This window comes from Aegilops tauschii, chromosome 2 (genome assembly GCF_002575655.3).
Source record: "Aegilops tauschii subsp. strangulata cultivar AL8/78 chromosome 2, Aet v6.0, whole genome shotgun sequence".
NCBI lineage: Eukaryota > Viridiplantae > Streptophyta > Magnoliopsida > Poales > Poaceae > Aegilops > Aegilops tauschii.
In genome coordinates, this window is record NC_053036.3 from 77166813 (window position 1) to 77237435 (window position 70623).

At 47.6% G+C, this 70623-nt stretch overlaps 4 protein-coding genes across 7 annotated transcripts; 2 read left to right on the forward strand and 2 right to left on the reverse strand.

Moving 5' to 3' along the window:
* The first annotated feature begins 19182 nt into the window (after positions 1-19182).
* On the forward strand, positions 19183-22705 carry LOC109767865 (uncharacterized). Of its 3 annotated transcripts, none has more exons than XM_073508018.1 (5): positions 19183-19330; positions 19414-20975; positions 21806-21923; positions 22006-22080; positions 22261-22705. In XM_073508018.1, the coding sequence occupies exons 1-2, from the start codon at positions 19229-19231 to the stop codon at positions 19597-19599; spliced, it is 288 nt and encodes a 95-aa protein (XP_073364119.1). In that variant the 5' UTR covers positions 19183-19228; the 3' UTR covers positions 19600-20975; positions 21806-21923; positions 22006-22080; positions 22261-22705. The 3 variants fall into 3 exon arrangements, with proteins under 3 accessions (XP_073364119.1, XP_073364118.1, XP_040257589.1); XM_073508017.1 differs by having other exon boundaries at positions 19408-20975; positions 22261-22702; XM_040401655.3 differs by lacking the exon at positions 19183-19330 and having other exon boundaries at positions 20691-20975; positions 22261-22528.
* Positions 22706-31045: 8340 nt separating this feature from the next.
* LOC109786951 (inactive beta-amylase 9) lies at positions 31046-32985 on the forward strand. Of its 2 annotated transcripts, none has more exons than XM_020345515.4 (3): positions 31046-31346; positions 31440-31934; positions 32023-32985. In XM_020345515.4, exons 1-3 carry the CDS (start codon positions 31122-31124, stop codon positions 32887-32889), a joined length of 1587 nt encoding a protein of 528 aa, XP_020201104.1. In that variant the 5' UTR covers positions 31046-31121; the 3' UTR covers positions 32890-32985. The 2 variants fall into 2 exon arrangements, with proteins under 2 accessions (XP_020201104.1, XP_073364120.1); XM_073508019.1 differs by having other exon boundaries at positions 31046-31343.
* Positions 32986-33358: 373 nt separating this feature from the next.
* On the reverse strand, positions 33359-37143 carry LOC109786963 (tubby-like F-box protein 6). Its single transcript, XM_020345526.4, has 6 exons — positions 36501-37143; positions 35690-35777; positions 35480-35609; positions 35215-35352; positions 33905-34344; positions 33359-33630 (listed from the first exon to the last, which is right to left on the reverse strand). Exons 1-5 carry the CDS (start codon positions 36831-36833, stop codon positions 33909-33911), a joined length of 1125 nt encoding a protein of 374 aa, XP_020201115.1. The 5' UTR covers positions 36834-37143; the 3' UTR covers positions 33359-33630; positions 33905-33908.
* A 2483-nt stretch (positions 37144-39626) lies between these two features.
* LOC109786965 (sodium/hydrogen exchanger 1) lies at positions 39627-44296 on the reverse strand. The gene is made up of 14 exons (XM_020345527.4): positions 43445-44296; positions 43216-43334; positions 42496-42593; positions 42301-42360; positions 42156-42202; positions 41824-42018; positions 41684-41730; positions 41531-41597; positions 41340-41440; positions 41142-41243; positions 40901-41039; positions 40763-40825; positions 40542-40625; positions 39627-40422 (listed from the first exon to the last, which is right to left on the reverse strand). The coding sequence occupies exons 1-14, from the start codon at positions 43622-43624 to the stop codon at positions 40108-40110; spliced, it is 1617 nt and encodes a 538-aa protein (XP_020201116.1). The 5' UTR covers positions 43625-44296; the 3' UTR covers positions 39627-40107.
* Positions 44297-70623: the final 26327 nt, after the last annotated feature.

Here is a 70623-nt window from a genome sequence, read left to right on the forward strand (position 1 = left end):
TAGTTTTATTCAAAAAGAAGAAAACAAGGTAATATGGGCTCTCTGTTAGATCAACAATATTGCATATGAGAGCCACTCAACATTTTCATCATGGTCTTCTCCTCGGTACAACTCAATAAAAAGAAAGGAAATTTAGAGAAACACACTGAAATATTTTTAGAGTTTTTGGTTTTTAACTCGAAGGAAACAAATTAAAGAAAGGAAAACAAAAACGAGAAAATTATTTACACGGGAGAGCGCTGCATTATGAGCTCGGGCTTCGCTCTAAAGAACATAATATCTTCCCTTGCTGTGAACATCAAAGAGAGCAGGTGCAGGCAAAAAGGTGTCCACAATGGACTTTTTATTAAACAACAGGTTATAAGTAAAATTATGGGGTTCACCTCTAAGGATCTTATGACATTTCATAGCATCAAAACCAAGGTACTACATGGGTAGGATGGGGTCATAAGGCCAAGGTGAAACACCAAGCTCTCTCGCTAAGCGTGTGGCATAAATTCCATAATAAAAATATCTACTACCAACGTTGTGTTGCAATCTATGTGCCACTATCGCTCCAAGGTTATAACTTTTTCACCGGTTAGACCGGTGCGGATAAGGCTCAAGTCTGGAGCACAAAGTGTACTACAATCTTGTTTGCCTACAATGCATTTTCCAGTAAATAGTGCAAAGTATTGGATGGAGAGAAAATGAATGCTCTTTATTTTCCTTGAGTCACTCCTCTAGTCTCACCAAAGCAAAGGCTAGTCAAGAATGTTGGGGAACGTAGCAATAATTCAAAATTTTCCTACATGTCACCAAGATCAATCTAGGAGATGCTAGAAACGAGAGAGAGGGAGTGCATCTTCATACCCTTGAAGATCGCTAAGCGGAAGCGTTATAAGAACACGGTTGATGGAGTCGTACTCGCGGCGATTCAAATCGCGGAAGATCCGATCTAGCGCCGAACGGACGGCGCCTCCGCGTTCAACACACGTCCAGCCCGAGGACGTCTCCTCCTTCTTGATCCAGCAAGGGGAGAGGAGAAGTTGAGGGAGAACTCCGGCAGCATGACGGCGTGGTGGTGGAGCTTGTGGTATTCCTGCAGGGCTTCGCCAAGCTCTACGGAGGAGAAGGAAGAGTTGGAGGAGGGAGGGGCTGCGCCAGGGAAGGGGTGCGGCTGCCCTCTCTCTCCCTCACTATATATAGGGGGAAGGGGGTGGAGGAGGCGCCCTAGAGTTCCCTAGGGGAGGGGCGGCGGCCACAGTGGAAACCCTAGATGGGTTTGGGCGCCCCCACCCCTAGGAAACTGGCCCCCCAAGCCGGGAGGGGTGGCTGCCCTAGGGGAGGCGCCCCCACCTCTCCACGTTACGTGAGAGGGGTTGGGAGGGGCGCACAGCCCCTTAGTGAGCTGGTGTGCCCCATCCCCTTGGCCCATAAGGCCCCCCAACGCTTGTCGGGGCCTCCGAAACACCTTTCGGTCACGCTGGTCGTCACCCGGTACTCCCAGAACAATTCCGGACTCCAATACCCTTCGTCCAATATATCGATCTTCACCTCCAGACCATTCCGGAGTTCCTCGTCACGTCCGAGATCTCATTCGGGACTCCGAACAACCTTCGGTAACCACATACTATTTCCCATAACAACTCTAGCGTCACCGAACCTTAAGTGTGTAGACCCTACAGGTTCGGGAACCATGCAGACATGACCAAGACATCTCTCCGGCCAATAACCAACAGCGGGATCTAGATACCCATGTTGGCTCCAACATGTTCCACGATGATCTCATCGGATGAACCACGATGTCGGGGATTCAATCAATCCCGTATACAATTCCCTTTGTCCATCGGTATGTTACTTGCCCGAGATTCGATCGTCGGTATCCCCATACCTCGTTCAATCTTATTATCGGCAAGTCTCTTTACTCGTTCTGTAACGCATGATCCCGTGGCTAACTCATTAGTCACACTAAGTTCATTATGATGATACTTTACCGAGTGGGCCCAGAGAACCTCTCCGTCATACGGAGTGACAAATCCCAGTCTCGATTCATGCCAACCCAACAGACACTTTCGGAGATACCTGTAGTGCACCTTTATAGCCACCCAGTTACGTTGTGACGTTTGGTACACCCAAAGCATTCCTACGGTATCCGGGAGTTGCACAATCTCATGGTCTAAGGAAATGATACTTGACATTAGAAAAGCTCTTAGCAAACGAACTACACGATCTTGTGCTATGCTTAGGATTGGGTCTTGTCCATCACATCATCCTCCTAATGATGTGATCCCGTTATCAATGACATCCAATGTCCATGGTCAGGAAACCATATGTAGCGACCAGACCTCAAATGGTCTGTGCTGCTGTGCACGAGTGTCATCCCTGGATCAGTAATGCTGACACGCACAGTACAAATGGAGGATTTATAACAGAGTAGCAATCACACACTTATTACATCGAATATCTCCAAAGAGATTAAGTATGATAAACATAGCTTAAGGCCATCTAAAATGATAACAGCGGAAGACTTGGAAGATAAGTGAGTCCATCAACTCCAGCGGCATCACTGAGTATAAGACCACGACCTAAGGCACCTTACTCGTCGTCTGAAAAGTCTGCAACATGAAACATTGCAGCCCGAAAACGGGTCAGCACATAGAATATGCTGGCAATGTAACACATAGAGAATAATGAACAATGACAATGCTATACTACATGCATATATGGCTGGTGGAAAGCTCTATGGTTACAGTTTTGCGAAAAGCCAATTTTATCCTACTTCAAAGGAATAAATTTTATTTAACTATCATGGTGGTTGTGAAACATTGAGATGGTTGACAGCATCTCAATCCCAATTAAAAAGTCATCAATAACCCAACAAAATTAATTAGAAGTAACATAGTGATGAGATTCACATGATAATCCAAGTACTAGATACTCAAATTGTCCATATCCGGGGACACGGCTAACCATGATTAGTTTGTACACTCTGCAGAGGTTTGTGCACTTTTCCCCACAAGACTTGATCTCCTCCGTTGGATTACTCGCACTACATGGTGTTTGAGTAACGGATGACCAAGACACAGTCTTTCAGAAGTGTTTGCACCTTACGTATGGGTAGACAGTTACACCTACTTTCCCCTACATCTGCTAGTCTACCACTGTAAGAGTTCACACAACTTAGTCAACTATGCTAGAGCCCATAATAGCTTGCGGCTGCACATGGAAGTTTCTAGCATGAATAATCTCATGATCCCTTTGAACCTGGGTGGCGGTCCAAAAGAAAAACAGGCAATCCTGGAATACCCAGGTACCTCAATCCACCTAGATGTGAGTTTAAGTTGCCACCTTAAGTAAACCATTAATTAACAATCTCACATCTGTCATGAATTTCACTCAAACCCAATCCACGTCTACGAGCATAGCATGGCAATAATAAAAGCAACGTAGAAGTAACTCCCAAGGGTTTGATAAGAAAACAGGTAATAGGTTCTACCTCAACTACTTCCCAACACCCACAATTTAATTAGATCCTAATCATGCAAGTGTTTGAGGAAAACAGATCTAATGCAATAAAAACTGGGTATGAACGGGATATGATCAAAGTGTTACTTGCCTTGCTGATGATCCGCAAAACCTAGCGATTCGAAGTAACAAGCGGCACACTCCGGATACTCTATCGCAAACAAACAAACATACAATCAGTACTCATCTAATGCACAGGTAAAACTCGAATGAAAGATCCAACCAGAAAGTCCAACTTAAGAACTGCGGTTTGCAAAAAGAATCCACTCGAAAGAAGCAACGAAAGTCAAACAGCGAAAGAAAGAAACTTCGTTTACTAATCTGGATCTATGTCAAATTTTACTGTAGCAAAAACTTGTTTGAGTAGGTTAAACGGAAAGAGAATTTCGAGACGAAACTCTAGGCGCTTGAATCGCCTGATTCCGATAAACGAGCGAGAAGTTAAACAGATTGGAAAATTCGATCAGAAATCGAATCTAAGAAAATAACGAGAAAACTCCGACGAAAAAGAAAAACGGACGAACGGTTAAAGAACGGACGTTCGTTAACAGAGAAAAACCGACGAACGCGTTCGTCGAAACGAACGGTTCGGTGAACGCTCGTAAAATAATAAAACCAAAAAAAAACGATCTAGGGTTTTTTTAACGAAGGGTTTTTTTTTAAAAACGAAAACCGGCAGAGTCAACGGGCGGCGGCAGTACCTCGTCAGGCTCCGGCGAGGGGCTCCGGCGGGGCGGCGAACTCGGGCGGCGGGGTGCGGGGCTCGGCGAGGGGCGGGCGACGGCTCCCGGCGGCGGCGGCGGCGGCGCGGCGTGTTGCGGGCGGCGGCGGGGCTCGGCGGTGAGGGCTCCGGCGGCGGCGGTGGTGAGAGAAAGAGAGGGGGGTATTTAAGGAGGGGGGGTCCGGTGCCTTGGGGAGGGGGCAAGGGCGGCGGGCGGCGTAGCCGGCCGGGACTCGGGCGGCGATCCCGTCTCCGGGGCGGAGACGACGGGGCGGCGGGGCTGGGCCGTCGGCTGGGCCTTTGGCCCAGTCGGCGCGCGGGCGGATTTTTTTTTAAATAAGTTCCGCGAAAAAATTACGTAGAAAAATAAATAAAAATCAGAAAAATATGAAATAAATTTTCCCCGTCTAGTTAGAAAATCTAGAATAGGGTGAACATTTTTTAATCAAAATAAATATTTTGAAAACATGCAATATTTTTAATGCACTAAAAATTGCAAATAACATCCAAATAAATTCCAAATAATGATTTTAACATTTTTCCTCCAGTATTTCAATTGTTTTGGAGAAGTCATATTTTCTCCTCTCGTTTATTTAAAATAAAATATTTTTCCGGAGAGAAAAATAATTTAAACCAAAATCCTCGTCTTATTATTTGATGAAAATCAAATTTGAAAATTCGAGAAAATCCCCAACTCTCTCCGAGGGTCCTTGAGTTGCTTAGGATTTATCGACGATTTGTCAAAATGCAATAAAACATGATATGCAATGATGATCTATGTATATTTGGGATGTTACACCATAACCATCTATTGATCAACGAGCTAGTCAACTAGAGGCTTACTAGGGACATGTTGTGGTCTATATATTCACACATGTATTACGGTTTCCAGTTAATACAATTATAGCATGAACAATAGACAATTATCATGAACAAGGAAATACAATAATAACCATTTTACTATTGCCTCTAGGGCATATTTCCAACAGTCTCCCACTTGCACTAGAGTCAATAATCTAGTACACATCACTATGTGATTGTAATGAATTCAACACCCATGGGGTTTGTTCATATCTCTCTTTGTGAGAGAGGTTATTAGTCAACGGGTCTTGAACCTTTCAGATCCGTGTGTGCTTTACAAATCTCTATGTCATCTTGTAGATGCAGCTACCATGCACTACTTGGAGCTATTCCAAATAACTACTCTACTATACGAATCCGGTTTACTACTCAGAGTCATCCGGATTAGTGTCAAAGTTTGCATCGACGTAACCCTTTATGACGAAATCTTTTACCACCTCCATAATCGAGAAAATTCCTTAGTCCACTAGTTACTAAGGATAAGTTTGACGGCTGTCATGTGGTCCATTCCTGGATCACTCGTGTACCCCTTGATTGACTCATGGCAAGGCACACTTCAGGTGCGGTACACAGCATAGCATACTGTAGAGCCTACGTCTAAAGCATGGGGGACGACCTTCGTCCTTTCTCTCTCTTCTCCCGTGGTCAGATCTTGAGTCTTACTCAATGCTCACACCTTATAACACAGCCAAGAACTCCTTTTTGCTGATCTATTTGAACTCCTTCAAAATCTTGTCACGGTATGTATTCATTTGAAAGTACTATTAAGCGTTTTTGATCTATCCTTACAGATCTTGATGCTCAATGTTCAAGTAGCTTAATCCAGGTTTTCCATTGAAAAAAACTTTTCAAATAACCCTATATGCTTTCCAGAAATTCTACATCATTTCTGATCAACAATATGTCAACAACATGTACTCATCAGAAATTCTATAGTGCTCCCACTCACTTCTTTGGAAATACAAGTTTCTCATAAACTTTGTATAAACCCAAAATCTTTGATCATCTCATCAAAGCGTATATTCCAACTCCGAGATGCTTACTCCAGTCCTTAGAAGGATTGCTGGAGCTTTGCATACTTGTTAGCATCTTTTAGGATTGACAAAAACCTTCTGGTTGTATCACATACAACCTTTCCTCAAGAAAATTGTCGAGTAAACAATGTTTTGACATCCTATCTGCAAGATTTCATAAATAATGCAGTAACTGCTAATACAATTCCAACAGACTCTTAGCGTCGCTACGAGTGAGAAAGTCTCTCTGTAGTCAACTCCTTGAACTTGCCGGAAAACATCTTAACGACAAGTCGAGCTTTCTTAATGGTGATACTTACCATAATTGTTCGTCTTCCTTTTAAAATCCATCTGTACCCAATAGCCTTACGACCATCAAGTAGTTCTTCCAAAATCTATACTTTGTTTTCACACATGGATCCTCTCGGATTTTATGGCCTCGAGCCATTTGTCGAAATCCGGGCCCACCATCGCTTCTCCATAGCTCGTAGGTTCATTGTTGTCTAGCAACATGACCTCCAAGACAGGATTATGTACCACTCTGAAATAGTACGCATCCTTGTCGACCTACGAGGTTTGGTAGTGACTTGATCCGAAGTTTCATGATCACTATCATCAGCTTCCACTTCAATTGGTGTAGGCGCTACAGGAACAACTTCCTGTGCCCTACTACACACTGGTTGAAGTGACGGTTCAATAACCTCATCATGTCTCAACCATCCTCCCACCCAATTCTTTCGAGAGAAACTTTTCCTCAAGAAAGGACCCGTTTCTAGAAACAATCACTTTTGCTTCCGGATCCGAAATAGGAGGTATACCCAACTGTTTTGGGTGTCCCATGAAGATGCATTTATCCGCTTTGGGTTCGAGCTTATTAGGCTAAACCTTTTTCACATAAGCGTCGCAGCCCCAAACTTTTAAGAAATGACAGCTTAGGTTTGTCTAAACCATAGTTCATACGATGTCATCTCAACGGAATTACGTGGTGCCCTATTTAAAGTGAATGTGGTTGTCTCTAATGCCTAACCCATAAACAATAGTGGTAATTCGATAAGAGACATCATGGTTTGCACCGCATCCAATAGGGTGCAGCTATGATGTTCAGACACACCATCACACTATGTTGTTCCAGGCGGCATTAGTTGTGAAACAATTTCCACAATGTCTTAATTGTGTACCAAACACGTAACTCAGATATTCATCTCTATGATCATATCATAGACATTTTATCCTCTTGTCACGACGATCTTCAACTTCACTCTAAAATTACTTGAACCTTTCAATAATTAAGACTTGTGTTTCATCAAGTAAATATACTTAGAATCTACTCAAATCATCTGTGAAGTAAGAGCATAACGATATTCACTGCGTGCCTCAGCACTCATTGGATTGCACACATCAAATGTATTACTTCCAACAAGTTGCTCTCTTGTTTCATCTCACTGAAAACGAGGTCTTTCAGTCATCTTGCCCATGTGGTATGATTTGCATGTCTCAAGTGATTCAAAATCAAGTGAGTCAAAACGATCCATCTTCATGGAGTTTCTTCATGCGTATAAACCAATAGACATGGTTCGCATGTCTCAAACTTTTCAAAAAAAACGAGTGAGTACAAAGATCCATCAACATGGAGCTTCTTCATGCGTTTTATACCAATATGACTCAAATGGCAGTGCCACAAGTATGTGGTACTATCATTACTATCTTATATCTTTTGGCATGAACATGTGTATCACTACGATCGAGATTCAATAAACCATTCATTTTAGGTGCAAGACCATTGAAGGTATTATTCAAATAAATAGAGTAACCATTATTCTCCTTAAATGAATAACCGTATTGCGATAAACATAATCCAATCATGTCTATGCTCAACGCAAACACCAAATAACAATTATTTAGGTTTAACACCAATCTCGATGGCAGAGGGAGCATGCGATGCTTGATCACATCAACCTTGGAAACACTTCCAACACATATCGTCATCTCACCTTCAGCTAGTCTCCGTTTATTCCATAGCTTTTTATTTCGAGTTACTAACACTTAGCAACCGAACCGGTATTTTAATACCCTGGTGCGACTAGGAGTACTAGTAAAGTACACATTATAATGTATATCCAATATACTTCTGTCGGCCTTGCCAGCCTTCTCATCTACCAAGTATCTAGGGTAGTTCTGTTGTAGTGACCGTTCCCCTTATTTCAGAAGCACTTAGTCTCGGGTTTGGGTTCAACCTTGGGTTTCTTCACTAGAGCAGCAACTGATTTGCCGTTTCATGAAGTATCCCTTTCTTGCCCTTGCCCTTCTTGAAACTAGTGGTTTTACTAACCATCAACAATTGATGCTCCTATTTGATTTCTACTTTCGCGGTGTCGCGAATAGCTCAAGGATCATCATATCTATCCCTGATATGTTATAGTTCATCATGAAGCTCTAGTAGCTTGGTGGCAGTGACTTTGGAGAACCATCACTATCTCATCTGGAAGATTAACTCCCACTCGATTCAAGCGATTGTAGTACTCATACAATCTGAGCACATGCTCAACAATTGAGTTTTTCTCCTTAGATTGCAGGCTTAAGAAACTTTTCAAAGGTCTCATACCTCTTGACGTGGGCACTAGCCTAAAATCCCAATTTCAGTCCTTGGAACATCTCATATGTTCTGTGATGTTTCAAAAACATCTTTGGTGCCTCAATTCTAAACCATTTAGCATTACGCACTGAACTATCATGTAGTCATCAAAACGTGTATGTCAGATGTTCGCAACATTCACAACCGATGCTCGAGGTTCAGCACACTGAGCGGTGCATTAAGGACATAATCCTTCTGCGCAGCAATGAGGACAATCCTCAGTTTACGGACCCAGTCCGCATAATTGCTACTGTCAACTCTCAACTAAATTTTCTCTAGGAACATATCTAAAACAGTAGAACAAAAGCGTGAGCTACAACATAATTTGCAAAGACCTTTTGACTATGTTCATGATAATTAAGTTCATCTAATCAAATTATTTAATGAACTCCCACTCAGATAGATATCCCTCTAGTCATCTAAGTGATACATGATCCGAGTCAACTAGGCCGTGTCCGATCATCACGTGAGACGGACTAGTCATCATCGGTGAACATCTTCATGTTGATCGTATCCACTATATGACTCATGTTCTACCTTTCGGTCTCTTGTGTTCCGAGGCCATGTCTGTACATGCTAGGCTCGTCAAGTCAACCTAAGTGTTTTGCATGTGTAAATCTGGCTTACACCCGTTGTATGCGAACGTTAGAATCTATCACACCCGATCATCACGTGGTGCTTCGAAACAACGAACTTTCGCAACGGTGCACAGTTAGGGGGAACACTTTCTTGAAATTTTATGAGGGATCATCTTATTTATGCTACCGTCGTTCTAAGGAAATAAGATGTAAAAACATGATAAACATCACATGCGATCAAATAGTGACATGATATGGCCAATATCATTTTGCTCCTTTTGATCTCCATCTTCGGGGCGCCATGATCATCATCGTCACCGGCATGACACCATGATCTCCATCATCATGATCTCCATCATCGTGTCTCCATGAAGTTGTCTCGCCAACTGTTACTTCTACTACTATGGCTAACGGTTAGCAATAAAGTAAAGTAATTACATGGCGTTTTCATTGACACGCAGGTCATACAATAAATTAAGACAACTCCTATGGCTCCTGCCGGTTGTCATACTCATCGACATGCAAGTCGTGATTCCTATTACAAGAACATGATCAATCTCATACATCACATATATCATTCATCACATCCTTTTGGCCATATCACATCACACGGCATATGCTGCAAGAACAAGTTAGACGTCCTCTAATTGTTGTTGCAAGTTTTTACGTGGCTGCTATAGGTTTCTAGCAAGAACGTTTCTTACCTACACCAAAACCACAACGTGATATGCCAATTTCTATTTACCCTTCATAAGGACCCTTTTCATCGAATCCGATCCGACTAAAGTGGGAGAGACAGACACCCGCTAGCCACCTTATGCAACTAGTGCTTGTCAGTCGGTGGAACCTGTCTCACGTAAGCGTACGTGTAAGGTCGGTCTGGGCCGCTTCATCCCACGATGCCGCCGAATCAAGATAACACTAGTAACGGCAAGTAAATTGACAAAATCGACGCCCACAACAACTTGTGTTCTACTCGTGCATAGAAACTACGTATAGACCTAGCTCATGATGCCACTGTTGGGGAACGTAGCAATAATTCAAAATTTTCCTACGTGTCACCAAGATCAATCTAGGAGATGCTAGCAACGAGAGAGAGGGAGTGCATCTTCATACCCTTGAAGATCGCTAAGCGGAAGCGTTACAAGAACGCGGTTGATGGAGTTGTACTCGCGGCGATTCAAATCGCGGAAGATCCGATCTAGCGCCGAACGGACGGCGCCTCCGCGTTCAACACACATACAGCTCGGGGACGTCTCCTCCTTCTTGATCCAGCAAGGGGAGAGGAGAAGTTGAGGGAAAAATCCGGCAGCACGACGGCGTGGTGGTGGAGCTTGTGGTATTCCTACAGGGCTTCGCCAAGCTCTACGGAGGAGAAGGAAGAGTTGGAGGAGGGAGGGGCTGCGCCAGGGAAGGGGTGCGGCTGCCCTCTCTCTCCCTCACTATATATAGGGGGAAGGGGGTGGAGGAGGCGCCCTAGTGTTCCCTAGGGGAGGGGCGGCGGCCACAGGGGAAACCCTAGATGGGTTTGGGCACCCCCACCCCTGGGAAACTTGCCCCCCAAGCCAGGAGGGGTGGCTGCCCTAGGGGAGGCGCCCCCACCTCTCCACGTTACGTTTTTTTTTGAGAAATCTCCTCTCCACGTTACATGAGAGGGGTTGGGAGGGGCGCACAAGCCCTTAGTGGGCTGATGTGCCCCATCCCCTTGGACCATAAGGTCCCCCAATGCTTGCCGGGGCCTCCGAAACACCTTTCGGTCACGCTGGTCGTCACCCGGTACTCCCAGAACAATTCCGGACTCCAATACCCTTCATCCAATATATCGATCTTCACCTCCGGACCATTCCAGAGTTCCTCGTCACGTCCGAGATCTCATCCAGGACTCCGAACAACCTTCGGTAACCACATACTATTTCCCATAACAACGACCCTATGGGTTCGGGAACCATGCAGACATGACCAAGACATCTCTCCGGCCAATAACCAACAGCGGGATCTGGATACCCATGTTGGATCCAACATGTTGCACGATGATCTCATCGGATGAACCACGATGTCGGGGATTCAATCAATCCCGTATACAATTCCCTTTGTCCATCGGTATGTTACTTGCCCGAGATTCGATCGTCGGTATCCCCATACCTCGTTCAATCTCGTTATCGGCAAGTCTCTTTACTCGTTCTGTAACGCATGATCCCGTGGCTAACTCATTAGTCACATTGAGCTCATTATGGTGATGCATTACCGAGTGGGCCCAGAGATACCTCTCCATCATACGGAGTGACAAATCCCAGTCTCGATTCATGCCAACCCAACAGACACTTTCGGAGATACCTGTAGTGCACCTTTATAGCCACCCAGTTATGTTGTGACGTTTGGTACACCCAAAGCATTCCTACGGTATTCGGGAGTTGCACAATCTCATGGTCTAAGAAAATGATACTTGACATTAGAAAAGCTTAGCAAACGAACTACACGATCTTGTGCTGTGCTTAGGATTGGGTCTTTTCCATCACATCATTCTCCTAATGATGTGATCCCGTTATCAATGACATCCAATGTCCATGGTCAGGAAACCATAACCATTTATTGATCAACGAGCTAGTCAACTAAAGGCTTACTACGAACATGTTGTGGTCTATGTATTCACACATGTATTACGGTTTCCAGTTAATACAATTATAGCATGAACAATAGACAATTATCATGAACAAGGAAATACAATAATAACCATTTTATTATTGCCTCTAGGGAATATTTCCAACAAAGAATGTTTCAAACTCTAACCTTGGTGGTTCGTCCAATGAACCCCAAAATGGAATTTTGAAGTGATTAGAAAATGTTTCTAGATGTATAGTAAATGAATTGTCATATAGTTTAAATGATACTCTGGACTCACGAGGATGGAATTTAAATTCTTTTGTAAATGATTCAGTGAGGCTAAGGTGTTGGTTGCACTTATCAGCAATGTAGGGACCGAGCTCGGCATTGTGAACATATTGCTCAAATTCTTCCTTAATGCCTACACGCGCCATATAATCGTTGCATGGCCATAAACATGATTTGGTGGCGGCATCTCGAATGGCATTTCACTTGGTTCAACATAGGACTGACGAGCGGAGCTGCTACTAGAAGATGCCTCCAAGGACCTCCTCCTCAAAGAACTCCTTCCAAAGAGGTTCATCATATTCGCATACAATTTTCTGAAAAAATTTGGGTCACAAATTTTTGTCAACAAAACTTCACAAGATTGATAGCAACTACTCATAGGGATGCATAGAGGCCATATCAAGCATTCAAACTACTTAGAACTCTAAGAATTCAACATGCAGGCTCATCTACAGCAGCACCAAGAGTCACTAATTATTCTAAATATAAACCACTAAAGCAAAAACTAATTGGACAAATGAAGGAGTCACATACCAAGCAACAATCCCCCAAAACAGTTTCGGAAACGGAGCTTCAAGCAAAGAGATCGAAATCCACGGGTTTGAGAGCAAGAACACGAGAGAGAGAGAGAGAGCAATGGTGATTTTTTCTAGAGGTAGGTGATGATGTGGGACGAAGAGATAAGTGAGGGGGCCCACGTGGGGACCACAACCCACCAGGGCGCGCTTGGGGGTGCTGGCGCGCCTAGGTGGGTTGTGCCCACCTAGAGCACCTCCATCTGATGTTATTTGCACTAAAATTTCTTAAATATTCAAAAAAAATCGTATTAAATTTCCAGAGCATTCTGAGAACTTTTATTTTTGGGTCATTTTTTAATTGTACGGGAAACTCAGAAAACAAACAAAGCAAGGCACTTTATTTTATCTAACTAATAAAAACAGAAAACAAAAGGTAGGGACAGAAGGTAGTGCTCACTAAATTCATCAACTTCATACCTCTCAAAAATAATTCATTAATAAGGTTGATCAAGTCTTATTAACAACCACTTCTGATTAGCATGAAACCGAAGAACTTTCGCAGAACACTAAGTTACCTCAATGGGGATAAGAATGTCCCCAATAATAAGCATTTCATATTTCTTTTTGGCAGTAGGTAGAGGTAGTTGAAGACTTCCAATAGTGATTGTCGGAGATTTTTCAATAACATTAATACCATTCACTTGGAATTGTTTCTTCGGAAAGTGCACCGTATGTTCATTACCATTGATATGACAAGTGACCTTGCTTTTATTGCAATCAATAATAGCCCCTGCAGTACTCAAGAAGGGTCTACCAAGGATAATCGACATGTTGTCGTCTCGGGCAGCTCAAGTATAACAAAGTCAGTTAAGATAATAACATTAGCAACAACAACGGGCACATCCTCACAAATACCGATAGGTATGGCAGTTGATTTGTCAGCCATTTGCAAAGATATTTCAGTAGGTGTGAGTTTATTCAAATCAAGTCTTTTATATAAAGAGAAAGCATAACACTAACACCAACTCCTAAATCACATAAAGCAGTTTTCACATAATTTCTTTTGACAGACAAGGTATAGTTGGTATTCCCGGATCTCCAAGTTTTTTATGTACTCCACCCTTAAAAGTATAATTAGCAAGCATGGTGGAGATTTCAGCTTCCTATATTTTTCTCTTATTGGTGATGATGTCTTTCATGTACTTTGCATAAGGAGGCATTTTTAAGATATCAGTCAAGTGAGTACGCAAAAAGACTGGCCTCAGCATTTCAGCAAAGCGTTCAAATTCTTCATCGTCTTTTTTTTGGTTGACTTAGGTGGAAAGGGCATAGGTTTTTGAACACATGGTTCTCTTTCCTTACCATGTTTTCTAGCAACAGAGTCTCTTTTATCATATCTTTTATTCTTGGGTTGTGGGTTATCAAGATCAATAGTTGGTTCTATTTCAACATCATTATCTGGTTCTTTATTATTTGGTTGAGTATCTTCATGAACCTCATCGTTATCTTTTTCATTATCAGAAGGTGAGTGTTCATTACCAGATTGAGTTTCAGCATCAGAAATAGAGACTTCATTATCATTATTAGGAGGTTTTTCTACTTCATGTTCACTAGAAGCATGCAAAGTCCTATCATTTTTCTTCGTCTTTTTCTTTTTGGAGGGACTAGGTGCATTGGTTTTAACTCTTTGAGGGTCTTGTTCAATTCTTTTTGGGTGTCTCTCAGGATAAAGTGGTTCCTGAGTCATTCTACCTCCTCTAGTCATTACTCTAACAACATGATCATTGATATTATTATTCATTTCATCTGACAACCCTCTTTGAGATTTAGCAACTTGTTCTAGTTGAGTTTGAACCATAGAGGCGTGCTTTCCTACACCTCTAACATCATTTGAGATTCTAAATAACAAGTCACTCAAGCGAGCAATCCTATCAGAATTGTATTTCAATTGTTTCATAACATTTGCATTGAAGCGATCTTGCTTTCTAATGTAATTATCAAACTCATAAAGGCATTGACTAGGATGTTTATTATAAGGAATATCACCTTCATCAAACTTTAATAAAGAATTTACCTCTACATAGGTGGTAAATTTTTAACATCCTCTGCTTTAATACCTTTTTCTTTCATAGATTTCTTTGCCTCTTGCATATCTTCAGGACTGAGATATAAGATACCCCTCTTCTTTGGAGTGGGTTTAAGTGGTGGTTCATGAAGGATCCAATCATCATAATTTTTCAATATGTTATTCAATAATTCTTCAGCTTGTCCAACAGTTCATTCCCTGAAAACACAACCAGCACAACTATCTAGGAAGTCCCTAGAAGCATCGATTACTCCATTATAGAAGATATCAAGTATTTCAGTTTTATTAAGAGGATGATCAGGCAAAGCATTAAGCAATTGGAGAAGCCTCCCCCAAGCTTGTGGGAGACTATCTTCTTCAATTTGCACAAAGTTAAATATTTTCTGTAAGGAAGCTTGTTTCTTATGAGCAGGAAAATATTTTTTAGAGAAGTAATAAATCATATCCTGGGGACTACGCACACAACTAGGAGCAAGAGTATTATACCAAGCCTTAGCATCACCCTTTAATGAGAATGGAAATAATTTGAGAATATAATAATAGTGAATCTTCTCATCATGAGCAAAGAGGGTGGCTATGTCATTCAACTTAGTAAGATGTGCCACAACAGTTTCAGTTTCATAACCATGGAAAGGATCAGATTCAACCAAAGTAATTAACTTTGGGTAAACAGAGAATTCATAATCCTTATCATCAACAAAGATAGGTGAACTACCAAACTGAGGATCACATTTCATTTTAGCATTCAAAGTCTTTTCTTTATACTTGCATAATAATTTTTCCAAATCATCTCTATCCTTACAAGCAAGAATGTCTCTAGTTGTTTCCTCATCCATAACATAACCTTCTGGTACCTTTGGCAATTCATATCTAGGAGAACTAGGTGTAAAAGGTGTTTCAAGATTTTTAGTTTCAAGCTCTTCATCAGTTTCAGCAATCTCATGTTGTCTTACTCTAGCAATTTGTTCATCAAGAAATTCACCTAGTGGCACATTATCATCAAGCAAGGTACTAGCATCATCAAGAGTAGCATTCATAGCAGAAGTAGCATCATCAATAACTTGAGACATATCAGAATTGATAGCATGTGGTGGTGCTGCAAGTCTACTTATAACAGAAGGTGAATCTAAAGCGGAGCTGGATGGCAGTTCCTTACCTCCCCTCGTCTTAGAGGGAAAAATCTTAGTCTTAGCATCCTTTAGATTCTTCATAGTGATAATTTGATAATAATCCCAAGTGACTCCACAAATATAGCTATGCTCCCCGGCAACGGCGCCAGAAAAAGGTCTTGATAACCCACAAGTATAGGGGATCGCAACAGTTTTCAAGGGTAGAGTATTCAACCCAAATTTACTGATTCGACACAAGGGGAGCCAAAGAATATTTGCAAGTATTAGCAGCTGAGTTGTCAATTCAACTAGCTGGAGATTAACTATCTGCAGCAAAGTCATCAGTAGCAAAGTAGTATGATAGTTTTGATAGTAGTAGCAACAGCAATGGTAACGGTAACAGTGATAGCAATGATTTTGTAGCAAGTGCAATAGTAACAATAGCAATAGTAACTTAGCAAGAACAATATGAGAGAAATTCGTAGGCATTGGATCGTGAATTCGTTGGATGATATTCCTCATATAGCAGTCATAACCTAGGGTGATACGGCACTAGCTCCAGTTCATAAATATAATGTAGGCATGTATTCCGTAAATAGTCTTACGTGCTTATGGAAAGAACTTGCATGCCATCTTTTGTCCTACCCTCCCGTGGCAGCGGGGTCCTATTGGAAACTAAGGGATATTAAGGCCTCCTTTTAATAGAAAACCGGAACAAAGCATTAAAACACGGTGAATACATGAACTCCTCAAACTACGTTCATCACCGGGAAGTGTCCCGACTTCTGTCACTCCGGATTTGCCGGATCATAACACGTAGTAGGTGACTATAACTTGCAAGGTCGGATCTATAACATAGATAAAATGCTGATAACATAAACGGTTCAGATCTGAAATCATAGCACCTGCGCCCAAAGTGACAAGCATTAAGCATGGCAAAGTCATAGCAACAACAATCTCAGAACATAATGGATACTAGGGATCAAGCCCTAACAAAACTAACTCGATTACATGATGAATCTCATCCAACTCCTCACCGACCAGCGAGCCTACGAAGGAATTACTCACTCCCGGTGGGGAGCATCATGGAATTGGTGATGTAGAAGGGTTGGTGATGACGAAGATCGAAGATCCCCCTCTCTGAAGCCCCAAACGGACTCCAGATCTGGCCTCCCGATGAAGAACAGGAGGTGGCGGCGGCTCCATCTCACGAAACGCAATAATTCTTTCTCCCTGGTTTTTTATTCCGAAAATATGAATTTATAGTATCAGGGTTGAGGTCAGCGGGGCCACTAGGTAGGGACAACCCACCTGGGCGCGCCTGGAGGGGGGCGCGCCCTGGTGGGTTGTGCCCACCCAGTTGCCCCCTCCGGTGGTTTTTGGCTCCAGAAATTCTCTTTTACTGTATACAAAATCCTCGCAAAGTTTCGTTCCAATCCGAGAACTTTTATTTCTGCACAAAAACAACACCATGGTAGTTCTGCTGAAAACAGCGACAGTCCGGGTTAGTTTCATTCAAATCATGCAAATTACAGTCCAAAACAAGAGGAAAAGCGTTAGGAAAAGTAGATATGTTGGAGACGTATCAATGACCTGCATGATAGATCTATCCCTGAGTTCATCCTGATCATAAGCATACTGCATTCTTAATGCGAGACAATCTTACTGCATTATATCCAAATCGCAGCTCGAGTGAAGGTCATTGAATTAAAATCTTCATGGTCAATAGATTCCACCCATGATTTTTGTTCCTGATACGAAGATGCTTTTTTTACAGATATGGATACATCATAAGCAAACCTGATAAAAGCACATATCTTGTTATAAAATTGAAAAGGAAAAATAGTGGCAATTAAAAATTTCCATAGTAACTGTAAACTGAGTTCTACATGAGAAGCCAATCATCTTACTTCTCGCAATTGTTTCAGAGAATCAAAGTAGCCCAAAGAAATACTTTAACTATTCAGACAAAAATCCTACAGATCTTGAGAAAAAAATAAAAATTTCCAAACATCCATGTTTTGAGCAGTATGACCGTGTGTTGCTTATTCACCTTGGCTGACATGGTTTGCTGCTCTAAGGCCGTGCATCCCCCGTGTCCTCCATGGTTTACTCCCCCAAATCCCCCAAGGTTTACTGCTCCTGTGGGCTTCTTCAGGGTAGAAAGTGAGGAAAAAAGAAAGAGAGAGAGAGACGGGAGAAGTGAAAGGAAAGAGACGCGCTCACCTGTGGTCAACCTACCCTGGCTCGACGCGCCAGAAGCGTCTCCATGACGAACAAGGGCCGGCCTGCTTCTCCCGCAAGTCGCCGGTCCCCATCCATCTTGCGAGCAGCTCCACCCCACCAAGACAAGCACTGCCACCGCTGCTTCTTTTCCCTGTCGCCGTGTTCTCCTTGACTCGGGTCGCCCCACCGCAGGCCTCTCCTGCTTCTTCAACCGAACCGTGAAGATCTGGTCATCCCTGCTCTCCACGGATACGCCCGATCTAGAGCGTGTGTGGTCGCGTGGACGATGAAGAAAAGGAAGGCGAGGTGGATCTCCTACGGGAGAGAGGAGGAAGAGGAGGAGACGGTGGCGGCGGCTAGGAGGGAGTAAAAGTGAGGGAGGGGGAAGCCATGTACGTGCGTGCATTAGGTTTTTAGCTGTCCAACCCCAGACTCAGCCACTCGCCGACGCGGTGGGCGCTCAGCCACCCCGCTACTAGAAAAAGGGCTATAGATGGGATTGACACTAATGGCGCACCAGACAAGCGGTGCGCCATTAGTATATACTAATGGCGCATCACGTTCTGATACGTCATTAGAGTTGAAACTACTAATGGCGCACCAGGCGCAGGGTGCGCCATTAGTATCAAAAAAAAAATTTAACTAGTGCGCCTGTCCAAACATACTAATGGCGCATCCGGACACAACTAGTAATGGCGCACCTGGCCCAGGGTGCGCCATTAGTATCAAAAAAAATATTTTAACTAGTGCGCCTGTCCAAACATACTAATGGCGCATCCAGACACAGTGCGCCATTACTAGTTGTAACTAGTAATGGCGCACCTGTCTCAGGGTGCGCCATTAGTATCAAAAAAAAAATTTAACTAGTGCGCCTGTCCAAACATACTAATGGCGCATCCAGACACAGTGCGCCATTACTAGTAATGGCGCACCTGGCCCAGGGTGTGCCATTAGTATCAAATTTTTTTTAACTAGTGCGCCTGTCCAAACATACTAATGGCGCACCACCTGAAGGTGCGCCATTAGTAACTAGTGCGCCTTTCCTCTATCCTCTTCTCCCCTAAATAACCCCGCCGTACCGCTCTGCCATGGCCGCCGCCACACTCCGCTCCGCCCTCCTCTCCTCCTGCGCCCTCCGCCGGCTCGCCTCCGCCTCCGCGCCGCGCGCCCCCCGCCTCGCCCAGCCCAAGGTCTCCGGGCGAACTGATATACTAGATCGTCGCGCTTCTCACACTCGCGCTCACGGTTTCTGATCGGGGTTCTGCAGGTGCAGGGGTTCGCCCGGGCTCGCCGGTCCTACCCGGCCGTGTTCGCCGCCTCCGCCATGTCGACGTCGTCGGGGGCCAAGGAGGCGCCGGCCAACAACCCGGGCCTGCAGGCCGAGGTCGACCCCGCCACCAAGGGCTACTTCATGCAGCAGACAGTAAGCCGATCCTTCCCGTTTCCTGCTTCGTTTTAGCTGCCGATTGAGCGGGCATGCGTGGTATTGGATTCGAGTTTGCGCCTCCGTGGGTTTGATCTGTGGAGTGGAAGGGAGTTTTGTGGCTGGATTTGGCCGAAGCAATCTGTCGAACAGTTGGTGGTCCGTACGTGCTTGCTGTGGCAGGTTATAGAATTGGGAGAAAACAACACTTACCGAGGACTAAGTGATGGGTGTTGTTAGTTCCATGTGATAATTTCGAGCAGCGTTGTTGGTTTTGCAGCTGCAGTGTCAACTTAGCATCCCACTCTGTTTGGCCCAGTATTGCCGCTGTGCATATGTTTTATTACTGCACCACGTATGGTATGAAGTTGTTTCTGTGGAATGCTGGAAACTGTGTGTATGTGTAGGATATGCAATTCATCGTAGGCTTTCATGGGGTTACATTTTCGACAGGGCTGCTTTCAATGCTTTGCAATAGGCTCAGGAAATTCTTAGTGTTAATGCACCAGGCCATGAAACTTCATTTGTTCTGCAATTGGTCGAACAGTCGGTGGACCAGCTTGTTACTAGCAGTATTTCAGGTTGTCCCAGTCGGTTGCTGTTGCCATAATGAATTATTTTCTCTCTTCTTCTTTTTTTGTCCCAGCTTGTACACTAAATCCACTTTACTAAAGATTTTTTTGGCTAATTCTTTAGGCTTCCTTGGTAGTGTAGATTCAAGAAAATTTTATAAAATTTATTCATTCTTTCTTCACTTTTTTTTTATTTGTATGTTCTCTACTGTTGAGTTAATTTAGTTGCAACCATAACAAGTATGCTCTGTATTCAGTTCAGCTAACAGTTTTTGTAGTTATTGTTAAAATAAACTGCTTTTTTAAGTAAGGGAAAATGTTCCCATTGTTTTATTTCATTAACCATATACATATATATAGAAAATTTATTCTAATTTGTTGTCCTTAATTGCCGAAGGAGCCTTTTTTGGGTACATGCTACGCAATTTTCATATGTATAACTGTAATGAACATACAGTACTGGAAAATTTTATCTGTGAGTTGCATGACGACAATGTTAGATCCCTTACCATTTTTAACTTTGTATGCATGAACAGATGAACACTCAATACAGTAATTTTCATATTTGGGAGGTGTAATTTTTAAAACTAGTGACAATGGGAAATCCTTATCGGTGTTCTTTTATGTCTTATCTAGTTAACATAACATAGTGTTAGTTGGAGAACCCATGATGGGAACAATTACGTTCCCTTGAATTACTGGGCTAAATATGCTCCTTTTTTGCAATTGCCAGCTTGAAAAGCTCATAAATGCTAATTCAACTGAGGTTGATTGGGAACGTTCCTTCTATTTGAATTTAGTCGCTCACACGTCATATACTGTCACAGTGGCATTGTGCAGGTATGTTTCTGTGGCACTTCTGCTAAGATCTTACAAGCTTTGTATGCTCTGAACAATTAGCTATAACTATGCATAAGAACAACTGCAAACCTTTTTGGGTGATCTATTGAGGTGTTATGGCTGGTGTGCGAGACACTGGAGTTGAGACATATATTCAGGAGGCGCCACCGTATAGAAGAGGTGTAATAACGGTGGTGCAGAGTGTGTGTGTGTGTGTTCAGCATCGATGTGGCCTTGTGTTGAGCTGTAGGCTATATAAGCCAGTCTGTACCTAGAGAATGGTTAAGCTGAACAAATGAGAGAAATCTACCAATTAGCCTCCTACTCTCAGTTATTCCTCTTCTTCTCCAAGCCTTCGTGTTTACTATCTTCATTGCGTCTTGGCAGATCGCCAATGGCAACGGGGTGCTAAATGAAGTAAATCCTTATATTAATACAACACTTTTGGTCTGTTAGCTATAGTCAGTTAAAGAACTCCCCAGATTTTTGGTTCATAGTTTCTCACCCTTTATCAAAATCTGAGACGGTTGGCAAATAATGATTGTCATGTCATCTAATTCCGTATTGAAACAGCATTCTCTGTTTCAACTAAATGTTGCGAAACGGGTCTGGGTTGTTGGTACAATCACACTTTTTTCATTAGCTGGCTGAACAATTTGTGACCACAAATTTATCTTTCAGCTTGAGTTTGCCCTGGAATGTTAAGGGACTCACAAATCTTAGAGTGCCAGTAGTATCAATTGTCATGCACAACAAAACCTTTTTTTTCATAACTCCCCTCAGTAATATTTAATGGTTGGTTATGTGCTTCTTCTAATCTACTTCCATAGTATCAGCAATCTTCGCAATCGTGCAGACAAAAGCAAGCGGTTGCCTCCAATTTACAAGGTTTCAAAAACTGTATATGCATCCCCTAGCCGTGTAAATTTCCGCCTTGATCAAAGAAAGGTAATTTTTTTCTGGCATCATCTTTTCAGAGAGACTGCCTTTCAATATAAATAATCTGTCGTAACTCACATCCCTTTAATAGGCTGTAGAGACAGTACCTGCATATCCGAACATTTATTTCTCAGTTGATGACTTCGATGATCCTTTTGATGCTGTGGTGAGTTCTGATTTACTTCTCCCAAAAATTACATAACATTGTGTTCTGGCAATACTTTGCAAATATTGTAGATGCCTGCGGTTTTATCACTGATGTTCCGTGGTTTTCCTTCAGATGGCTTTGACCATATACTTTCTAAGTTAACCATAAAGAGTAAAGTGATCTTGTAAATTTGAGCAGGTTTTGTCAGACCCAGAACACTGCTATTGTGTGATTCTCAATGCGCATGATGGGGCAGCATTTCCTGAAGAAAGCGAATCAAGCAATGTCGGTTCAAATATACAATCTGGGATCAACTCTGGGAGCAGTGGAGAGAACCCACCAAAGGTTCACTCTCTTCCTAAATGAAGGTTTCATCGTGATGACCGCAGCTCTCTTCTATGTGATGGTAGTTTAGATGATCGATATCGACTTGTAATGTGAAGACAAACTCGCGGTCTCGAGACTTGTAATATAATGTTCTATCTTTGTTCGGTCTTTTCAATTCGGAGACTAATATGATGAATTGTATTCGGAGACTAAAATGATGAATTGTATTCAGAGACTAATCTTCTATTGTATTCGATGAATCTGTTGTTGATGTGTGCTGTCTATATTTTGTCCAATTATACATTTTGTAACCTGTGCAAAAAACAGAAAATTAAAAAAAAACTAATATTCATACTAATGGCGCACTGTTTAGTGATGCGCCATTAGTATCCTCTGGCGCATCACTAAACAGTGCGCCAATGGCGCATCACTAAACAGTGCGCCATTAGTATGCCGAAGTTACTAATGGCGCATCCAGTTGTGGTGCGCCATTAGTATGCCAAAACACCTGGGTATAGATGGCCCCCTGGTGGCATACTAATGGCGCACTGTTGTATATACTAATGGCGCATCTGGGGTGCGCCATTAGTATACCAGATAATTAATGGCGCACCAGTGGTGCGCCATTAGTAAAATATACTAATGGCGTGCTACTAATGGCGCACCACTAATGCGCCATTAATAGCCAAATTAGGTGCGCCATTAGTAGGCCTTTTCCTAGTAGTGCCCACTGCTTCTTGGCCCCACAAACGAGCGAGCCCACCGGTCATGCAGTCTCAGCCGAAGCCTCTGCCGCTGTGCATGCAAAAGAGATGGACGGCTGACCAACTGACAACACGGTAAAAGGAGCGACAGTAAATTGATCGTGGGGTGGAACTCAAATTGACGTGCTACAAGTGAGATTCTCAATTGTAAAAAGGGTCTGAAACACTTATTCGGGAAGGGGAGAAATAATACCCTTTTTGTGAAGGGAGCAAATATGATGTAAAATACAATTGCATGAATAGGTATGAACTGAGATAAAACAGTTTTTAATGAAAAGACAAAACTACTTGCCTGGTGCCTTTTCTATGTGCCCATACAGGAAGTGACCACCCAAAAGATTGATCTCTTGTGATCTTACGCCTATTGCACAGGGTCAGTATTTGCATCTGGCTCCATCCATAAGCTGAAAGAAAGCCAAAAGACACTATTTTAACGATCGTACATGAAGCCCTGAACCAATTTGATTACAAGTGCAGAAAAGGATGCTCAATCATGTCTTCTCTTAAAACCATAATGGTAGGACAGATAAATATAGCATGCGAATCTTAATCCTGGTACAATCGATTATAGAAATAACAAAGGGGTGAAGAGCTCAAGAATTAACATGTCACCCTTCAGTCATTCACTACAACGAACAACCGTCTTCATAAACCACAACTTGAAATCCTCTAGATAGTCCCGTTTAAAGAAAGTAAAAATGAACAACCTTCGGATGGCAGAGACAAAAAAATAGCTCAAGTGATGCAGCCATAGTCCGATGTCCATGTATTGTCGCATAGTTGTACTTTTCGAAGCATCTACAGTTCAAACTCAGAAAACCATTTTTTCCCTTTGTCACACATTGGTTGTCACTGTGTAAGTTTTAGCCGTAATTGTAAATGCCATGCCATATAAAAGAAAAAACAAAGAATGTCTAATACCCATCGCTTGTTCAAATCCTTTAACCAAAACAAGAACAAATTTTCTCATCTATGTTACTGCCATCAATGGTCATTTCTATTTAGAATAGCAGAGGCAGACATCCTACGTTGTCAACAAATTTAATAGTTTCGTTTTACACAAATAGCTGATGAAAGGTTTCGTTGCCAACAAATAGAACTTCAGTAGGTAGCAGCGCTGTATCAAAGGATTTATAGAAGCGGGAATAACCAACCAAAATAGAGAATCACATATTCAGCAGATAAATATAAATATGTCTATACAAAACAAATGGATATGGTTCTCGATAGTTCTGGGCACACAGGATAAATTGCAAGCTTGTTTATGTGCTTTATTACCTTTTGAGCTTCTATCAAGAGAATTCTTCAAGTCCTTTGCTTAGAGCAGCACCGTCATCTTGTGCCATATACTCTGAACATTACCATATCATGTCTAAAACAATGCAATTGGATACATGGGTATGTAATTTCGTTGACCAACTTTAATGTCAATAGCACAATGTTTTGTATTAATTAATCTCCACAAACTGCCAGGCTTCCTTGGGAGGAAAGCATAAATTGTTTAGCTCAATCAGAAGAAACAGGTGATTCACTCATGATTAGTGTGGAACACATAACTGCCGAGCAACAAAACCTTGAATAGCTTTATAGGTGCAACAGTCCATCAAAGCCAACAAAATCGAACTACTCGTTGTAGTGGTGGCGCCGGGCTAAAATAAAAGAGGAGAAAACAAACTTGCAAAAGTCGGAAACAACAAGCCAAAAGCTAAACGCGTGCATGTTTCAACTATACGTACCGAATACGACAAAGTTTTTCAATTTTAAATGATGTTCTTAATCTAAACAATTATACACTGCAAGCTCTTGTTTTGAGATCCGATATTATGACGCCTATGCTCGATTTTGTCTGGATCACACCAAATCAAATGCTAGAAGTTTGGAAATAAAGAATGACCACCACATCAAAGATCTGATGTTTCCGATACACACGGAAAAAATTACTTTTGAAGCCACAATTTAAGGTTGCAGCCAGCTCGTGGTATAATTTAACCCAATAATATTAATAAATATGACTACATTGAGATCTAAAGGAATACCGGACCCATAGGTAACTTGGTTAGCGGCTTTTCTACTTCAGCACCCATTTGAAAGGAGCTCAACAAAGAATTTCACAATTTCTCAACACCTTCGAGAAAAAATAGAATGGCTTAAATGGTAATAACACTTGAATGAACAGAATCGCGGAGATAAATATTCAAACTTGGTAAATGGTCAAAAAACTATGGATGTTGGAAAACCATGTACCCACAAAAATATTCCCCAACCTTTAAGAATACCATACCCTCGAAGAAATCAAGAGTAACACAATAGAACTAACTTTATTTATATCTACCTACAAAATGCAAAATTAGCAAGATATTTGTCATGCACATCTCAGAAACTTTCTCTGCATGCCGAGGCCATTTTTCTCAGCAGCCATTCACAACTACAGCTAATTACAGAGTGGCAAGAATGACCTGCATGATAGATCTATCCCTGAGTTCATCCTGATCATAAGCATACTGCATTCTTAATGCAAGACAATTTTACTGCATTATATCCAAATCACAGCTCGAGTGAAGGTCATTGAATTAAAATCTTCATGGTCAATAGATTCCACCCATGATTTTTTGTTCCTGATACGAAGATGCTCTTTTTACATATTTGGATACATCATAAGCAAACCTGATAAAAGCACATATCTTGTTATAAAATTGAAAAGGAAAAATAGTGGCAATGAAAATTTTCCATAGTAACTATAAACTGAGTTCTACATGAGAAGCCAACCATCTTACTTCTCGCAATTTTTTCAGAGAATCAAAGTAGCCCAAAGAAATACTTTAACTATTCAGACAAAAATCCTATAGATCTTAAGAAAAAAAAATCAAAACATCCATGTTTTGAGCAGTATGACCGTCTGTTGCTTATTCACCTTGGCTGACATGGTTTGCTGCTCTAAGGCCGTGCATCCCCCGTCTCCTCCATGGTTTACTCCCCCAAATCCTCCATGGCTTACTGCTCCTGCGGGCTTCTTCCGGGTAGAAAGTGAGGAAAAAAGAAAGAGAGAGAGAGAGAGAGAGAGAGAGAGAGAGAGAGACGGGAGAAGAGAAAGGAAAGAGACGCGCTTACCTGTGGTCGACCTGCCCTGGCTCGTGGCGTCAGAAGCGTCTCCATGACGAACAAGGGCCGGCCTGCTTCTCCCGCAAGTCGCCGATCCCCTTCCATCTTCCGAGCAGCTCCACCCCACCAAGACGAGCGCTTCCACCGCTGCTTCTTTTCCCCGTCGTCGGGTTCTCCTCGGCCCCACCGCAGGCCTCTCCTGCTTCTTCAGCCGAACCGTGAAGATCTAGTCATCCCTGCTCTCCACGGAGACGCCCGATCTAGAACGCGTGTGGTCGCGTGGACGATGAAGAAAAGGAAGGCGAGGTGGATCTGCTACGGGAGAGAGGAGGAAGAGGAAGAGACGGCGGCAGCGGCTAGGAGGGGGTAAAGTGAGGGAGGGGAAAGCCATGTACGTGCATGCATTAGGTTTTCACCTGTCCAACCCCAGACCCAGCCACTCGCTGACGCCGTGGGCGCTCAGCCCACCCACTGCTTCTTGGCCCCACAAACAAGCGAGCCCACCGGTCATGCAGTCTCGACCGAAGCCTGTGCCGCTGTGCGTGCAAAAGAGATGAACGGTTGACTAGCTGACAACACGGTAAAAGGAGCGACAGTAAATTGATAGGGTGGAACACGTCGCGCGAGCGCAAGTGCGCTAGAACGACGGGCAGCGTAGCCAGGTTTATATGTTCGATTGGCGTACCTATGAACTCAAAGTAATATTAGATCCCTAAAAGCTAGAGAAGTATCCTTATTATTCATAACACTTGATCCTTAGATCTTTTTAGGGGTCAAGAATCATCTTCCAAACTAAGTAAGGTTGGCGTAAATGTTTGGTGAAAGGAAATCCACAGAGAGTCACACGTGCAAAGCTTTCACGGGGACTGGGTAACGAGAATGTCCACATAGTCTGGTTTCTATAAGAACACAGACCATATGTCTGGAACACATTTGAATATGTTGTGATATGCTTAGTAACACAGTAAAATATGCAACACGACTTCTAGAGATAGCTATGATATTTCAATATGAACTATAGAGTGTGCAGAAGTTGACAACAACTTATTAAACACACTGCAATTTTTTGCTTGCTTATACCTTACGATACATTCGAAACCTCAATATTGATATATTTTTAGATTGTATGTTTTTTATCTCTACCAAGAAGTAACATATATGTGCACCATTCTATTCATTACCATGTACAGAGTATTCACAAGTTGCCAACTAGTCATTTAACACATCGGATTTTTATGTTTGCTTATATCTACTCTAAGAACCTCGATGGGGATATTTGTTCTCTAACAAGATTTTGTAGAGATCTTTAGCGCGAGATGTAACATGTGTGTGTGTGCGCGCGCGCGCAATATAACATTATAACTAATGCATGTGTCACAAATTAGACTGTCGAGGCATGCTTTCTTGCATTTAAGGGATTTTGTTTTAACTAAATATATTTTCAGTGGATGTTTTAAAAATGAAAACTTGCATGACTTATATACAAAGTACCATTTTAGTTTGCCATTGTACAAGTGTATATTTAATGATAGACGTTAGAATTGTATAACATGATAAATCATATATTAATATTAACCACAATTGTATTATGTTAATAATGATAAATAATAGTAAATACAAATTAAAAATATTGTCTTATAAAATTAAAATACAAACAAGTATATAGGTTTAATATAAACACAATATTCACTCACATGTGTTTTCAAAAGTTGTGCACAACAGTCGAGCTTGTTGATCTGTTGATGACACACTCAATTACAACTCACTCTGATCAAATAGCACTCAGGTATAGGATTTCCAGCGGAAAGGTAGCCTTGCTCACTTCTTTACCCTTGTACGCACAAATCTAGCTCATAGCAGCACTTTCGAGTTCGGTTACTTAAGTACAGAGATTGAACAACTTAGCGCGGGAAGTCTCATATCTTTTCTTAGCGCGGGAAATTTTACAATATTCAACGACAATAATGTCACAGATTTTTATATATCTAACTCTTCAAAAATTGATTGGATTTTCTTAGTAGTCACTGCTACGTAGGCATGAGCTCTTCAACATGGTTGGTGGACGTAAGATCACATGATTAGTAAAATGTGGTTAGAGGGAAAACTAGTCGGCGTTGTTATAAGGTTGGTAGTGTTTTGTAGCTCCCCCGACTCTATTAGAGGGTATCTGTTGGGGGAAACATGATTATGCATGGCTGACGGCAATCCAGGTGAAGTGCCTTGCAAAGTGGAGAACATGATGAATATGTTAGAATAAGATTTAATAAAGTTAACACCTACCATTTTAGATGGGTTTATATTTCGAGATCAAGTTGTTATAAATCCTAACTTGTAACTTGACATTGTGCAATATATACAAAAGGCTTAGCCTGATTTTTAAAATTAAAAAAAAGTTACTCCATTCTTTCCAATAAATGAAATCAGAAGTAGAGTATGTCCAGCAAAACACACCACCACCTCAAGCAATTTCAACATCATGCAAAATATGCCACCAAAAAAATATTAAGTTCGGTAGCGAGCGACAACCTAAACCCAACAACAAGACAGAGCAAAAGCTTAACAGGACACCAGTATCAATCCTATTCTTTCTTCATGCTTCTCTTGTTGAAAAAAGGAAAGAAGCTTTCATCAGCATCCACATGAGCTCGGGCTTCAACCAGTTAGCCTTGGGATGCATGCCGTCCAACTTCCTCATACTCTAAAATTTCAATTTTGACATACCCCGTAGCTTTGCGCGGTGTTTCAGCTTTAGTAGTTTGTGGACGACTTCCATTGAAGAGAACTCCACAAACTAATCCAGCGTAGAATTCTAAAAGCAACATCAACATGTTGAGAGGGCAATTTTTTATGAAAACAAGCTATATTACGCACTTTCTGGATTTCATCTCTTCCCATGATGACCTTTACGCCGACCATTGAAACAAGCAACTATGCACATCTTACTATGTTCCAGATCTATTTTGCTAGAGGGCATTCAATGAATAAATGATAAATGGATTCATTTTCGCTGTAGACAAGACAGATTTCCTCGCAAATACCCCCCCCCCCTTCCCCCATCCAACAATGTCTTAATATGCTTTTAATCAGCACTAACCAGAGAAATGTTTTCACTTGGATGGGGTTTTACAATGTCCAACGAATCCAAAAGGTACAAACCAAACACTCTGCATAGCTTATACCTCCCAAACGTATCCCTAAGTTTTGCTATGTCCATGCTACTTTTATACTACTAGATGACCCGTTGCGCCAATTGGCGTAGAGAGTATTTGAAGGACTTTTTTATCAACTATCTGCAAATGATTATGTTCATAATGCGGAATTTCTCATTTGTTGCAACCGACAAGGCAAAAGCTTCTACCGCTGAGCTTTTTTGTTACCACGACGATTGGCGGAAGTAGCGACCAAGAGGTGGTTCGAAGCAAATGATGTGTTACTGGCAAAGTTAGAGCTGGAACCAGCTTTTGGTTTTGCTACAACCGGGTAAGCCGAAGCTGGAACCAGCAAACGGTTTTGCTGCATCGTCGCAGTGTTATTCTGCGGCGATGACGACGGAGCACGTGATCTATTACAACCGGGAAATCCAGAGCTGGAACCAGCATGTGGTTTTGCTGCAATCGGCTGAGTGATTTTTGCGGCGGCGACGACGGAGCACGTGATCTATTACAACCGGGAAATCCAGAGCTGGAACCAGCATGTGGTTTTGCTGCAATCGGCTGAGTAATTTTTGCGGCGGCGACGTTGAATCCATGTGTTTTGTTGCAACCAGGAACCGCATAAGTTTCCACTAGTAATCTGTTTTGCTACAACCGGCAAATCCAGAGCTGGAACCGGCATGTGATTTTGCTTCATTGTCCGTTTTGTTTTCTGTGGCGATGACAACGGACGTTCTCATTTGTTGCAACCGACAAGTAAAAAGCTTCTACCGCTGAGCTTTTTTGCTACCAAGGTGAAATGGTGCCCGATGACGATGACCGCGACGAGTTTCGACGAATAGGATCGGTGCACCAAGCTGCAACGGCGAGATGCATGGGGCTGCTGGATGTGGCGTCCATAGATGCTGGGGGAGGCGAGCTCCCGTGTTGGGACTGGGGCGAGTGCACGGCGTGGCGAGGTCTTGCCAGAGATGTGAGGCGCCGGTCTGCTGCAAGCCGCGAGCTCCCGCCAGAGTCGCGTGACAAGCGTCGTCGGCGAGCCTCGATGAGCAGCGTCGTGGGGACGAGGCAAGGAGGAGAGGGCGGGAACGGGTGTTGTGGGGCGCGTGGGAGAGGGGCGACTGCCATGCGGCGACCTACGTGCGGAGGAGAAGTCGCCGAGGGGGGGCGGCCTGGGTGGATAGAAATACAACGGCACGGCTTGGGACGGGTCAATCTGATGGCCGGCGTGCGACCGGCAGAAACGTTGGGACGCGCGCCAACGCCTAGCATTGCCCAGAAATTTCTCTAGCAATGTACTCCCTCCGTCCCAAAATAAGTGTCTCAACTTTGTACTAACTCTAGTACAAAGTTGTACTAAGGTTGAGACACTTATTTTGGGACGAAGGGAGTACGTAGTACTTTCTGTAAAACTCCTCTGTTTCTCATTTGTCCTAAATGGACGTTGATGCTCCCTTTGAGACTTTTTTTAGGGTCCCTTTGAGACTCTTTGGAAGGTAAAACTTATGGATCAGGGGCACTAATAATAGCACGGCGCCCCATTTCCAAAGATTTCCTGAAGTTAAACATAGTCCCCACGTTCTGTCCACCCCTTTTCTTTGCCCTTTCCCGCCAGCAATCCCCATAAATACTCCCCGCCGACCAACGGATGCTAGGCTCAACACGCCGAAGGAAAGCGTCCCCGATCAAGTTCCCCAACCGGGATTGATTGCCATCCATGGATGCCCTGCAAACGCAACACGCCGCCGCGGCAGCGTCGCCGGCGGCGAGGCGCCTCCGGGGAGGAGGAGCCGGGCACGCTGCGCCTCGGAGGGTGGAGTTCGGACGGCCGCGGCGCGGCGGCAGCGCGAGGGACGTCCTGAGCGTCGCCGGGCCCGGCCGCTTCTCCGTCCAGGCCGCCGGCGCCGTCGTCCAAGGCGGCACCAAGAACAGCCGCGATGTGGTGGGTGGTGGTGCTTAATTGCAGAATGGGCTTCAACTAATTAAGGCGCGAATTATTTTGACGGTTGGAACGCTGCGTGCATGATGATGTCAGGTGGAGGACGTGGGCGCGGTGCGGCTGTTCGTGGGCCTGCCGATCAACTCGGTGACGGACGGCGCGACGGTGAACAGCGCCAGGGGCATCGAGGCCGGGATGCGCGCCGTGAAGCTCCTGGGCGTGGACGGCGTGGAGCTGCAGGTGTTCTGGTCCGTGGTGCAGCCGGAGTCGCCGGACAAGTTCTCGTGGACCGGGTACCGCGCCGTGGCCGACATGGCCCGCGACGAGGGCCTCAGCCTCCGGGTCTCCCTCCGCATCCACGGCTCGCCGGGCGGCAGCGTCCCCAAGCTCCCGTCCTGGGTCGGCGCCGCCGCCGCCAAGGACCGCGACATCCTCTTCACCGACGGCGCCGGCGGGCGCCACGAGGACTGCCTCTCCTTCGCCGTCGACGAGCTCCCCGTGCTCGCCGGCATGTCCCCCCTCCAGCGCTACGAGGCCTTCTTCCGCAGCTTCGTCGACGCCTTCGACGACCTCTTCGAGTCCACCATCACCGTACGGAATCAATCACGACAACTTAATCAGCCAATGTCTCCATTTTGTCATGCATTTTAAACTAGTAGGGTCGACCGATGGTGCTCAGGACGTGACGGTGGGGCTGGGGCCGAACGGCGAGCTCCGGTACCCGTCGTACCCGCCGGGGAGCGACGTGACGCAGTTCATCGGCGTGGGCGAGTTCCAGTGCTACGACAAGTACATGCTGGCGCAGCTGAGGCAGCACGCGGAGGCGCTGGGCAACCCGATGTGGGGCCTCGCCGGCCCGCACAACGCGCCGGGGTACGACGAGTCGCCGGACTCGAGCGAGTTCTTCCGCGACCACGGCTCGTGGGACAGCCCCTACGGCGATTTCTTCCTCTCCTGGTACGCCGGGAAGCTGCTCAGCCACGGCGACCGCGTCCTCGGCATGGCGAGCCGCGTGTTCGGCAGCAAGCCGGTGGAGCTGTCGGCCAAGGTGCCGTTCATGCACTGGTGGCACGGCGCGCAGTCGCGGCCGGCGGAGGCGGTGGCGGGGTTCTACAAGAGCAACAAGAAGAACGGGTACAGCCCGGTGGCCAAGGTGTTCGCGCAGCACGGGTGCACCATGGTGGTGCCCGGCATGGACGTGTGCATGAACAAGCAGCAGCGGAACACGGGGTCCAGCCCGGACAAGCTGCTGGTGCAGATCAAGAACGCGTGCCGGCGGCACGGCGCGCGCATCGCCGGCGAGAACGCGTCGCTGGTGATGACGCACACCAGCAGCTTCCCGCGGATCAAGAGCAACATCGTCACCGCGGAGCTGATGCGGCCGACCTTCTTCACCTACAGGCGGATGGGGGCCGAGTTCTTCTCGCCGGAGCACTGGCCGCCCTTCATGGAGTTCGTGCGCAGCGTCGTCTGCGGCGAGTGGGACGAGGACGACGAGACGGCCGCCGCCGTCTCCACCTACGACGAGCTGCCGCAGCCAGTTTGACGCTTTTTTAATCATCCATCAGCCCAGATGAGATGAGATATGAGATATGAATATATGATCCGACCCAATTATTAATAATTGGATCGAGAGTTCAAGTGTATATGAATTTCATATTTTTCTTCATTTGATGAGGCTGCTGTATTATGGTTATACTGTCTCAAGATGAGACTTTTTTCATAATAACTAAGAAGATATAGGTCACTGCAAATGCAAATGCAAATTTGTCAACTGATGTTGGAATTATCATGGGTCGTGTTAATTCAGTTCCCAGTTTTCCTGGCATCCATATCATTCAAAAATGTAATTGCCGCCACTGAATTTACGGTGAACCGAATTGCATCCCAGTTTGACATAATTCTCTAACCTTGCTGTTAAAAACTGATTCCAGATAGCCATAAAACATTAGTACAAATATTTCTATAATCGACAACTCAATGAGGTTGCTGGGTAACCGCAAACACAAAACACAAAAATAACTTGTTTTTTCATCTGCGACGAACCAGGTAGAAAATCATGCTTCTACCTGGGTATTTCCAATGCACATACAACGGGAGTAAAGAAAGTTGACTTTATCAGGAACAAATATAACCACACCCAGCTAGACTGATATTTACATTATGATATCATTTAACAGGACATCAGCCTCTACAACTACCTGTCCCCCTCCAGCTTCTCATATCGAGCATCAAATTCTGGATTATGCCAGCAACTCCCTTCTACACTCTATTGGTTGTTCGACACCTGCAGGTAAAATGGTGCTTCAAAGTCAGGTTTAATATAATGTATTTGTCAGGTAGGTGACACAATCTGCAGGTCAGATATCCTTAACACCCAGCAGAAATGCTGGATTGAAGCTAACTCTTCTTGTGTCTGAAGGTCTCTAGAAGTTCGAAGCAACTCGGATAAGCGTGTGACCAACTTCCAGATGTACCATTAACATATGACTCATCATCAAATTGTTCGTTTGATTGGCATGTCAGTAAACATGACACAAACAAGAAACTAAGAGACGCACCTCTTCATTCGCGCGCTAATTTGGTGTCGAAGCTGCTGAGGCAGATCGCAAATGCCTGAAACGCCGATACCGGGTAACGGTAGTCGAGTGTGAACAAGTCCTTCCCAATCTTACCAAACTGGAGGGTGGTGTCGTCATTCTCCTCGTTAGCTGGAGCACTCTCATCTGAAGCCACCAGCTGAAAGTTTTTCACTGATGCAACCGTCACCCGTCCGTGGAAGTTGAGGCACCAGCACCGCAGATGTTCGTGCCACCTGGGGGACTTGTTCTTAAGCACCAGCTTACTTTCCACTTGACTGGATAATGGAGTAATTGAGCTATCCATTCGAGATGATTTGGGATTGAAGAAAGGAAACGCAGTCTGTGTTGGAGCTGTTCCTCCTTGTTCAATTGCTGATACAGGGATAGATTCCATGATACAGTTCATTCTTCTTGGGCCCCTACAATAAGCAAATATGCCGTAACATAGTGTCTTAGTCATGCTTCTTACATGAAGAAATTTACACTAGTTACGTGATATAATTAGTTAGTCTCATGTGGTTTCGTTTCTCTGAAATGGAACCAGGGGCGAGGCCCCTGTTGATTGGGAAAAAAATAGTTAGTGGTGCTTCATACATGACATAATTACACTACTTATAAATGATAATAAGTACTTCCTCCGTCCCAAAATAAGTGTCTCAACTTTATACTAACTTTAATACGAAGTTGTACTAAGGTTGAGACACTTATTTTAGGACGGAGGGAGTATTAGTTAGTGGTGCTTCACACGTGACATAATTACAATACGTGATAAAAATTAGTTGGTGGCGCTTCCTATATGATAAAATGTTTTCTGTTGCATTATAAATAAACACATAGCTTTGTTTACCCACTACCAAGACATGAAGTCTAAACCTGATTTTACAAGATTTTGTATATTTCAGGTGAAATCACACTTAAGCAGCCCTGCCTCCTATGGTAATCCAGAAAACATCATTATCCCACTGTGGTTTTCGATCTGCTGATCTTCAGAAATTATAGGACACTTAAATAACATCGTTATTCCTCTTCAAAAAAAATATAATGCATTTAGATAACATCGTTATTCCACTGTGGCTTTGGATCTGCTGATTTTCAGAAATGGTAATGCATTTAAAGTTTATGAAGAGTAAGGCTGTTATCAGCATTGCAAATAGCAGTTACTGTGTTCTCAACATTTTTGGTCAGTAAATGGATTTGTATGCAAATAATATGGTCTTAGGATAACATAAAAAAATATGTGCGCACATCAAATTTACGTAATGGAAGGGTTACCGAATAAGATGGCATACCTAGATCCCAAAACATTCACTTCATAATTAATTTGTATAACTGGATAGTCGCCAGCAGGCCATCTCTTTGAAACCACAGGTCCAGCATGAGGTGGATGCGCATCATAGACAGTAAACTTCGTTCTCAAGAAATTCGATCTGTTCAGAAAAGAGGAAATGTTACTAAATAGGTTTATCTGCTTCAACATGCTGTTCTGATCTTATGTATGTCGCTGAAGAAACTAGGGCAACTCATAATTTTCAGATATAAATGCCAAACAATCACCTTAACTTGCCAACGCAGGTTTGACTCCCCTTTGACATATCAGTCTTGTCAAGTGAAATTAGATATTCGGTGCATGTTGGCCTATGGTATTTGCGTGCAGCAAATAGGAACTTCCCAGTATCAGCTAGCGCTGCACAAAGAAAAGGAAAAACTATTCATGAACAAAATAAGTAAAATCCAGACTGCATATGCCCAATGAGAAACGCATACCATCAGTCAGTCCAATGTAGAGGAAATATGTCTGAGTAGCCCGGTGCCTCCGAATGAAACATTTGATGGGAGCATCTCTTGGTCCAGGCTACATGTTAGAGAGGTAAAAGTAAGTTCAAAGCAAACAAATCTAGCAACAAAGCCACATGGTTTATAAAACTTGAATTAGGCATCACTGTTCTACAAAGGATGGTCAACTACATCTGAAGTATCTGACAACAAAGCTTTCCTATTAAACCCGTTTGACAACGACTGTTCGAACTGAATAACAGTTGACATTGGACATTTCATACTAAACCAGACAACCAGTCATTATTTACTAATCTGACTTTTCAAGTTTCTTCTCAATATAGACATATTTCGCGGTCTCAACTACTGTACTTTCTAGGATTAAATAAAAAAAAAAGAAAATGAAACAAACATGACAGAGTAGATGGGGCTACCCAACGTTAGAACTCTTTTCACACAGACCTTTCTTTGACATCTTCCAATCAGGAAAAAAGAAGGGTCGCTACGTTGCGTGAAATGGTGGACATCAAAAGGCGCTCACACAATTCTAAGAAAGAAAAACTGAACGCAATCGCCATAATTGAAGTTTGCGGCCAGACGTTTCATCAACTAATAGCTCTTGATTTACTACTAGACAATAGACAATCTCATCAACAGAGAAAAAATTTGGTGACTAATCTAAGAACTTAATATGAAGACCGGGCTGCCATTGAGTAGCAGCTGAATGAACAACAGCATGGATGGTGACCAGGGAGCGAGCGAGAGAGAGAGAGAGGGATTCAGAGTTGCCATGAGCGGCTACCTGCTTGAGAGAGATGGGGAAGGTGAGCCGCCCGGACACCTCGGGAACGCGGACGATCTCCCTGACAACACCCCTCCAGGTCCGGCAGACGCCGGCGCACGCCACCACGTCGCGGCGGCGCGGCCACCGCGGCTCCGACGCCTCGACCCGCGCCAGCACCTCCCGCAGGAGCTCCGGCGGCAGCTCCGCCCAGCAGCAGCCCTGCCGCGCGGCCTCCTCCTCCGTCGCCACCGCCGCCACCCGCCGGACGCCGCGCGCCGACGGAAGCGGCCGGCGCCGGGCGATGGCGTCCACCTCGCCCTTCATCTCCCGGACCATGCTCCTGAAAGACATCGCCTTCTCCGCCCGCCCCCGGCGGCCAAATCCGCCCAATCCCCCACCGAATCCTGCCAAGAAACCGCGGTTCCAAGCAATCCCACCAACTTATGGCACAAAAAAGGTGCCGCTGGGATGTCAACGGATTGCAATTCTCTGCAGCGGCGGCATCAATATGGCATGGACGGATGTGAGTGGGAGATGGTTGCTGCTGCCTTTGGGTAGCGGCTTGGTGATATGCGTGGAGGGAGACAGGGACAAGGATGTGGAGCAGTGAGGGAAAGAACAAGAATGCTCTACGAACAAATTTGTGCTTTGCCCAGTTGGCAGGGAAATTGTGCTGGTAGTAGGAGTGCTAATATACTCCGGCATCTCTGTCAGGACAAAGTGGGAGATTCTGGTAGGAGAAAGTTGGTTATGGCATTTTCCTCTGATGGCTTACCTGGTCAAATATAGTACTACTACTCCTACTAAGGTTCAGTAAATCAGTAAGATAAGACCATTTCTTATTTCTTTTTTTTGCGGGAAAAGATAAGCCCATTTTCATCATGTCAAAAAAATAGATAAGGCTATTTTCCTTTTCTTTTTTTCTTTTTTGGAAATTTTCCTTTTCTTTCTGAAGTGATAAGATCATTTTCCTTTGCTGAAAAAATGTGAGAGAAGAGGGAGGCAAACGTTCACACACGCACGCACAGTGGCGGAGCTTGACAAGGATCTATGTTGGGATTGGGGGGGGGGGGGGGGGGGGGGGCCAAAGACACATAAAAAAATTAACCAACTGCAACAAACCAGAATTTGCAGCCTCCAGGTAAATTTGTGTTTATATTATCCATATTGGTCGCAAAATACATATATAATTAGCAATATATATTTCATATAAGACAACAAACTAAACCAAAATGTACGACTTGTGTACATGAATATACCGCTCTACCTGAAGCTCCAAAGACATTCTCAGAGCCAATGAAGAACTACAAAAGGAGTGGTACTACAGATCAGCTTTTCGATCCCTCATGCTCTTGAATTCCGTTCAAATATCCTCAAAGTTGTACTTCTCTACGATTTTCGCTCTATGTGAACAACCAAGTTATTGGCAAGATCCCCATCTTCCATCATTCACCTTCTTCCAATTATCAAAACCATAAATCACAGCCCCCGAGTGACCGAGCCTGAAGTGAGCGTGCGTGGACGATGGTTTGATGGGCCATTAGCCCATTACTTAGATTATTACTAATACCTAGTAAAAAAATTACATCCGGGCTGGGGGGCCATGGCCCCCTCAGGTCTCTACATAGCCCCGCCATTGTACACACATACTCTTCACTGTGAACGCACGCACGTGCAGGCCATCTGTATGAGCACCTTCCACAGACTGAGTCAACAGATGTTGGTATTGACAAATTCACCACAACCGTCTCGTCACCTCCTGCTAAAAGAATATCTTACTTTATGAGACATGCATGTGTCGAAAATCATGGTGTTTAATTTCTTGTGGGGTAGGGGATACATCCACCCTCCTAACCATCCAGCATTCAGATTTTGATCTCTTCTCATGCCCTCAACGTCTCCACCATCCTTCCCGGACATCACACGGTGGGAGGAACCATGGATCAATCTTTCTTTGTAAGGTAGATTAAGTTTCTTTCGTTTTAGGGTCATGTATTGTTTATTTTTATTACCTCTTGTGTTGGAGGCGTTGTCACGCAAGAGTAATACAACCCTCATGGCTCCATTCGTGTCTTGTTTTATGACAGAAAAGTGGTGTCAAGTTTGTTTTGGTCCACGGGTTCGACGAAGCATATATGTTGCAAAGGAAGTATCCTGGTCAGAGTGCATTATGGTTTGGCAACCTATGTTGCAAGAGAGGTGTCCTGGTCAGAGTGCATCCAACGATGTATACTTGTCACCACCTATCGGGGTCCACGACACGAAACCGTTAAGGCTAGTCCAGTTTTACCTTTTTCTTTCTCCGCAACCATGGAGAAACCTCAAGATGCAAAAGGCGGAGCTATGTTGGACCATTTCGAATGATGTCAATGAAATTTTTTGGTTTTACCGACAATCTATTATGTTCATATTACCCCTGTTCTAAAATTCCTGTCTTAGATGTGTCTGGATGCCAATGTATCTAACACTAAGACAGAGGATTTTGGGACAGAGGGGGTGCTTGTTACATCACCTTTGGTCTGATATACGACTTGATACGATTATTAATCAACAAGGTCAGATTACTTTCCAAAAGAAAGGTGGTCATTTGGGAGTTGCTACCTAGAAGGTGATCTCTCATTTTCCTATTTTGAGAGGGACTCTACTCTACTTGCACTACCAGCAACCGGCCACCCGTCGATGAATTCGTGATGAGGAATGATTAGCCTCCCGGTGAGGGTAGTGTCACCATCCCATTGTCCCAAAAAGCATGGACATGCAACCAGTAACCATATCCACATTTATAATGATGTCTCTTCCGAATGCTCACAGCACCGGCCTAACCAGCCAAACCCTTTGGGCTTTCCCGGTATGGGAACTGAATCTGAAACATGCCGCTCTGGGCAACGGACCAAACCACCCAGCTCAAGAGGGAAAGCAGACAATAAATCTTGCAATGTACAGTACATTAACTAAATCTTGCTCAATTTGGCTGCTCCTAGTAGTGTGTTGCTACAAAAGTAGTGTTAAATGGACCTAATTATGCTGCAACAGCAGGCTAACACGAAAAGATATCAAGCTCCTCACAAAAGTAGATTTATATTTTGACCGATTATAACAAATTTTTGGCATCATAACGACAGCCGTCGACGTACAAGAGGCAAATTCAATTCAAGATAGATATAGATAGATAACTTGTCTGAGATGAGTTCTTTGTAGCAACCAGGCCACAAGATCATCACTCATCTGGCACAACTTGGCAGGATACACACCAATCCATTAGGAGATTGTAAGTAAGGGTAGATGCAGGAGGTCAGACGCCTGCCTGCTAGCGGAGATCTCATAGGATACAATTGGCTTGTTAATCTACATACAAAACTGTACAGGCTTTGTCGTAACCGATAAGGCGCTGATGATACTCGCATCACCGTTACTAGGGTTCATCTTCCTGTCGGTGCCGTAACCAACCGTTCATCTGAACCATCATCGGAGGGCCGCCTTCTTCGGCCTTCCGAGTCAGCCAAACGCTATAGTATTACCTGAGACTTCATCTTCTTCTGAAGCTGCGACACTTGCTTCTCTTCATGTTACAGTTCAGAGTGTCTCCTGAAGCTGTAGTGGATTCTCCGTTGCTTCTTCGCGACGTTCATTCCACGAGTACGTTCGGATCGGTGGGTGATCCTGGGGAGTAGGGCACAAACCCGCGCCCACCGAACATCGGGCGCATCAGCGCGTCGTCAAACTTGCGCCAGTAGTAGTGGATGGTGTGGGTCGGCTTGGTGATGAGCATCCGGAGGCTGGAGGGCCTCACGATGGGGAGAGGCGCCTCCAGGTCCGAGCCTAGCTGGCTTGTGAGGAGAGGAGAGTGCAGAGACTTCGGTGACGCGGGGTCCGAGGCGGCGCCGTTGCTCGACGCGGGCAGCAGGAACCGGATCAGAGGCTTTGTCAAGATGCCAAACAGCTGGTAAACATGATACATGATGTCAGATGGTTTCAGAACAGTCGACACGTTCAGAATGATCTCGGATGATAAGCTGGTGCATTGCATTGGATAGGGATTTGCAACATGAGATGTCTCACCATAGTGCTAAACAGAACAACAGTGATGGTGCTGGTGATCATTATCGCGTTGCCGTGTAGCTGTGTGTGGCCAGATCTTGTAAACTGCAATTCCAAGGCAAAGAGTTAAGCTTGCAGAAAAGAAACTAGACATTTATAGAGTTAATATGCGAATTTGAGTAAAGCAAGGTGCACAAAGATTCTGGCATCGACCTTATTGTAAGAAAGGGTTTAGAACCAACCTTATTGTAAGCAAGAGCGATCGACACAGCTCCTCTCATCAGCCCAGCCCACCATATTACGATCTATCAAAAGAAATTCAGTTAGCAGATGTTAACTCGATCCAACTGCCAAATAGTCTAATGCAACAAATTACTCACTTGCTGCCTCCAGCTTATTTTTTCGAGCTCCGTCTTCTTTGTCAGGTTGGATAAGAACGAGAGCGGGAAGACGAAAGCAGCTCTTCCAACCAGAACCAATCCAAGCAAAATTGAGCTTATTCCAATGGATTTGCCCGGGCTGCAAGAAGAAAGACTTACGACTGAATCTTTGGAGGGGAGAAAAGGCCATAAATGAAGATTAGGCAATGCAGTTTAGAGGTGACAAGTACAAATCTCTGACCTGTCACTAGCAAATTTCCACTTCTCAATATCCAGTGCATCCATCCCAACATAAAGGAAGAGAAAAGTCTCGGCGATGAAGGACAAGGTTGCAAACGCATGCCTAAACAGAAGAAAAAGGAAAAAAGTTAGCCGGCAGTTTTTGACTGAACAGAAGATTACTTATGTTTAAATAACACAGACTAAGAACTAAGATTACTTTGTTGTAACTCTTGAGCTCTCTGTCACGTTATGCCAGGTGTAATGTGACATCACAATACCACAGAAGAATACAGTGAGGATACCACTCAAATCTAGCAGCTGCAAAGATCAGATAAACAGGGTGAGTTCTTAGATTCAGACTACTACTGGTAGTGTAAGTTTCTATGTTGTATCCAACCAGAAGCACACCTCAGCTAGCATATATGAGAGGTAGGCCATGAGCATCACAAGTGCAACCTCACGGTCAGTAGAATGCCTGAAATAAGTTGAGCAATGGCACCAAGTTAGTATCGCGCATGAAATCGATGCTTAATAAGAAAGAACTCCAGGGTTTGAACAAACCTTCCTATGTATAACTTCTTGATGACGTATGCACTAAGCAATCCAGTCTGCCAATTGTGGAAGAAATGTTAAATCCATGTGGCTGGTGATCATTTAGTTAAGCAAAGGAGTGCAAAGGTGAGACTCCAGAATGAACTTACAAACACTCCAAGGAAGGTGCTTGACACGAATAAGTAGCAGAAGTTCCCCAAGAACTTAAGAATGACGATCGCGTCGATCTGGTTAGGATCGAAGTTCTGGAGCGCGTTGAAAAGCACGACCGATGTGGCATCGTTCACAACACCTTCCCCGAACACTAGACTGTACAAAAAGGGCGTCTCGTCCTGATTGAGAACCTGTTCTCCAGAAGAAAAAAAATATGGGTAAACAGTGGATTGAGTCATGGTTTTACATGAGCTGCTTATTCAGATAATAATCATGGCAATTACTCTGAAAAAGAAAAGGAGAATCATGAGAAAATTTGTCAACAAACCTGTAGAGTGCAGACAGAATCTGTCGCGGAAAAGATAGCTCCAATTGCTGCATATGGGAAAGAAACATCAGAAAGAGATGAGGTTCACATGCTAATAGCTTCAGCTGCAGGGTGCAGGTCATGTGGAAATGCAATGACGGCTTACCAAGAAAATCTGATACATCCAGTGTCCCAATGTTCATCCTGCTGAATATCGCAATGGCAGCTGAAACGTAGTAATCGACGTCGTCAGAGAAGTCCGAGGTAACCCCGCAGAACAAACATCTATTCATCTACTCTGCCCAAAAATTCCCGCGAAGAAAACAGCGAGCAGATTTTGTGGAGGATGAAAGTGGCATACCAAGAGATATTGTGAAAAACGACATCATCGTCCCAACGGCACCAAATAGTGTGATTGTCATGAAATTCCGGAAGAACTGCTTCTTCTTCACCTGGAAACTGATGAGAAATAGTTATGAGAAACTGAGAACATTCAAATTTGTACTAACATTCAGAAGAGATCCAACTGCTGAACCAAAATTCAGCCTATTGATGATGGGGCAGATTCTTCTAGAGACAATCAATTGCTTAATGGGACAGGATTACTGGCACCCAGCAGTATAGACAAGTGTTAAATGCCATGAACAAAATGGGTGGTCCTACTCGCAGTAAAAAGGCAAATCCTATGGAAATTACACTGGTAAGAACTGCAGATTATTTATTAATGTTCCAGGATGGAACAACAGTCAATATTGCCAATCAGCAGCTGCTGGATCCTAAGAAAAGATAAAATAATAATATACAGCTCCAGCAGCTGCTGCTGGCAGATCCAGATATGCCAGCCAGGGGGACGGTAGAAACATCCATGTTTGGTAGGAGAAACTGATATAATTAAGTAAAGAACATAAATTCGTTGAATAAAGAACGCACACCACATGCACAGGCCATTTCTGATACGGTGGGCAGCTAGGCTGGGCCGGGAAGGGACAAGATCGAAAGTAACACACGCGAGAATCGATCGAGATTCGACGGGAAAGCTCAGTGAGCTCGGAGGAACGGATGGTTCCTTCCTTTCCCTTACCCGGCGTTGAAGATGATGGGAGGCAGGAGGTAGATGAAGAAGAGGTCCTCGCTGAAGACGAGCACGTGCGAGCTCTTCCCCTTGGTGGTCATCAGGATCACCACGCCGGTGCACAGCCCCTGTTCGTCCGTCGGTCCAGGGTGAAGAGGAAGGGGGACGAGCATTAGCGACGGCCGCCGGCCGAGCAGAAAGAAATTGGAAGGTTAATCGTTAATGGGAGGGAGCTTACGATGATGAGGGCGGTGATGGACTCGTTGAGCCAGCGGTTCTCCTCGAGCAGGTGGCCGAGGACGATGCAGGCGCAGAGCAGCGCGACGAAGAGGGTGATGGAGACCACGGAGGCGTGGTCTGAGGTGCCCAGCGCGCCGCTCAGCCGCGCCAGCTGCGCCGCCACCACTTGGTACACCATCCCGCCGCCGCCTGCTCCTCCGTCAGAGAGAGAAAGATTCCGGGGAAATACGCGAGCTTTGGATCAAATCAACCCAGCTCGAGCCGCCCTTGGCTAATCCGGAAACGAATCGACGGGGAGACGAACAACGAAGCTTCTCCTTATCTTCCCCCGCCGGCTCCTCCTGCCCCGTCTCCGCCGCTGCTTCTTCTTCCCCAGGTCCGGGGGGTGGGCAGGGAAGAAAGAAGAGAATAGCGCACGGGAAACTCGGGAGAAGAAGAAGAAGAAGAAGATGCGCAGCCGCGGGCTGGGGCGAGCCGGCGGATTCCGCGACGGGGAGGTCGGGATTCTTTCTCGGGCTGGCTTTTGGTTTCGCGCGGGCGGTATCGGAAAAGGTTCCGTCGTAATTTGGCTGGCCTGGCTGGTATTTAAAGCCGCCGGAGGAAGGAGGAGGCAGGCTGGGCTGGGCGGGGCGGGGGGACGCGTGGTGGGTGGCCAGGGGCGCACGACGGTGGTTGGGGTTCGGGGGCGGAGCGGCGGATGGGGGGCTGACGTGTCCGGCGGCCTCGTGCCGATCTGGAGCGCCCAGGTGGGTCGCCGGCGTCCACCCGTGTTCCCGTCGTGACAGGGTGGTCAGTTCCGATTTCGGGTGTCTCCCTTTCCCCTATCCATGGCCGGTGGTGGGGTTCGTTACTGTGTTCAACTTCTTTTCCTATAGCCGAAATAGACTTACTATTTCCTATGAAAATAAGCATTTTTGGTTGCACCGTGTCGAAAACATGAAGAAAAAATGTTGCTGCGTTTTCAAAAACACCCACACACTAAACATTTGTGTGTGCAACCGCTCATCATTGGTCGTAGCAAAATCAGAGAGAGAGAGAGAGAGAGAGAGAGAGAGAGAAGTGGGATGTGCGCGGTCTACAGCATGGGCAGGACATTCGAAGCAGCCCCCCCGAGTCATCACGGCATGGTGTCTGTTCGTATTGGAGCACCCATATCGTCGTAGCCCCGTCGGTATTGGATCAAGCGACACCGAACCAATGCCCTTGTAGGCACGGTGCCTCATCGGAGCTCACTAGCATGAGCTCGAGCTGCACCATGGAGTCACCACGTCGATGGCGCCAAGCTTTTGTTGGAACATCTAGGGCCAAGCTTCCACGGGGACATCTAGGGCGGACGATGGGGCGTGTAGAAGGAGGGAGAGGGGAGTAGGGTGAGGGGATGCTCGAGAAGAGAATGAAACAGGGGATACATTCATGAGGCAAGAGAGAAGGGAGTGGGGTGTGTGTGGAGATGAGAGGCTCCTGGCAGAACAAGCGGCTCGGTTGATATTAGTTGCTTGATTAGTCAGTTGTTTTGAAAAGTTTTTCTCTTTCTTTCTTTCTTCCTCTTTTCACCATGTATGAAATGCAAATGTTGTATTGAACACATGTGTTCATTTGTCATCAAATGCTTGCTACTATAGGCAGCTTGCCTTCTTAAGATCGTCAAATGTTATCTTAAGAGAAACATATGTGTTGTTAGAACAATTCTAGCAGATTCGTCGTTCGCCGTATCGGCAATAGTCATCCGCCATATGGATATGGAGCCTGCGGCGGCTATGCGCAAACACAAATTCACAAAGAAGGCAACCTCCATATTTTTCATACATGTGCATCCCACTTGTTATTTAATATAGTGGTTCTTTCCCAAAATCAAAAATCCAGAACACATATGATTCCATATTAGTTCGATTTTGATTCAGTCGCCACAGCCACAACCGACGTAGAATGTTGGATGGCTTGGAAATGCGCCTCAGCTGGGTCGTCCTAGGCCGGATGTTCATCCACGGTGGCGGGCACGGTGGTCAAATATATTGCTCCATCTGCGCAGCCTCCTCCATGGCCACGTCCATCTGGTTCCAAAAGGGGGCCCAAGGATCTGCAAGCTCCCCCTCTACATCCCAAATTTTAAGACGAAGGGATGCTCCCCCGGGTGCGCCATTGACGAGGAAGCGGGTGATGAACTGAAGGCATGAGAGATGGGAAATAGGAGGCGCTTGAGAAAGGATTGAGCCAAGAGATCGAAGGGCGCCAGACTTTTATAGGCCACCACATGCGCCATATAGGAGGTAGCCGAAGAGGCGGCAGGCAGGCAAAGGTGTTGTCTCCTGGTAAGAAACACTGCAGCGACCTGATGGGCCACTTTCGGCCTGCTCACATGGGTCTTCCCGGCATGCTAACACGCGAGTCAGAAGATGATGCCACATGACGAACATCCGACGGGCCACAGCGAGAATCCAAGGGCGCGGGCGTGGCTAATGGTTCGGTGCCCGTCGCCGGTTGTGTTTGGGAGGCCGGGATGTTTCAAATTCCGCGTGCGCCTCGAAGAGAAAGAAGCTAAAACATCTCTCCCGCGTTAGCGGCTGGACTTGGCGTGATCTCCATATTGTCCCTCATCAGCCTCTAAATATGGAGGCTGCGAGCTCGTTTATCGAGCGAGCTCCATAAAATATGACGATCGAGAGCCGCGTCTCTGCTAGAGTGTCACTTTGGATCAAAATCTTTATATTGACGGTTATTTTGGCGATCACTCTTCTTCTAGGGTTCTTGACTCCTTTAACCCCATGCTTATCTATACTTCTATACTAGTATATAGTGTACCAGTTTGAATTGGAGTTGGCCATCAATCCTAACCATTTTATGTCCTAAATCCACTGGCTAAGAGTTGTTGGTTTTGAAGTGAAATAGTGCATGGTTACTACATCCACCATGTTATAGAACGATTGTGTGATCCTTCTCAGAAAAGTGGCCCATACTGATTCTTCTTCGGCCATGTTGCAGCTTGAGGTCGAAGAAGTGTTGCCCCCAAAAAGATGGTTTTGGCAGAGAAACATAAAGTAAAATTAAATTCCAATTTTTTGAATTATTTTCTTTATTAACATTTTTGGGGGATTCTTAGTGAAGACAAATAGATTAAAAGTTTTCTCATAAAAAAAATTTCAATTCCTTTATAATATAATTTATTTATGCGCCATATATCAACAAAAAAATTCCTTGAATCTATTAGCAAGTCTATGTGTTTTTCCTACCAAAAATCACCCCATAGTGTTAAAACGTGCATTGCACGTGCATACAAACTATGAAGTAGTGTCAAACCTTGATTTGGTGGAAACTGGCTCAACGCATCAGGTGCGTGGCCTATCACTTTATATAGGGTACCAAGAGGTACAATACAGATACAAATACAGTTGTCGTACAATATACAGTCTAACACCCTCCCTCAATCTTAACTGTGGCCTGAGGTACTCAGTAAGTTAAGATTGTGTCGACATCCTATGAACAAAGGAAGAGACAACGGTTTGGTGAAGATATCAGCAAGTTGATCCTTGGAGGAGATGAACTTGATCTGCAGGAACTTCTGTGCAACACGTTCTCTCACAAAATGATAATCAACTTCGATGTGTTTCATTCGGGCATGAAATACCAGATTCGATGAGAGGTATGTGGCGCCGATGTTGTCACACCAAAGGATAGGAGGCTGACTATGAGAGACCTTCAATTCTCGAAGAAGGGACTGGACCCAAATAAGCTCAGCAGTGGCATCAGCAATCGCGTTGTACTCAGCTTCAGTGCTACTCCGAGAAACAGTAGCCTGCTTCCGAGCACTCCAGGCGATCAGATTAGGACCAGAGAATATTGCATATCCCCCCGTGGATCGCCGGTCATCTGGGTTACCAGCCCAGTCCGCATCACTAAAGGCCGAGAGCACACTAGAGGGCGCCGACCGGAGATGAAGTCCATAAGAGGCAGTGGAGCGAACATAACGCAGAATACGCTTGACGGCAGTCAAGTGAGGCTCTCGAGGGGCATGAAGATACTGGCAGACACGGTTAACTGCATACGAAATATCAGGTCGTGTGATGGTAAGGTACTGAAGAGCCCCAACAAGGCTTCTGTACTTGGTAGCATCATCAGCAGAGAGGAGAGTCCCATCAGTAGCAGAAATAGTCTCAGTGGATGACATAGGAGTAGTAGCAGCCTTGCACTCCAACATGCCAGCACGCCGCAAGAGATCCTGAGAGTACTTCTGCTGAGAAAGAGCAAGACCATCTGGTGGATATGTGACCTCCAGACCAAGAAAATAGTGAAGTTTGCCTAGATCCTTGACAGCAAAATCAGAACTAAGAGCCAGAACCAAACGATCAGTCGCCGCAACAGAGGAGCTGACAAGGATGATATCATCAACATAGACCAGAATGTACATAGTGACTTCCAGTCGCTGAAGAATAAACAGTGAAGTATCAGCAGTGGAGGGCACAAACCCATGAGCACGAAGTGCAGAACCCAGGCGAGCATGCCAAGCACGAGGAGCCTGTTTGAGACCATAGAGCGCTTTCACCAAGCGACAGAGATGCTGAGGACGATCAGGATCAACAAACCCAGGGGGCTGACGCATATAGACCTCCTCCTGAAGGACACCGTGCAGAAACGCATTCTGAACATCCAATTGACGAAGGGACCAACCTCGTGTGACAGCGAGTGACAGAAGCAGTCGAATAGTGGTTGGCTTAACAACAGGACTGAAGGTATCCTCGTAGTCAAGACCATACCGTTGCTTGAAGCCCTTAGCAACCAGCCGAGCCTTGTACCGCTTAATAGAACCATCTGCATGTCGTTTGACCTTGAAGACCCATTTGGAATCAATGACGTTGATACCTGGACGGGGAGAGACCAGCTGCCAGGTGCCATTCTGACGAAGAGCCTGAATCTCGAGGTCCATAGCAGCACGCCAGTGAGGAATACTCAGCGCTGCTTGATAGTGTCGGGGTTCCGCGGTAGGATCGGACTGCGCTTGAGCCAAGCAGGCAGCAATCCATGCAACAGTGCCATCATTGCGTACCTTGGGCCGGTGAATACCGCTCCGGCTGCGTGTATGCGGCCGAAGAACCACAGGAGCTGGAGGCGGGTCATCAGCTAGCTCGTCAGGAGAGGCAGGCGATGGTGCAGGAGACGGGCTCCCGAGCGGCGAGGCCGCATGTGAGACAGACGCTGGCGAGTCCGGCCCAGGCGGTGGAGCTGATGCGGGCGAGGCGGACACGGACGAGGCAAGCGCAGGGGAGGCCGGCCGAGGTGAGGTGGGCGATGACGACATGGGCGGTGAAGACTGCGCGGGCGAGGCGGGAGGCAGGGGAGGCCCACAGCCAGCCGACCGCGCGGGCGACGGAGCGGCTGGGCCAGGCGGAGCCGAGGGGGCGGCCGCGGGACGCACGCCCGCTGCATGTCCCATGCAGCGATCGACATCGCAGTCGTCAGAAGCAGGTCCGGGCGACTCCGATCCGGCAAGGAGCTCGAGGCGAGCGCCACGTCCGGTACCTGCACCGTGATTAGGTAATAACACAGGCGAATATGCAACATCCTCAAGTTGATCAGGCGAAAGAAAGGAGATATTAGTGGATGATGACAACGTTGGGGAAGATGGCATATTCGAAAAAGGAAACAGATTTTCGTCGAACACGACATCACGGGAAATATAGACTCTATTTGTTGGAACATGGAGACATTTGTAGCCTTTGTGAAGAGCACTATACCCAAGGAAGACACATTTTTTGAAGCGAAACTCAAGCTTGCGACTGTTGTAGGGCCGAAGGTGCGGCCAACAAGCACAGCCAAAAACCTTGAGGAAAGTATAGTCAGGAAGTTCATTAAACAACAGTTCAAGGGGTGTCTTCATATTTAATACGCGAGTAGGAGTTCGATTAATCAAGAAACAAGCAGTGGTAAAAGCATCACTCCAAAACCGAAAGGGCACGGAGGCATGAGCAAGAAGTGTAAGGCCAGCTTCAACTATGTGACGGTGCTTGCGCTCAACGGCACCATTCTGCTGATGTGTATGTGGGCATGAAACACGATGAGATATCCCAAGCTTATTAAAGAAAGAATTGAGGTTGCGATATTCACCCCCCAATCGGACTGAACATGAATGATCTTATGCTGTAGGAGTCTCTCAACATGCAATTGAAATTGTAAAAACACATGAAACACATCAGCTTTGCTTTTGAGGAGATAAAGCCACGTAAAGCGACTGTAGGCATCAATGAAACTGACATAATATTTATGACCACAGACAGATGTTTGGGCAGGACCCCATACGTCCGAAAACACAAGCTCTAATGGAGTAGTAACAACTCGAGATGAAGACACAAACGGTAACTGATGACTTTTTCCCTGTTGACAAGCATCACAAACTGCTAAATTTTTAGAACTAGACGACGTACGGAGCTCATGTCGATGCAAAACATGGCTAACGATGGGAGACGCAGGATGCCCAAGCCGGGCATGCCAATGGGACGTCGACGTGCGAACAGCGCTGAAGACCTCTGGAGGAGATGGCGCCTCCAACGCATACAGGCCCTGATGGATGCGACCTCTAAGCAGAACCTCCCGTGTGGCTCGATCCTTAACGAAGAGATGAAACGGGTGAAATTCACAAAACACATCATTATCATAAGTAAACTTACGAACAGATAGTAATGGACGAGTGACAAGTGGGACGTGAAGGACATTACGAAGGCGAAGGCGACGAGAGGAACTAGACAAAAGGGAGGCCTGACCAACATGAGTAATGGGCATACCTGAACCATCAGCGGTGCGGACCTTGTCACGGCCGCGGTAGGGCTCCTGCTCCTGGAGCCGACCAGCCTCATTGGTCATGTGCGTCGTGGCACCCGTGTCGAGGTACCAGGCGGGGTCGATCGGATACGACGGCGTGTACCCGCCTCCGCCGGGAGAGGTACCGCCGGGATGGCCGGCGGAACTCTGTTCGGTGATGGCGGCTTGCTTCTCGTTGCCGCGCCCGTCGTTGCCGATGCCAAGGAAATCCCTCTTGAAGCGACGGTGGCAGCAAGAGGCATAGTGCCCGTGGATGCCACACAGCTGGCAGTCGACGTTGGGCCGGCCGCGGCGATCGGTGGTCACAGGAGGGCCACGGGACAGCGGCGATGGAGGAGGCTGGCGGCCACCACCTCCCATGGGCGGGCCAGCAGAAGGACGAGGTGGACGATGGCCACCAGTAGCAGCACCACGATAGGCGGCGTGGGCCTGAGGGTCGTTCAGCTGCATCACGGCATGGCGGGCGTCAACGCGTTGCTCGGTGGAGATGAGGCGCGCATACAAGTCCCGGGAGGACAGGGGCGTCTCACGACCCCGCACCGCCTCAACCAGGTTGTCGTAGTCCTGATCGAGGCCCCGAAGAACGAAATCAGTGAACTCCGTATCACGAAGCGGCTCCCCGATAGCGGACAGGGTGTCGGCGATCGTCTTGATCTTGTTGAAGTAGACGTGCGCTGAGGAGTCGAGCTTCTTGCACTCAAGGAGTTGTTGACGAAGGGCCGACGCGCGAGCCGAGGAGTGAGCCGAGAAGCTGTCCGCCATCGTTGCCCAAATGTCGAGGGACGTGGCGGCGAACACCACCAGCCCAGCAACTCCTTCCGTCAGGGAGGACTGAAGCGCAGACAGGATGGCCTGGTCCTGTGCGACCCAGGCGCGGTACGCCGGATTCTCGGCCGAGACGCGGGCTCCGGTGGCCGTGACCGCAGGGACGAGGCGGGGCGGGCACGGGTGGCTCCCGTCGACGTAGCCTTCGAGATGACGGCTGCGAAGGAGCGGTAGGATCTGCGCCCACCAATACAGGTAATTAAGGCGCACCGTGATGAGGTGTGTGAGCTGATAGGGACCATTGCCCGGGCCATCGGCGACCGGGGATCCAGCAGGGGCGACGACATCGCCCGCGGTGGAGGTGATGGGCCACGTCGCGACCTCAGGCACGACCAAGTAGGGGCCAAGGGACGGCGAGGCCGAGGGCGCCGATGGGGCCGGGGGTGGCACCGCGCCAAACGGCACCAGCGGCGCCGACGCGTAGGACGGCAACGTAGGGAAGAACCCTGGGGCGAACTGCGACGAGCAGAGGTACAGAGGGCGCGAGGTGGTGGACGCGGCCATCTGGCTCGTGGTGCTGGCGGTGAGAATCGCCGCGAGCTGGGGCGGGATAAAGGGCGCCACCGCGGGTGAGGTTGCGGAGGCGGGCAGGGCAGCGGAAGAGGCCGAGGAAGCGCCAGAGGAGTTCATGGCGACGGAAATCTTGGCGGCGGCGCGGCAACCAAAGAGGCGGCGGCGGCTAGGGTTGGCGAAACCTAGTCTGATACCATGTCAAACCTTGATTTGGTGGAAACTGGCTCAACGCATCTGGTGCGTGGCCTATCACTTTATATAGGGTACCAAGAGGTACAATACAGATACAAATACAGTTGTCGTACAATATACAGTCTAACAAGTAGTCTCTTTATTCCATAATGTAGTGCGTCTGCGCTTTCTGAGATCTAACTTTTACCGTAATTTTACCGTAAATTTAACCAACGAGACCAACTGCGATGGAAGCAAATTTTTTTTACTCCCACGGTAGTTGATCTAGGAAAACACGGGTTCCCTATATTGTGGAATGGAGGGAGTAGTATACCAAAAGAACAAGAGCGCCGGTGCTAGCAAGCCCTGGAAAACTGGTGGGGTTCCATGCACCCCCGCGCCGCAAATTAGAACTCTCTAGCGAAGCGAAGCTTTTCGTGCGTGACCTATCCATGACCCAATGGTGTGTGTGATTACGATAGCGCTAGCTAGCTGCAAATCACAAGAAAGTTGACGGATGGAGTTTCTTTCAGGCAACAAAAACAACTGGTTTTGTTATGTTCGCTCTTACTTTTATCAGTTTTATTTGTCCTGAGCACGGCCACATCATGCATACGTGTCGTGATGGACGATCTTTTCCTTGAAGATCATGCGGTGGTTGAGCACCGGGCGCCTTCAATCCATCCACGTAGCTAGCTACATGGCGTTGCATGGGTTCAAACGTAGTGATCTGGATTAAAAATTATGTCGACGATCTGTCGCTTTGTTGTTCAATCTAAAGTGACGCAGTGATGCATCATGCATGTATATCATCTAGCGAAAGTTCCTATCTAGCGTCACGTAATAGTTTTTTTATGATGATACGTATCTCATTCGTATCATAAAGATTAAAGTACAAGTCACGTAAAGATTGAAGCGACAAAATTGAAAAGATGACAGAACATTCACTAGTAGAAAAAGAGGCTTCCATACGCCCCCATTAGTCCCTAAAATAATCGAACCGCGACAAAAGGGGTCTTTAGTCGCGGTTCGGGAGGAGACCCGCGACCAACTATCTGGGCCCAGCGCGCTCGGTCGACAGCTGGCGGACGGGAGGGGCTTTAGTCCCGGTTGGCCTGGCCAACCGGGACTAAAGGTCCTCAGGCTGGCCCGAAGGCCTTTAGTCGCGGTTGGCCAGGCCAACCGGGACTAAAGACCCATCCCTATATATAGGACTCGCCACTGGTGTTATTTTTCTCTCCAAAAGTGTCTGTTTTATTTCAGCAAAATAGGATGCCCTAATATTAATCTAAAACCTTGACTAAATTAGCGTCTAATATGTTGGTGTGGGAAAAGAAAACCTCAGCGAGATTCACGTACAAAACAATGTCTTTTTTTAACACGCTATGACCACAATGCTCACATACACACATATGAATTCACCCTTATAAATGCATGCGCACACACCTTAGCATAGACGTCGTCTCCTCCCAGTGAACGGACATCACTGAGAAGTCTGAAATAAATCCAAAAAATGCGAGCACCTTTTCAGTTTTAGAAAAACCAAAAGAAAATGATGGAAATGTCAAAAAAATAAAATAAAATAAGTTTCTCATGTGATATGTGGTCTAGTTGTTGGGAAAATTAACAAATATGAATTTCGACTTTATTTGCAAAATCTCTCTGGAATTTCTTAAAATGGGCATAACTTTTGCATACGAACTCGGATGAAAAAGTTTTTTATATGAAAAATCATCTACTCGAAAAGTTACATCCGAATTTAACTGGGGGAACCCTGTTAAACATTTTCAAAATCCTCAAAAGCCTAACAAAAAAAAGATACGGTGCTTTTAAGATCTGGAGAGGCAAAAAATTCAAAAAAAATTAAATTGTGGTCAAACTGTGGTCAAACAATGGTCAAACTAATTATTCTAGAATATTAGTGTTACTAAATAATTATTTCAGTTTTTTTTTAAATTTTGGTCAAATCTGGTCAAACAGTGGTCAAACAATGGTCAAACTAATTATTCCAGAAATATTAGTGTTACTAAATAATTATTGTTTTCTAAAACAATAGTTTCAAACTCAAACAGTGAAATGTGTCACTTCATGCTCAAGCTAAATTCCTGAGGGTTAATAGAATTGACATCCTATTATTGTCAGGAAAACAACAAGTGCAGACTTGGAAACGAGGGAGAATAGAACCCGGAAGTTAAGCGTGCTCAGGCTGAAGTAGTGAGAGGATGGGTGACCGTCCGGGAAGTTAGATGATTTGAAATGATGAGGGGTGATTAGAGATTAGAGGATAAATTGAGCAGTGATGAGGGGTGGTGATTAGAGATTAGAGGTTAAAATAATTCAGAAATTTAAAAATAAAAATAAAAATAAAAAAATTCGCAAAAAACCAGGTTTAGGGGGCTAAAACCCTAAACCTGCGGAGGAGGCCTTTAGTCCCGGTTAGCCACGAGAACCGGGACTAAAGGTCCTCCGCCCCGACGGACTCCTGGCGCCCACGTGGACGGGCCTTTAGTCGCGGTTCGTAAGAGGCGCGACTAAAGGGGGGCCTTTAGTCGCGCATATTTACTACCGGTTGCACAGCCGGGATTAATGGCCTTTGCGAACCGGGACTAAAGGCCTATTCTCTACCAGTGATTTCTGAGCTTGACACCAACATCCATCATCTGCCTCCGGCATCACCGCAGCAGCCACGTAGTGGTTGAACACGGAGCTCCTCATCTGGTGCACGTATTGTAATTACTGTAAATCATTGCTTGCCGCTTGTGACGCATCATCTCCGGCCATGGCCATGGGGCACGCGGCACGTGTGCATGATTAGGAACCAACTGAGAGCAGCTTATGTAGCAGATTAGGCGATCGCAGGAGCATGAATTGATTAAATATTTTTCCCGCAAAAAAAAGCGCGAGCATGTACGTACCAGCTGGTTCTAGAATGGCATGGAACGAGATCACACTAGTAGCTACCTGCCTGACCTCTCATTTGGCAGATCAGATCCGTCGACATCGTCCCCGTAATAACCAGGTCCCCTTATCACGTGGGGCCGTGCCTAACTGGCTAGTTATGCGCACTCCACATGCGACGTGCAGATCTGCCACATGTGCACATCACATGAGTAGCTGTTGCTAGGCCGATCGAGTAGCGCGCAGCACAAAACAAAAAAGTCGGTGCCGATCCAGTAGCGCGCAGCACAAAACAAAAAAGTCGATGGTCTATAGTGTACTCCAACCGTAAACTAATATAAAAACGTTTAGATCATTATTTTAGTAATCTAAACGTTTTTATATTAGTTTACAAAAGAAGTACATACGTAGTACTGTATTACAGTACTCTGCATTATTTCACTCTGCAACCAACTTGAATTTGCTACTCCGAGTACAGTAATACATGTGCGGTGCGTGCGCAAGGGAAGGCTCGGCTTCCTTGTAGGAGTTGTGATCAGATGGTTGATTCTTGATTGATCAGGCAGGAGGAGGCGCACACGCACGCATCATGAGTGGCGGCTTAGCCGTTTCCTGGTACGAGTATGGACTCGGACGTAGAGGACGTGTCAGTCAATGTTGTTGCTCTCGCTAGATGGCTGCTGCGATTGCGTGATACGGGCCTTGTATTATCGTCATCCCCACCCGTCGCCGTCGGAGAGTCAGTGCACAATTCCACCTTGGATGCACCACTGATGATTCTCCGGCCGCCGCCTCTCGCCCGTCCTCCAGAATGACCCGCGAGCATACGAGGCCAACTCCAACACACGACCTCAGATGGTCCGTCGTGTCCATTTAAGGCCAAACGAACACAAAACACGATCTAACGCATAAGAGCAAACAAGTTTTTATTTTTCGACCCAATTTCAGCCTAAATTTGGGCCGCGTTTCCATCGAGACGGAAAGCGCATGGACGGTCGGGACGCGCGCCCTTGTCCTTCCTTGGCCTTCCCGTCGGTGGCACAGACACCCTTTTCCTCTTCCCCTTCCCCTCCCTTCGCCCCCGCCATCGCCGCCGCCACCTGTCGACGCCCATTTTCCCGGCCGCCTTCCTCGCTTTCCAGCCAGGCCGTCCCCAAACCACCACCACGCCATGCCATAGCCCGCCCATGCCCGCGTTTCAAAGGGCGTTTTTGTCGCCGTTCGTGGCTCTTTTGGTGTTGCAACCGGTGGGAGAGAAGCTACGGCCGCCGCCGTCGCCCATCAACCTCATCAGCTTCCAACAGGCGCTGCCTAGCCGCAGGGCGCCGCCCCCCAACTTCAACCTTGCCTGCTGCCTGTGAGGGGAGCTCGAGGTGCTCTTCCCGGCCGCTTCTCCACCACGACCGCGAGGTGTTCGACACTATGCTCACAAGGTACCATGGATAGTGGGGATGAGTATTTCTTCCACAACTTTATTTGTTCATCGGATGATCCGTCCTCGGATGAGGAAGACCTTTTGTGAAGGAAATATGCCCTAGAGGCAATAATAAACTTGTTATTTATATTTCCTTATATCATGATAAATGTTTATTATTCATGCTAGAATTGTATTAACCGGAAACTTAGTACATGTGTGAATACATAGACAAACGGAGTGTCCCTAGTATGCCTCTGCTTGACTAGCTCGTTAATCAAAGATGGTTAAGTTTCCTGACCATAGACATGTTGGAAATATGCCCTAGAGGCAATAATAAAATGGTTATTATTATATTTCCTTGTTCATGATAATTGTTTATTATCCATGCTAAAATTGTATTGATAGGAAACTCAGATACATGTGTGGATACATAGACAACACCATGTCCCTAGTAAGCCTCTAGTTGACTAGCTCGTTGATCAATAGATGGTTACGGTTTCCTGACCATGGACATTGGATGTCGTTGATAACGGGATCACATCATTAGGAGAATGATGTGATGGACAAGACCCAATCCTAAGCCTAGCACAAGATCGTTTAGTTCGTTTGCTAAGAGCTTTTCTAATGTCAAGTATCATTTCCTTAGACCATGAGATTGTGCAACTCCCGGATACCGTAGGAATGCTTTGGGTGTACCAAACCTCACAACGTAACTGGGTGGCTATAAAGGTGCACTACAGGTATCTCCGAAAGTGTCTGTTGGGTCGGCACGAATCGAGACTGGGATTTGTCACTCCGTGTAAACGGAGAGGTATCTCTGGGCCCACTCGGTAGGACATCATCATAATGTGCACAATGTGACCAAGGAGTTGATCACGGGATGATGTGTTACGGAACGAGTAAAGAGACTTGCCGGTAACGAGATTGAACAAGGTATCGGGATACCGACGATCGAATCTCGGGCAAGTAACATACCGATTGACAAAGGGAATTGTGTACGGGATTGATTGAATCCCCGACATCGTGGTTCATCCGATGAGATCATCGTGGAACATGTGGGAGCCAACATGGGTATCCAGATCCCGCTGTTGGTTATTGGCCGGAGAACGTCTCAGTCATGTCTGCATGGTTCCCGAACCCGTAGGGTCTACACACTTAAGGTTCGATGACGCTAGGGTTATAGGGAATAGATATACGTGGTTACCGAATGTTGTTCGGAGTCCCGGATGAGATCCCGGACATCACGAGGAGTTCCGGAATGGTCCGGAGGTAAAGATTTATATATGGGATGTCCTGTTTTGGTCACCGGAAAAGTTTCGGGTGCTATCGGTAACGTACCGGGACCACCGGGAGGGTCCCGGGGGTCCACCAGGTGGGGCCACCGGCCCCAGAGGGCTGCGTGGGCCAAGTGTGGGAGGGGACCAGCCCCAGGTGAGCTGGTGCGCCCCCCCACCAGGGCCCAAGGCGCAGGGAAGGGGGAAGGGGGGAAACCCTAGGCTCAGATGGGCCTAAGGCCCACCTAGGGTGCGCCCCCCCTCTCTCCCCCTCTGGCCGCCCCCCCTAGATGCATCTAGGGCTGGCCGCACCCCTTGGGGGGGAACCCTAGATGGGGGCGCAGCCCCTCCCCCTCCCCTATATATAGTGGGGGTTTTGGGGCTGCCATACAGATGAGTCTCCCTCTCTCTTGGCGCAGCCCTACCCCTCTCCCTCCTCGTCTCTTGCGGTGCTTGGCGAAGCCCTGCTGGAGTGCCACACTCCTCCACCACCACCACGCCGTCGTGCTGCTGCTGGAAGGAGTCTTCCCCAACCTCTCCCTCTCTCCTTGCTGGTTCAAGGCGTGGGAGACGTCACCGGGCTGCACGTGTGTTGAACGCGGAGGCGCCGTGGTTCGGCGCTTAGATCGGAATCAACCGCGATCTGAATCGCTACGAGTACGACTCCTTCATCCGCGTTCTTGCAACGCTTCCGCTTAGCGATCTACAATGGTATGTAGATGCACTCCCCTTCCCCTCGTTGCTAGATTACTCCATAGATTGATCTTGGTGATGCGTAGAAAATTTTGAATTTCTGCTACGTTACCCCAACAGTGGCATCATGAGCTAGGTCTATGCGTAGTTTCTATGCATGAGTAGAACACAAAGTAGTTGTGGGCGTCGATTTTGTCAATTTACTTGCCGTTACTAGTCTTATCTTGATTCGGCCGCATCGTGGGATGAAGCGGCCCGGACCGACCTTACACGTACGCTTACGTGAGACAGGGTCCACCGACTGACATGCACTAGTTGCATAAGGTGGATAGCGGGTGTCTGTCTCTCCCACTTTAGTCGGATCGGATTCGATGAAAAGGGTCCTTATGAAGGGTAAATAGAAATTGGCATATCACGTTGTGGCTTTTGCGTAGGTAAGAAACGTTCTTGCTAGAATCCCATAGCAGCCACGTAAAACATGCAACAACAATTAGAGGACGTCTAACTTGTTTTTGCAGGGTATGCTATGTGATGTGACATGGCCAAAAGGATGTGATGAATGATATATGTGATGTATGAGATTGATCATGTTCTTGTAATAGGAATCACGACTTGCATGTCGATGAGTATGACAACCGGCAGGAGCCATAGGAGTTGTCTTAATTTATTGTATGACCTGCGTGTCAATGAAAACGCCATGTAATTACTTTACTTTATTGCTAACCGTTAGCCATAGTAGTAGAAGTAATAGTTGGCGAGACAACTTCATGAAGACACGATGATGGAGATCATGATGATGGAGATCATGGTGTCATGCCGGTGACGAAGGTGATCATGCCGCGCCTCGAAGATGGAGATCAAAAGGCGCAAGATGATATTGGCCATATCATGTCACTTTATGATTTGCATGTGATGTTTGTCATGTTTACATCTTATTTGCTTAGAACGACGGTAGCATAAATAAGATGATCCCTCACTAAAATTTCAAGAGACGTGTTCCCCCTAACTGTGCACCATTGCGAACGTTCGTTGTTTCGAAGCACCACGTGATGATCGGGTGTGATAGATTCTAACGTTCGAATACAACGGGTGTTGACGAGCCTAGCATGTACAGACATGGCCTCGGAACACATGCGAAACACTTAGGTTGACTTGACGAGCCTAGCATGTACAGACATGGCCTCGGAACACAAGAGACCGAAAGGTCAAACATGAGTCGTATAGTAGATACGATCAACATGGAGATGTTCACCGATGATGACTAGTCCGTCTCACGTGATGATCGGACACGGCCTAGTTTGACTCGGATCATGTATCAATTAGATGACTAGAGGGATGTCTATCTGAGTGGGAGTTCATTAATCAGATGAACTTAATTATCATGAACATAGTCAAAAGGTCTTTGCAAATTATGTCATAGCTTACGCTTTAGTTCTACTGTTTAAGATATGTTCCTAGAGAAAATTTAGTTGAAAGTTGATAGTAGGAATTATGCGGACTGGGTCCGTGAACTGAGGATTGTCCTCATTGCTGCACAGAAGGCTTATGTCCTTAATGCACCGCTCGGTGTGCTGAACCTCAACGTCGTCTGTAGATGTTGCGAAACATCTGACACACAAGTTTTGATGACTAAGTGATAGTTCAGTGCGTAATGCTAACGGTTTAGAATTGTGGCACCAAAGACGTTTTTGAAACGTCGCAGAATATATGAGATGTTCCGAAGACTGAAATTGGGATTTCAGACTAGTGCCCACGCCAAGAGGTGTGAGACCTCCGACAAGTTTCTTAAGCCTACAAAGTAAGGGAGAAAAGCTCAATCGTTGAGCGTGTGCTCAGATTGTCTGAGTACTACAATCGCTTGAATCGAGTGGGAGTTATCTTCCAGATGAGATAGTGATGGTTCTCCAAAGTCACTACCACCAAGCTACTGGAGCTTCGTGATGAACTATAACATATCAGGGATAGATATGATGATCCTTGAGCTATTCGCGATGTTTGACACCGCGAAAGTAGAAATCAAGAAGGAGCATCAATTGTTGATGGTTAGTAAAACCACTAGTTTCTAAAAGGGCAAGGGCAAAAGGGACACTTCATGAAACAACAAATCATTTGCTGCTCTAGTGAAGAATCCCAAGGTTGAACCCAAACCCGAGACTAAGTGCTTCTGTAATGAGGGGAACGGTCACTGAAGCAGAACTACCCTAGATACTTGGTAGATGAGAAGGCAGGCAAGGTCGACAGAAGTATATTGGATATACATTATATGAATGTGTACTTTACTAGTACTCCTAGCAGCACCAGGGTATTAGATACCGGTTCGGTTGCTAAGTGTTAGTAACTCGAAATAAAAGCTGCGGAATAAACGGAGACTAGCTAAAGGTGAGATGACGATATGTTGGAAGTGTTTCCAAGGTTGATGTGATCAAGCATCACATGCTCCCTCTACCATCGAGATTGGTGTTAAACCTAAATAATTGTTATTTGGCGTTTGCGTTGAGCATAAACATGATTGGATTATGTTTATCGCAGTACGGTTATTCATTTAAGGAGAATAATGGTTACTCTGTTTATTTGAATAATACCTTCAATGGTCTTGCACCTAAAATGAATCTCGATCGTAGTGATACACATGTTCATGCCAAAAGATATAAGATAGTAATGATAGTACCACATACTTGTGGCACTGCTATTTGAGTCATATTGGGATAGAACGCATGAAGAAGCTCCATGTTGATGGATCTTTGGACTCACTCATTTTTTAAAAGATTGAGACATGCGAACCATGTCTATTGTTATATATGCATGAAGAAACTCCATGTAGATGGATCGTTTGGACTCACTTGATTTTGAATCACTTGAGACATGCAAATCATACCACAGGGGCAAGATGACTGAAAGGCCTCGTTTTCAGTAAAATGGAACAAGAAAGCAACTTGTTGGAAGTAATACATTTTAATGTGTGCAGTCCAATGAGTGCTGAGGCATGCAGTGGATATCGTTATGTTCTTACTTCACAGACGATTTGAGTAGATGCTGAGTGTATTTACTTAATGAAACACTAGTCTGAATTATTGAAAGGTTCAAGTAATTTCAGGGTGAAGTTGAAGATCATCGTGACAAGAAGATAAAATGTCTATGATATGATCATAGAGATGAATATCTGAGTTACGTGTTTGGTACACAATTAAGACATTGTGGAAATTGTTTCACGACTAATACCGCCTGGAACACTATAGTGTGATGGTGTGTCCGAACATCATAACTACACCCTATTGGATATGGTGCATACCATGATGTCTCTTATCGAATTACCACTATCGTTCATGGGTTAGGCATTAGAGACAACCGCATTCACTTTAAATAGGGCACCACGCAATTCCGTTGAGACGACACCGTATGAACTATGGTTTAGAGAAACCTAAGCTGTCGTTTCTTAAAAGTTTGGGGCTGCGACGCTTATGTGAAAAAGTTTCAGGCTGATAAGCTCGAACCCTGTGGGGTGGTTGGTGCGACATATGCCAATGGATGGCTTATCATTGTGGGAGCCAATAAGACGTCGCCGGTGCCTGGAAACGGGATGAGGCGAAGATATGCACGCCGGCGGATCTTACCCAGGTTCGGGGCTCTCCGAGGAGATAACACCCCTAGTCCTTTTCTGCGGGGTCTCCGCATGATCACTAGATCGAGAATGAGTAGCTACAATCGCTCCTAGAGCTGTTGGGATCAAGGGAGAAGAAGAACAAGGCTAGCTCTTGCTTCTCTCTATCTATGGTGTGTGTGTGCTATGCTTAGAAGCCAACCCTTTGCATGGGTGCTCCGGGGGGTTTATATAGGCCTACCCCCCGGGGGTACAATGGTAATCCGGCTGGGCTCTGGGCCCAGCCGTCACTGTCTACGCTCGTCGGCTTCTCCGCCGGCCGTTGGGTCCCGCCGGCTGCCGGCTTCTTGGTCGACAGGCCGGCCCCACCGCCTAGGGTCTTGTCGGCGGCTGCTTACTGTAGCCTCGCCTCTGATGACGAGGGCTTTGTCGAGGTAAGTGTAGCTACAATGGGCCGCCTCAGGGACTCTCACTGTAGCCTTACCTCGTCTTGTCTCCTTAATGGGGCTCCTGCTTCGAGGAAGGGGGTAGCCGGCTTCTGGGGGCCGGCTACGCCCTTGGCCGACTGGGGGAGGCCGGGCCGCCTTCGCGCCTCTCTCTGGCGGAAGGGGCCCGGCGCCTGCGGGCCGTACAGGAGTCGGTCATGGATGACGTCGACGCTGGCATGGCTACAGTGCCGAGCCGCACGGGAGACGGCCGTCCCGTACGGCCTCCTGTAGCCACGCCCGCCTCGGGCTTCGGGGGTAGTGGGCCGCACTGTGGCCACACCCCGTCTTGTCGCCATTATGTGGGAGTAGCTTTGGTGGTTGTGGTCTCGGCCGGCTTCTTGGAGTCGGCGTCCTTCTTGGCCGGCTTGGAGTCGGCCACCCCGTAGTCGTCCTGGGGAGGGGTTGCTGAGGCTGGGTCGCCTTCCGGGAGTCGGCTTAAGAGGTAGCCGGCCAGGGAAGGCGGCCCAGTGCTTGGAGTGCTTGGAGGCCCGTAGGCCTGATAATTTTTTCAGAAGAACCAGGGGCAGTCGGTTAGGCTACCCGTGGCCATTTACTCCGACAGTAGTCCCCGAAGCTGATTGGGCTTCGAGGTGGAGTAGGGGTTGAGAAGCTCGATCAGCTTCCCTTCTTAGCAAGCCGGCAGCTGGGAGCCGGCGTTGGTCAGGCGCGCCGCCTGAGTCGAAATCTTCCGGAGTCGGAGGGCGGGAGCCCGCTAGTGCGTGCATCGGGCCGCGGGCTGGAAAGCCTGCCAGCCCACGCGCGTGACGGGATGTCGCCGCAGGGAGGGGGCCCGCCACGTTTGCGCCCCGGCCCAGGCGCGGATCGTCTACATCCCGAAACCGCCCGCACGTCCCGTGCGGCAGTTTCGGCTCGCATTTATGCGCAATAATCGCGGGGCATGGGGGGAATGGGTGCAGTCAATCCCACGTCTCCCCCCACGTCCGGCCTCTTCGGCCTCGCCTCGCGAGGCTATAAGTAGGGGGAGGTGGAGGGCGGCAGGCCCTCGCACGCTCCTCCTACTTCCACCATCTTCCTCGCTCTCCCGTTCTTGCGACAGCGCGTCGCCGCCGCGCTCTCCACTGCGCATTCCTCCGCCGCTGCGCTAGTTTTCGCCATGCCTCCCGCCGTAGAGCAGCATGGCGGGGATTGGGACGGCTCCAATGTGCATGAAGACCATGTCGAGTTCCTCTGCAACACGCGGCGGCTGCCCGGCGCGGACAAGGTGGAGGTCCGCCTCGCGCCGGCGAAGGAAATCAGGCCGGAGCCGCAGGAGGGCGAGCGGGTGGTCTTCCGCTTGCACTTCTTGCGCGGCATCGGCCTTCCAGTGAGCGCCTTCTTCCGCTCCTGGCTCGAATTCTATCAGCTCCAGCCGCACCATCTCACCCCCAACGCGGTGGTGCTGCTGTCCGCCTTCGTCACCCTGTGCGAGGGTTACCTCGGCGTCCTCCCCACCCTTGAGCTCTGGGGGGAGTTCTTCCAGTCGAAGCTGGGCATGGGCATGCGGGGCGTGCCGGCTCAGACCGGCGCCTTCATCGCGTCGCGGAGATCGGCCGCCGACAACCCCTTCCCCGTCATCCCGCTAATCCAATCGGTGAAGAAGTGGCAGAAGTCGTACTTCTACGTGCGGAATATCGCCCCACGGGGCGACTACATCAACCTGCCGGCTTACGTAGCCGGCCCACCGGCGGGCAGGCTACCCCAGTGGTCCTTCCGGGCTGTGACGCTGACGCAGGCTGGAAACGCCGCCATCGCCCGACTGCGGGTGATGGTTCAGTCGGAGGGCCTGACGGGGTCCGACCTTCTGGCCGCGTTCGTCACGCGCCGGGTTCTTCCGCTCCAGAGCCGGCCTCATCTGATCTGTCAGATGAGCGGCCAGCTCGATCCGAGCCGAATGTGCACCAAGGAGATGCCGCGCGAGGAGGTCGCCTACATGGTGAACTACCTTGCGAATTGCAAGCTCTCCGAAGAGTGGCAATTCGGCAAGGAGCCATACAGCCGAGCCAATCCACCGCCCACGGTATGCTCTCCCTGTGTCTTCTTTTTCTCTCAACTTCGTTGCCGAGTTCCTCTTAGCTGACTCTAACTTAGTCGGTTTGCTTTTCGACAGAGGCCTCTGCTTCGGCCGGCCGGCGGGTCAGACGCGGAGCGCCGATTCGTCCCCGACCGGACCGAACACGATCAGGAGGACCCCGACCTGGCGGCAGCCGGTATGGAGGACGACGTCGAGCCGGGTGGCGGCCAAGCCGGCGGCTCCGGGCTCGGAGTCACCTTTGACGACTGGCCGGACGACGACGAAGCCGAGGTCGTCCCGCGTCGCCAGCCGGCATCTGGACGCGGCGCGGGTTCCTCCGCTGCACCGCCTGCTCGGGGCGGAGGTCAAAAGCGTCGCGCCGCCCAGGGTCTGTTCGGCAGCCGAACGAAGAAGCCTAGAGGTGGGGCGGCAGCCACCAGGCGGGAGGAGGCGGCCGCGAAGGCGGCTCGCTTCTGCAAGGCGGTGAAGCAACCACAGACTGTGTCGGCGTAAGTCCGAATTTTTCTTTGTGTACTCTCTTTTCTTTCTTTTCTTTGGTGGTTTTTGAAACCTTGTCTTTTTTCTCCAAATGATCAGAGCTCCGTTGTCGCTTGAGCGGGCGGCTGCCGGCTCCGTCGTCGAGTCGCCGAGAGGCTCTGGGAGCACCACCCGCCGCGTGGACCCCCGTGCCGACCTTCAGGAGGCGACAGAAAGGAACGCGCGGGAGGCGCGGGAGGCGGAGGCGCGGAAGGCAGCCGCCGCCCAGGCGGCACGGGAGGAGGAGGCTGCGAAGGCACTCGCCGATGCTGCAGCCAGGGCCCAAGCAGAGGCTGCAACAGCAGAAGCAGCGGGGGAGGTCTTGATGGTCTCCCCTCTACGCGTTGCGCCGCCAGGGCCCATGGAGCCCTCGCCAGGGGGAGCCAGCGGCGACCAGCCAAGGCTGAGGGGAAGCGGCGACGACGTCATTATCTTGGAGAGGGCGCCAGAGCCGACCCCGCCAACTGGGGCGGCCCAAGGCGGCCGGCCTGATCCGCCGCCTGCACAGTCGGCGGAGGGCGAGCCGGCCGCGAGGGCTGAGACGGCGGTCCGGATTCCATCGAGCCGGCGTGCGGGGAAGGCCGCGTCGGAGCCACAGTCGGCCGTGGGCTCCAGCTCGTCGGCCCGAGATGCGGAGGCGGCCAGCGCTACCTCGGGGTGGACGCCAGGCGGTGGGACGGCCGTGGTGAACGTGGCCGCACAAGACGTCCGGACCCGGCTCCAAAACCAAGCCGCGGCGCTGAGGCAGTTCACCGACGAGTTCCTCGCGACGCGGGCGGCCATCCGGGTTAGTATTCCCATCTTGCTTCTTCTTGATCTTGATTTCTTCTTGATCTTGATTTCTTCTTGATCTTGATTTCTTCCGTGGGGGCGCGTCAGCGCACCCACTGGGTGTAGTCCCCGAGTTCCGAGTCGGCTGCTGAGCAGGCGGCTTGGAACTTCTTGGTGGATTTGTCTTTGCTATCTTTGTTCTTACTTCGGTCTTCTGTCCATCTTGCAGGACTACCACAACCTTCGAGCGGCCGCCTTCAACTCCCAGGCTCGGGAGCTAGCTCAGAAGACCGCCGACCTTACTGAAAGCCGAGGTACGTGCCTTGTTCTTTATCTCATGTGGGGGTGCGTCAGCGCACCCACTGGGTGTAGTCCCCGAGATTCGGGCCGACTGCTGAGCAGTCGGGTCGGATTTTCCTTGACGACTTCTTATTGTTCTTCTTTTCCTGCCGTCTCTGCAGCGGCCAACGCCAGTCTGAGGGCACAACTGGGAGAATCTCAGATTGCCCTTCGCGCCAAGGATGCCGAGCTCGCCACCTTGGTGCAGGAACGCGACCGCCTGGCCAAGAAGTTGGCCGACCAGGAGGAAAGCCACAAGGCGGCACTGAAGGCGGCGCAGGATCGCGAAGCCACTCTCCAGGCCGAGTTCAAGACGGAGGCGGCTGGCTGGGCTGAGGCCAGGCAGACTCTGATAACTGGCTACGGCCAGATCGAAGATCTGGTTGACGGTAAGCCGCCTACCCCTTCGTCCTTTCTTGCCATCTGCCACTTTGGCTTGTTTTCTGATTTTGGTGTTCTTTTCTTCCTTTCTTGCGCAGAGTATTTCCCTGGCTATTCTACTGCCGCCAACTAGACCATCGAGGCCCGTCGCCAAGCGCGAAGGCAGGCTGGCTTTGAGATCTCGCCAACCGCCGGCCGCTCGCTGGAGGAACAGCTCCTGGCGATCCAGGCTCGCATCCAGCCGGCTCACCGGCTGCTCCGCCGGCTTCAGCGTGCCGGGGCGCAGGTCTTGGCCGCCCTCTGGCCTGGCCAAGTGGTCCCTCGCACCCCCAGTCGGACTGCCGACTGGCTGGAGGTGGCAGTCGGCCGCTTCGAGGCTTGAAAGGCCTCGGCGGCTCGCTCCGGCGCCAGGCGGGCGCTGGAGTTCGTCAAGGCCTGGTATCCCGGCCTGAGCCTGGATCAGCTGGCTACCTGGCGGCAGCAAGCCGACACGGAGCTGGAGCCGGCACGGCCGGCCATCATCCGGCGGGCTTCGGCAATTGCCGACTACACCGACACCAGCGTCTTCGCCCCCGAGGTGGATGACAATGGTGTCGCCCAGCCGGAGGAGTGGTTCGGTCTGAACCCGGAGTATGGCGAAGACTCGGCGGAGGAGATCGACTCCAGCGACGAGGGTGAAGAAGAGGAGGAGGAGGGTGAGGATGCCGAGCCGGCTGGTGGAGCAGCCGGCCAGCCTCAGCCTGACCGCACCTCCAGCACCACGTCACGGGCGAGTGCGTCGCCTGCCGTAGGTGGCGGTCAAGCCGAGACCTGCTAGGCGGCCACTCCTTCAGCCGGCGAGGTCGCCTTCACCGACCAGCTCGGCCTCCGCAGTGCGCCTTAGTCTGCCGTCTTTTGTTTTCCTGTCTTGTTACTTTAGGAACAATGTTTGGTTAAGTCTGCACAATTCCACCCACTGGGTGTATTCGAACTTATGTCTGATTCCAGCCTGTTGGGGGCTTTATGTATATATAGCTTATGCATGCATTTGGCCTTTCCTTGTACTTTTGCTTTTTGTCCTTCTGCTTTTTCCTTTGCCGCCCTCCCTTGGTTGCCGCCTCCCCAGTCAAACAGTTGCTCTGCAATCTGTAGCCGGGGGAGTGCCTGGCCGATAGGGGGGGGGGAAGTACTCTAGCTCTGCTGGACTAAAGCTAAGTTTTTTAGGAAGCCGGCCAGCCGGCTGTTCTGGCAGCCGGCAGGCATGTTTGGAGGCCGTCTCTTTGCTATATAGGTTCGTTGTTCCTTAGCCACTTTTCGTGTGGGCGTCCTTTCTGTCTTGCCTCTTGCTAGTCGGACAGTCAGTTCTTTGAGCTGCGACTTTCAACAAGAGGGGACTCGGGAGCCGGCGCACTACTTTTCTAACTTTAGGGAAAACTTTCAATATAGCTCGAGGCGGCGAGTCCCCGAGCCGACTAGTCGAACCCGGTGCCAGACAAGAATTCAAAATGTAATAATACATTCATGGATATGACACTTGTCATTCATAGATAAACAAAGGCAGTCCCCGAGTACTGTTCGGGGGGCCTGTTGGTTTGTACTTAATACAAAAGGGGAGCGTGATACATACTGCTTTTCAGCTGTAAAATCGTCTTAGGAGGTTTGCGTTCCATGGTCGCTCCGACTCCTTGCCCGAGTCGTCTCTCTTGCGTGCTCTTGGTTTTTGTGCGTCGATCAAGTAGTAGGAGTCGTTGCCGGGTGCCTTGCTGACGACGAAGGGGCCTTCCCAAGGGGCCGAGAGCTTGTGCTGGCCGGCTGTTCGCTGGATCAGCCGGAGCACAAGGTCGCCCTCTTGGAAGGATCTTGGCTTGACCTTGCGGTTGTAGTAGCGGCGCAACCCTTGCTGGTAGATGGTGGACCGGCTGAGTGCTAACAGCCGGCCTTCTTCCAGTAGGTCCACGCCGTCTTCTCTTGCTTCTTTAGCCTCCTCCTCCGTGTACATGGTGATCCGAGGCGAGTCGAACTCGATGTCCGTTGGGATGACAGCCTCGGCACCGTACACGAGGAAAAATGGAGTGAAGCCGGTTGACTTGTTGGGTGTAGTGCGCAGGCTCCAGAGGACAGCCGGCAGCTCTTCGAGCCAGCAGCCGGCCGATCGCTCTAGTGGTACAACCAGTCGGGGCTTGATGCCGGAGAGGATGAGTCCATTTGCTCGCTCAACCTGGACGTTTGACTGCGGGTGGGCAACGGACGCTAAGTCCAGTCGGATGCCCTGCGTCGCGCAGAAACGTGCCAACGCTCCTTTGGCGAAGTTCGTGCCGTTGTCGGTGATGATGCTGTGCGGCACGCCGTACCGAGTAGTGATGTCGGTGATGAATGTTACCGCAGTCGGCCCATTGAGCTTCTTGATTGGCTTTGCTTCAATCCACTTTGTGAACTTGTCCACAGCAACAAGTAGATGTGTCAGGCCGCCGCGGGCTGTCTTGAAAGGGCCCACCATGTCCAGTCCCCAGACGGCAAAAGGCCAAGTGAGGGGAATGGTCTTGAGGGCAGAAGCCGGCAGGTGTTGCTTGGAACTAAAAACTTGACATCCTCTGCAGCTCTTGACTATTTCTTTAGCATCCTCCAAGGCAGTCGGCCAGAAGAAACCGTGGCGGAAAGCCTTGGCCACAAGGGATCTTGAGGCTGCGTGGTGGCCGCATTCGCCTTGGTGGATGTCTTTGAGGATTGCCACTCCTTTTTCTGGCTCGACGCAACGCTGGAAGACTCCAGTGACGCTGCGCTTCACAAGCTCTCTGTTGATTATTGTATATGCTGCGACTCGTCATTGCACTAGTCTTGCTGAGATCTCATCAGCCGGCAGCTCTCTGCTGACTAGGAACTTGAGGATGGGCTGGGCCCATGAGGGAGCTGTGACTTCTTCTTCTGTTAGTGTGGCCACCATGACTCGGGTGGGTGGGTTGGGTGAGTCGGCCACTGCTTCTTGTGTCGTTGCAGTCCCCGGGCTGACTGCTGCAGTCCCCGAGCCGGGTTCTGAAGTCCCCGGGCCGGGTGCGACTACGGCAGTCCCCGGGCCGGTTGTCGAAGTCCCCGTGCCGTCTGCGGGGTTTCTCCAGTCGGATCCGGCTGTATCTGTCGCAGGTGGTACGAAAATGGAATCCGACTCTGGAGACGGTTTGATGGATGGCTTGAGGAGACGCTGGAGGGAGACGCCAGTCGGTATGGCCTGTCGGGTGGAGCCGATCCGTGCTAGGGCATCTGCTTGGTCGTTGTCGGCCCTTGGCACGTGAAGGAACTCGCACCCTTCGAAGTATCCGCTGATCTGCTGGACGAGGAATCGGTAGCTCGCCATGTTCGCGTCCTTGGCGTCCCAGTCGCCAGACGATTGCTGGACCACCAAGTCTGAGTCGCCGTAGCACAGGATCCGGCGTATGCCAAGCTCTTTGGCTAGCCGGAGCCCATGTACGAGCGCCTCGTACTCGGCCACGTTGTTGGAGGCGGCGAAGTGGATCTGCAGCGTGTACTTGAGCTTTTCGCCTTTGGGAGAGGTGAGGACGATGCCAGCTCCCAAGCCGGTGCGCATCTTGGACCCCTCAAAGTGCATCCGCCAATGGGTAGAGTCGGGAGCCGGCGGTAGGTACTGGGTCTCAGCCCAGTCGACGAGGAAGTCGGCCAATGCTTGCGACTTGATGGCGGTGCGGGGTTGGTAGAAGATCGTGTAGGGCGCCAATGCAATGGCCCATTTGGCCACCCGGCCGGATGCATCCCGGCTGCCTATGATCTCGGCAACGGGGCGGTGCACACGACCGTGATGGGGTGCTCTTGGAAGTAGGGCTTCAGTTTCTTGGCAGCAAAGTACACCCCATAGCACATCTTCTGGTAGTGCGGGTAGTTTTGCTTTGAGTTGGACAGCACTTCGCTGAGATAGTACACTGGCCTCTGGACTAGCTGGGCTCGGCCTTCCTCCGGGCGCTGGACCACAACAACAGTGCTGACGACTCGGCTAGTCGCGGCGATGTAGAGGAGCATGGGCTCCTTCTCAGTCGGCGCAGCCAGGACAGGCGGAGTGGTCAGCATTTTCTTCAACTCATGGAAGGCTTGGTCGGCTTGATCATTCCACTCAAAGTGAGTGCACTTCTTCATGAGTCGGTACAAGGGGAGAGCCTTTTCTCCTAGTCGGCTGATAAAACGATTCAGGGAGGCTAAGCAGCCAGTGAACTTCTGCACATCTCGCAGCTTGGTGGGAATCTTCATCCTCTCGATGGCCTTGATCTTGACGGGGTTGCACTCAATGCCGCGTTCGGAGACCAGGAAGCCTAGCAGCTGGCCGGCTGGCACTCCGAACACGCACTTCTCGGGGTTGAGCTTGATCTGGAATCGGCGCAAGTTGGTGAATGTTTCTTTCAGGTCTTCCAGCAAGGTACCGCGCTTCTCTGTCTTCACCACAATGTCGTCTACATAGACGTGGGCATTTCTGC

Coding starts and splice junctions, on each gene's coding strand:
- LOC109786951 (XM_020345515.4), top strand. CDS start 31,122: ATGGATGCCCTGCAAACGCAACACGCCGCCGCGGCAGCGTCGCCGGCG. Junction 31,347..31,439: donor CCAAGAACAGCCGCGATGTG/GTGGGTGGTGGT, acceptor TGATGATGTCAG/GTGGAGGACGTGGGCGCGGT. Junction 31,935..32,022: donor TCTTCGAGTCCACCATCACC/GTACGGAATCAA, acceptor GATGGTGCTCAG/GACGTGACGGTGGGGCTGGG.
- LOC109767865 (XM_040401655.3), top strand. CDS start 20,845: ATGCTCCTTTTTTGCAATTGCCAGCTTGAAAAGCTCATAAATGCTAAT. Junction 21,924..22,005: donor TCCGCCTTGATCAAAGAAAG/GTAATTTTTTTC, acceptor TCCCTTTAATAG/GCTGTAGAGACAGTACCTGC. Junction 22,081..22,260: donor ATGATCCTTTTGATGCTGTG/GTGAGTTCTGAT, acceptor AAATTTGAGCAG/GTTTTGTCAGACCCAGAACA.
- LOC109786963 (XM_020345526.4), bottom strand. CDS start 36,833: ATGTCTTTCAGGAGCATGGTCCGGGAGATGAAGGGCGAGGTGGACGCC. Junction 35,353..35,479: donor ACCTGCGTTGGCAAGTTAAG/GTGATTGTTTGG, acceptor TTTTCTGAACAG/ATCGAATTTCTTGAGAACGA. Junction 34,345..35,214: donor GTGAATGTTTTGGGATCTAG/GTATGCCATCTT, acceptor TGCTTATTGTAG/GGGCCCAAGAAGAATGAACT.
- LOC109786965 (XM_020345527.4), bottom strand. CDS start 43,624: ATGGTGTACCAAGTGGTGGCGGCGCAGCTGGCGCGGCTGAGCGGCGCG. Junction 41,441..41,530: donor TCTCATATATGCTAGCTGAG/GTGTGCTTCTGG, acceptor TGATCTTTGCAG/CTGCTAGATTTGAGTGGTAT. Junction 40,626..40,762: donor TCGCTCTTGCTTACAATAAG/GTTGGTTCTAAA, acceptor TTGGAATTGCAG/TTTACAAGATCTGGCCACAC.